This window comes from Hemitrygon akajei, chromosome 15 (genome assembly GCF_048418815.1).
Source record: "Hemitrygon akajei chromosome 15, sHemAka1.3, whole genome shotgun sequence".
NCBI lineage: Eukaryota > Metazoa > Chordata > Chondrichthyes > Myliobatiformes > Dasyatidae > Hemitrygon > Hemitrygon akajei.
In genome coordinates this window covers 14,920,871-14,992,959 of record NC_133138.1, presented here as the reverse complement: position 1 = coordinate 14,992,959, position 72,089 = coordinate 14,920,871, and positions in this window count along the sequence as shown.

The following is a 72,089-nucleotide window of genomic DNA, read 5'->3' as shown; positions in this document are numbered from 1 at the left end:
AGATTCAAGGTAAACATGAAGCCAACAGCAAGTTAAAACATTAATTTTTAATCAAAACAGATGTAAAAGATAAGAGGGAAAACAAAAGAAAGATAACTCAGGGAAGTATAAGAACAGGAAGTGGATTAATTTCAACATAATAAATCTCACAATACCCTTTGCTATATCTAGCTTTGCACTGAACAAAATATATTGAGATCATTTTGAGGAAAAACATATAATAAATGTATTTTGCTGATAAGACTTGCCTATTTGAAAAGCTAGATTTAGGATTTGATTTTTGTCTTTGACTGAGCTGAATTTGATTGGAGATCTAGCATGCAGCACAATCTTAGTGAGTTAGGGTTTGCTCCTTTCAGGCACCAAAGGTATGGAGTGTTCTGTCTGACACACTGAATGATGTCCTCATTGCTGAGTAAGGGGGTGCATTGGTGGTCCTGATAGAAGATGTCTGAAGTAAAGGAAAGTCTTGGATTCAGAAGTATCTCCCTTCCTCCCCTATTGTATGGCTCTCTGCTGCAGCCTCAGTACGTATTGGTGGAGCTTTTGCAGAAAGCATGACCAGCAGAGTGCTGAAGCAATAGAACGATTATTTCCTTTCACCAAATCCTCATGTTCATCTTTGTCAGATTCAGTTTCATTTTATTTATCACATGTACATCAAAACGCGCAGTGAAATGCAACGTTTGCATTAACAACCAACACAGCCTGAGGAGGTGCTGGGGGTCGATCGTAAGTGTTGCCATATATTCACACAATATAGCATGCCCACGATGCTTGGGCAGGACAACACAGAACATAATAAGCAACAAAACAGCAACAGCAAAACAAGCCCAGTTCTTCCCTCCCTCTCATCCATGCACATACACAGTGCTCCAACCCCAGGACTGCCCATCTCCAGCCTCCAGCGGACTTGTGTTTTTTGTAAGTAATTCCTAATTATGCCCCTTCTCTCACCATAATCCTGCCAACATTTTGGCATCCAGTAGTACCTATGGATTGATTCAATATGATCTCAAGGCACAACAGCAGAATTAGGTCAGGTCATAGAGACTGTTCTGCCATTACGTCATTACCCCATTCTCCTGCCTTCTCCCCATAAATTTTGATGCCCTTACTAATCAAGAACCTATCAACCTCCATTTTAAGTATACCCACAGCTTTCTAGAGCTCTGCACATAGTTTTAATGCATTTATGTCATTTAACCTTCTTAGAAAAGCCCTTTTCAGGACGATGATGATTTTTACCATCAAGATAGTTTAGAAAATTGATACAATGAAAAAGCTATTTCATCCAGTGCCACATAATTGTTTGGCATGGCCTGGAGACAGTATCCAGTGCAGAGTCTACTTAGAGAACTTTACAGGGGTGAATTGCTTTATACCAGTAGTTTTGGAGCCAGGAGTCACAGAAAAGTACAGCACAGATACAGGCCCTTCAGCCCATCAAGTCTGTGCCGAGCTATTTAAACTGCCTACTCTCATCGACCTGCGCCAGGACCATAGCCTTACTCTCCATGTTCCTATCCCAACTTCTCTTAAATGTTGAAATTGAGTTTGCATGCACCATTTGCACTGACAACTCATTTGACACTCTCACGACTCTCTGAGTGAAGAATTTCACCCTCATGTTCCCCTTAAACTTTTCACCTTTCACCCTTAACCCATTATCTCTAGTTGTAGTTCCACCCACCCTCAGTGGAAAAAGCCTGCTTGCATTTACTCTATGCATACCCCCCCCATAATTTTATATAACTCTATTAAATCTCCCCTCAATCTTCTACATTCCGAGGAATAAAGTCATAATCTATTCAATCTTTATTTATAACTCAGGTCCTCCAGTCCTGACAATATCCTTGTAAATTCACCTCCTGACTCCCTAAAGCCTGTTCACCATCTACATGGCTCATGTCAGGAGTGTAATGGAATACTTGCCACTTGCCTGGATGAATTCAACTCCATCAACACTCAAGAATCTTGACACCATCCAGTACAAAGGCAGCCAACTTGGTTGGTACCCCTTCTACAAGCATCCCATTACTCCACCATCGCTGAACAGTTGCAGCAGTCTGTACTATCTACAAGATGCACTGCAACAACACACCAGAGTTCCTAAGGCAGCACCTTCCAGACCCACGACCACTACCATCTAGAAGACGAGAACAGTAGATAGCTGGGAACACCACCTCTTGGAAATCCCCCTCCATGTCACTCATCATCCTGACTGGGAAACATATCACCATTCCTCCATTGTTGCTGGGTCAAAATCATGGAATCCCCTCCCTAACTGCACTGTGGGTGTACCTACACCTCAGGGACTGCAGCAGTTCAAGAAGGCAGCTCATCACCACCTTCTCAAGGGCAATGAGGGATGGGCAATAAATGCTGGCCTAGCTGGCGATGTCCACATACCGTAAAACCTCACTAAAAGTTTTAGCCTTTACTGTCCTAACTTGGCTGGATGTGGAAACAGTCATGGAAATGACAAAGTGTCATTAATGCACATCATTGCTTCTGATGCAAATAGCATACCAATTTCAAGCTGCCAGCTAATTGGAGATGATTACTCTGCATAACTATCCTGTTTGTTGGCTGCCAGCCTCAGAATGAGGTGCATCACCAAAAGTTACACTGCACCAACTTGTCAGTCTGCATGAAAGTTGAAGGTTGGTACAGGTACTGACAAATATTCACCAACTTGAAGAACTGAACGATGTGGGAGAGTGTGAGCTCCAAGACTTTTTAAATAATCCTTGGAGGTCTTTAGGGTGCACTGGAATTTAAGGCAGAATTATTTCTACCAAAAATAAAGTGCTCTACAGAGTTTATTTCTCTGTGGATGTATGCATACAGATACAAGTACAAATATGAAAGTACAAAATATTTTCACTTTAAGGACTGTTTGGCTCTTTATCTTGTTATTTTATGCTCTCGTTTTTTATTGCTATTTACATTTACACAGTTTGTTGTTCATTAATCCTGTTTGCAGTTATTGTTCTATAGATTTGCTGCAAATGCCCGCAAGTAAAAGAATCTCAGGATTGTATGTGGTGATATGTATGTACTCTGATAATGGATCTTACTTTGAACTTTACTTGAAATTTAAACTTTGAAAATATTGCATTATAGGTTGAAGTATTTCTGGACCTGCAAAAGCATTTGCTAGCTTCCCCAGTATTGGGTGGTTATATAAGTAAACAAATCAGAGGGTTGTTTAAAGAATTAATTAATGAACAGTAAACACAGTAGGAATAAGTGGGTTATTTTTGGATGGGCAGTCTTTTATTGCTGGAGAGCCACAAATATCAGCACTGCAGACACATTTAATTTTAATCCATTTTTGATGCTTCAGTGAAAGTCAAGGGGTAAGTATCAAAGTTAGTTTAAATGTCAAAGTGCAGTTAAATAATGTATACATTATACAATTTGAGATTCATCTCCTTGTAGGCAGCCACAAAACAAGGAAACCCAAAAGAACCCGTTAAAAGAAGATGATCAAACATCCAATGTACAGAGGGAAAAATGTGCAAACAACAAAAACAAAGGAGCAGATAGCATTCAGAACTGATGTTTTACAAAAGACACAAAGCCAGGCATTACTGCAGCTGGAGCAGGGCACAGCCTCAGGTCAGAGCAGAGTCGAGGAATCAAATCCTGCTGTGAATAGAATACAAAGTTTGTGAAGGTTAGTGCACAGACAATTGAGACTGCGAGATGGCAGCAGATGGAAAACGGAATACCTATTTAAATCAAGGGAAAGTATAAACATTATACAGATAGATCTGAATGCCATAACATGTAGAATGTTGTTGTGTTGGTGCGGCTAATAATTAAGAAAGTTAGTGGCATGATCGCCTTAATAGTAACCGATGGAGCATAAGCATCAAGGATTGAGTTGATTGCTTGAGTTGCGCAGAACTTTTGAATTCTCTCTGTGCACTATACACATTTTTAACCTCTGTACCAAAGAAGGAATTGAACATGGAGCAGTGAAACACATTGAACACTGAAACATGGATTCTCTAGACTTATCCTGCGAACCCTTACAAGTACCAGGCATCTAAGCCTTACACTTGGTCTAGTGAATCAATTATAGTTTTTGCACCTTTTGACTAACCAATAATTTATTATTCTGCATGGAAACCATCTAAATCTTTTGATCAGATTATATCATATAATTCACTTCTCATCTGTGGAGAAGTCTCAACTGAGGTGGCTTGATTACTACAGAGGTTACTCAGAGGTGAATTAATTTGCCGTCTGCAATGCCTGGAGCAATGTATGAGGTATATAAGATTTTGATAACTTTGTGATCACTAGGTTAAAGCTCCTTTCTGTTGGAAAAGAGAAAAGCATTACTTGAAGTGTTCAAGTAATTTTATTAAAATGCATTTTCCTATCACTGTCATTTTCATAGAAAATGCTGCATTGAATTTCTTCACAGTATCCATTTGGTATTAATATGAAACAACATGGAATCTTGTTGAATGATACACTATGTTGCTGCTCGTGAATGGGATATGGTCAGTAACTTCACCTGCTTCATGCTAGTACAAGGAAAAAAGTAACAGTTTGAGAAACACGTAAAGTACAACCCTTTAGCAATGAAATGTTTTGGGAATCTCAATGGAAACTGGCAAAATTAACATAATTTTAACAGTGTCTGTAGAAAGATTTTTTAGTTCTCGAATTGCAACCAAGTTTATTGCTGATCTAAAACATTCACTTTTAGTGATGGGTGAAATTGCTGTCCAAGAGAGTTTGCTATCTGTATTGAAAGTAGAATTCCATAATGATTACTTAGAAGCTTCATAGAACTGATTGCTGGGTTAATGGCTCAAATTTATTCATGAATTCCATGAGAGTTTGCTGTTGAATAGCTAAGGGAAAAGTAACCACATGCAGCAGAATTTCAATCAGATCCTTAACAGCGACCTTTAAGAGTTAACCTTGACATTGTTACTGCATTGCTAAGGTCAGCAGTTTGTAAAGGCTTATTTGGGCTCCTACATTGTTAGTTCATAACGTGTTTGCAGAAGTTGGTGCTCGTGTTATGTGAATAACAATTCCTCACTCACAAGCTCATTCAGTTGCTTTAAAACATCCCACTAATCAATATTGGTTCAAGCAATTAATTTACATTTTGCATTAGTTAAAATGTATAATATGTTACTATTAAGCTCACTGTAATCAGGGAATAGCAAATGTCAGACAAGCATTTACATAATCATTTAGTGTCTCCAGCTAAGCAACAATTCTGTTGAATAGTTGATTTGGTCTTGTATATCCCAGTTCAGTGAAAGACCCTTTGCTCTCTATTTGCACTATTTATTATATATTAAACCTGATTCTGACTCTGACCATTCCCACTGTCTTTTTGAACACTCCAACTTCCCAAGTTCAATATGAAACTAATAATCAGGCTCTATTTGACAAAATAGTAGTAAAGATTCTTAGTAAAACATAATTTTTGTAACGTTACAGCAAAAAAGAATAAATTTTGGATTTGATTGTGTTTTGCTTCCTATGTCATAGATTTCAATAATGACTTAGAAAAGCAAAGTTTGGCGTTCTTTGGAACTGATAAAGGTTATCAAGACACAAGATACAGCAGATGCCAGAATCTGCAGCAAAAATAGTGAGCTGCTGGTGAAAATCAGCAGGTCAGGAAGTGTATGTGGAAATTGATAGACAATGGTTTCAGGTTGATAGATAGATAGATAGATAGATAGATAGATACTTTATTCATCCCCAAGGGGAAATTCAATGTTCCTCCAGTATGATATCACATAAACACAAGACAGACCAAGACTAACTGACCAAAAAACCACATAATTATAACATACAGTTACAACAGTGCAAAGCAATACCATAATTTGATAAGAGCAGACCATGGGCACGGTAAAAAAAAAGTCTCAAAGTCCCAGATAGCCCATCATCTCACGCAGATGGCAGAAGGAAGAAACCTCCAACGTGGCAAAACTTCCCGATGCAGCCTCTGGAAGCACCCGAGCACAGCCAACTGTGAGTCCGTCCGAAAACTTCCGACAACTTCGTGCCTCCGACCAGCCCTCCGACACCGAGCACCGAGCACCATCTCTGCCGAGTGCTTCAACCCCGGCTCCGGCCACCAAGCAACAGGCAAAGCCGAGGATTCGGGGCCTTCCTCTCTTGAGATCTCTCCGATCGCTCAGTAGCAGCGTCAGCAGCACAGGCATGTCAGAAGTTTCGCCAGATGTTCCTCCGTGCTTCACACATCCGTCTCAATCAAATCAGGATTGTGCACGGCCCCTACTTACAGATAACGGATATTCCTTACTGGAGTGGCCGCTGCGCCCTGCGTCGTCGCGCCGACGCAGAACTGTCATCTTAATGGGATCATACAAAAGGAGCCCACAGGGTATTCTTTTCCAAATCCATTCCTTTTTAAAGAACTGAAAAACAAAACTGTAGTAAAATTAGAGCTCCTCGCTTTTGGTCCATCATGCAACACAAGGTAATTTGGGACATGTGATTTAAGTTATTGTGGATTAATTCCACCAGAGGCTGTGGGAAACACATATACCAGCCAGGTAACCCTGTTGGTCATCCAAATTCTAGGGTCATTTATTAAGAAAAATCGTATTAGTGACATAGGTGTTAGTCAAGGGTTTAAGTAAGGCATTTAACAAGGTCCCGCATGGGAGCTGGTCAAGGTTCAGTCCCTTAACATTCAGGATGAGGTAGCAAATTGGATTAGATAATGGCTTCGTGGGAGAAGCCAGAGAGTGATAACTGAGGGTTGCCTTTCTGACTGGAGGCCACTGACTAGTGGTGTGCCGCTGGGTCTTTTGGAGTCATTTAGTTGATTGTCATGTATAACAATGATCTGGATGATAATGTGGTTAACTGGATCAGCGAATTTGTGGATGACATCAAGATTTGGGGTGTAGTGGACAGTGAGGAAGGCTCTCATGGCTTCAAAAGGGATCTTCATCAGCTGAAAAATAGGCTGAGAAATAGCAGATGGAATTTAATGCAGATAAGTGTGAGGCTTTGTACTCTGGTAGGACCAGACTGGGTAGGTCTGACACAGTGAACAGTAGGGCACTGAGGAATGTGGTAGAACAAAGCGATCTGGGAAAACACATCCATAATTCATTGAAAGTGGTGTCACAGGTAAATAGGGTAGTAAAGAAAGCTTTTGGCACATTGGCCTTCATAAATTAATTATTAAATACAGAAAATGGGATGTTATGTTGAAGTTGTATTAAGACATTGGCGAGGACTAATCTGGAGTATTGGGTGCAGTTTTGGTCACCTACCTACAGAAAGATATAAGTAAGTTTGAAAGAGTACAGAGAAAATGTACAAGGATATTTCCAGGTCTGAGTTATAAGGAAAGATTTGAAAACAGCAACTCTAAGTTCTAATAATAATTTCTCTGCTTGTGCAAGCAGGGCTTGTTTGAAGTAACGAGTGAGAGAGCAACATCTTGCAAGGCAGGAGCCATTTGTTTGGTGGAGTGAGTGAGAGAATGACACTTTGCAGGATGGGAGCCATTTGAAAACAGCAACCCAAAAGGGACCAATATCCTTGCAGACAGGTTTGCTAGAGCTATTGGCGAGGATTTAAACTAATTAGGTAGTGGATGGGAGCCAGAGTGATAGGGATGAGGATGGGGCAATTGGTATACAAGTTGATGCAGCCTGCAGTGAGACTATGCAGAAGGACAGACAGGTGATAGGGCAAAATTGCTGTTAGTGGGATGAGTTGAAATGTAACGGGGTGAAAAAGGGTCAAAAAGGGTGATGAATACAGGACTAAAGGTGTTTTATTTGAATGAACACAATATATAGAATAAGGTAGATGATCTTGTAGCACAGTTAGAGATTGGCAGGTATGACGTTGTGGTACTCCCTGGAGTTTAGAAGAATAGAAATGTAGAAACATAGAAAACCTACGGCACAATACAGGCCCTTTGGCCCAAAAAGTTGTGCCAAACATGTCCCTATCTTAGAAATTACTAGGGTTACCCATAGCCCTCTATTTTTCTAAGCTCCATGTACCTATCCAAAAGTCTCTTAAAAGACCCTATCGTATCCGCCTCCACCACCGTTGCTGGCAGCCCATTCCACGCGCTCACCACTCTCTGTGTAAAAAAAAAACTTGCCCCTGACATCTCCTCATTGCTATGGACAGCTGTGGAGGTCAAGTCATTGACTATATTTAAAACAGAGGTTGATAGGTTCTTGATCAGTCAGGATATCAAAGGTTTTGGAGAAAAGGCAAGAGAATGGGGTTGAAAGGGATCATAAATGAGTCACGATAGAATGGCAGTGCAGACTTGATGGGCAAAGCGGCCTAATTCTGATCGCATGTCATATAGTTTTATTCTCTTATGTTCTCAATAGCATGTATTATCATGTGCATGCTAGGTGGGATTGTGAACTGTGAGGAGGATGCAAAGAATCTTTGAGGTGAATTAAGCAAGTTATGCGAGTGAACAAACAAATGGTAATGCAGTATAACACGAATGAATGTAAGGTTATCCATTTTCGCAGAAGAATCGATAAGGCAGTGTATTATTTAATTGGTGATGGATTGAGAAATTTTGATATACAAAGAGTAATCTTGTACAACAGTTACTGAAAATAGACATGCTGGTGAGCCAGCAGTTAAGTGTTATACTGTCCTTCTTTGCAAGAGATATTGTGGATTGGGGCAAGGATGCTTTAATAAATAAAATTATTCAGGGTCTTAGAGAATGCTCTTCACCAGAGGGATGTGGAGTCCAAAATCAATTAAGTGCAAATCAAATGGACCTGCATGCAAGAAGCTGCAGAGAAATGGCCTCTGTCCAATAATCACAGACACATCTCTCTTCTCCATAGATGCTGCCTGACTTGCTAAGTTCCTGAAGCATTTTGGGTGTGTTGCTCAAGAGTTCTAGCATCTGCAGAATCTCTTGTGAATACAGAGTATGTGTTTCCATCCTGTCTCATGCAGAGACTTCAAACCTTAATAACCCTTCACTAAATATTTCTCATCCGTCACTTCCTTCTGACTCCATCTCTTCCAAAGTCCAATTTCATACCACGTTTTCATTATCCCTTTTGATTATCCTTCCTTGATCCTGAATGATCTCTAACAAAGACTTTTTCTTCACCCCCACCCCAATGCCCAGTTCTGATGAATGAACATAGGCCTGAAATCATAATTCTGCTCTTCTCTACAAATGTTGTCTGACCTGCTGAATATATTCAGCATTTTCATTTTTATCTCGTTTTCCATATGTTCCCCTCCCCCCATTCAATACCTAACTTCATAATAATATAGAGAAATATAACCACACCTATTTTTTGTTCAGAACAACAAAGTGTAATTGGCAGTGAAAATAGAAAAGCAGTTTAAATACTGAACATACAGCCCTCAGCTACCACTATCCAATGTACATTGACACTTTGTCCATCTTCTGCAGGCGGATTCAGAATCCATATGGATAGTTCATGTATATATTTGCAGTTTTATTGATTGATACAGCATATCTCCAAGGGTAGTCACAGCCGAAGGGTGGTGGTGGGGAGGAGCTCCCACTGCTAAATAAATGCTCTTCATGGCGAGCGTCTCAAACAGCCTCTGACGACCAAGTCCAGCTCCTGGCCTTCACGTGTGGCATAGTTCTTATGCCCGGCGGAGCTGTTCTCACTGACAGGAGAAGGGGCAAAGGCGGACCACTGGCGCCTTAAAACCAGTTGCTCCGGGCAGATGGGGCTCGTTAACTATGGATGGTAGCTCATCTAGGAGAGGGAAACTCCGATTTCAAACCTCTGCTGCCTTGCGGCTATACCCGCTCACGGGAAAGGCTTTGTGAGTAAACCCCCAGGAAAAATCCGGAGTCGGAGTCCTGAAGGCGGCTGACTGCTGTACCCAGCACCGGCACGGCAACTCCTGCGATGCTGCTGGCACCAAACTGTATCGACTTTCGTCGTTCCTTTGGACCTGTCATCAGCATGGAGAGGGGGGGACCCACTGCACGGGCAACAGACGGATCTCCATATCAACTCTGTCCTGACTTGCACTCTGAAGAGGCCACTCCCAGTGACTACCAGAGGCGCAGTACCCATGGTCGACTACAACCGACGGAGGCCACACACACACACACACACACAGCATGGTAACAGGCCCTTCAGGTCCAATGAGAGCATGCTGCCCAATTACTCCTGCGTGGCCAGTTAACCTACCAATCCGTACTTCTTTGGAATGTGGGAGAAATCCAAAGCACCCGGAGGAAACCCACACAATCACGGGGTGAACACACAGGCTCCTTACAGACAGCGGCAGGAATTGAAACCGGGTCGCTGGTGCTGTAAAGTGTTACACCAACCGCTCTATTACTGTGTCACCCATCACCCATTCCTTTGCTGATTTTGGACCCAAGGTGAGCCCCGGATGTGAGAATTTTTTTCAGCACCATTCTTTTGATATCTTCTTGGAATTCTTGATTTTTCCCCCTCAACCTGTCATTAATTTTATTTAACGATGTCCTGCTAATTTAGAAAAAGTGTGCAGATTGGTAAATTTTATTCTGTTTGTAATAATGTATAAAATCCACAGATATGAAAACTGTGCTGTCCAAGGCAAAGTGAGATGCATTTTTCCTGCCTATGCGACATTCTACTCCCACTCATCTCAAGAACAAGTAGCAGCAGTTGTCACAAGGCTTCTCCATTCTGTTTCTCCAGTCTGGAAGATTGAGGTTGAAATCTCTAGATCAATCAGGCCTTCCTGAGTCCCTTGGGCCTCAATTCCTTTAGGGCCTGAGAATCCGTTGTCTTGAGCCTCGAATATACACAGTCATTGAAAATCCGCTGCTCTATGAGAGAAATTTCTCTTTTGCCTATGTTACAAATGATCAAAACCTACTATGAGACTACGATTCCCAATTCTAGGCACTCCAGCCAGGGGAATACAGCCTCACAGCATCTAAGCATTTCCAGCCACTGTCTGACCTTTACCAACACCTAAGCAAAATTTGAAATATTGTTCACGAAACAGCTGTTTCATTTATAGTTCATGAAACTATAAAAAATGAAGAATTTGTTTCAGCAATTATTCAGCTCCCACAACTATTTTCATATTTTACCGTCTCATTTTCTAAATTTAAATTATACTGAAGTAGGATTTTTGAGCTAATCTACAAAACATTGTACATCATTTCAAATCAAAAGAAAAATTCCAAACCTGTCAACAATTTCTGAAAAATTATAAACTAAAATTGTGAGGCTGAAACAGTATTCACCCCCTTTGTAATTACTGCTGGTTTTCCTCAGGTGCAATATTGTTTATTACCTTAACAACTCACCCAATTTGTTGATGTAGGCAATTGGAGGATCACTTGTTTTCAATGAATTCAGAAGAATAAATGCCCCCTCTCTCTGTAAGGTCCAAAAGTATGATAGATTTTCAACAGACCAATCCAAAATGAAGACAAAAGGACATTCAAGGCAAGTCAGGGAAATGATAATAGAGAAGCACAAATCTGGGGCAGGGTACAAGATCCTCTCAAGGGCACTCAACATACATCAGAGCCATTTATCATGAAAAAATGGAAAATATATGAAGCCTCAGCCACACTGCCTATGTCAGACATCCCCTCTAAACTTAGTCATCAGAGAATTATGGCACTTGTAAGAGAGGCTACCGTTATGCCAACAGTCACTCTGACTGAGATGCAAAAGTCAGTGGCTGCAAATGGAGATGAAGATTGTGGTTCCACAATCTCTACGGCCTTGCACAACAAATGTACATATGGAAGAATGGCAAAGAAGAAGCTCTGGCTGAGAAAAAGCATATCGTTGCATGTAAAGATTTAGTAAACCGTCGCTTAGAAGATACTGTAAAGATGTGGAAGAAGGTCTTGCGGTCAGATGAGACTAAAGAGGAACTTTTTTGGCCTCAACACTAAGTAGTATGTGTGACATAAATCTAATACTGTGCATCAGCCTGGTAATAGCATCCCTACTGTAAAGTATGGTGGAAGAAACATCATTCTATGAGAATGCTTTTCAACAGCAAGGATTGGAAATCTGGTCAGGATTGATGAGAAGATGAACGCTACTAAATGCAGGGAGATCCTGGATAAAGTCTGCTTGCCTCTGCCAGAAAGCTTAGACTGGGGAGGAAGTTTATTTTTCAGCAGGACAACGATCCAAAGCACACTGCCAGAACAACCATGGAGAGGCTTCAAATGAAGAAAACTGATGTCTTTGAGTGGCCCAGGCAGAGTCTTGACCTTAACCTGATTGAACATCTCTGGCAAGACCTCAAGGTTGCTGTCTTCTGCCACTCCCCAACTAACCTGGCACAGCTTGAGTGAGTAATTTTGCAAGGAGGAATGAGCAAATCTCGTTCCATCACAATGTGCAAAGCTGAGAGACTTATCCAAAAAGAAAATTAGCTGCCAGAGGTGGCTCAAATAAGTACTGAGCAAAGGGGTATGAATACGTTTGGACTTTGTTTTACAAGGCATTGTAGGTAGGAAAATGTTTGCTCTCAGCACTTGTCTCACCAGGAGATAAAACACTCAATCTGAACAATAAACTGATGTATTAGGTATGTGGAAATCTTTAGGACTACAGGTTAAATTTATATTCATAGTCTTCAATGTAAACACTGATGCAAGACATTTTGACAAGAACTTATGCATTAATGCAATAAGTAGAGTCGGTCTGGAGGTTGTCTATTTTACATTGGTGCCATTGTGCGTCTGAAATAAATGCCTAACTCACTCACTAAATGCAAAAGCTATTAAAAAGAAGCATTTCTTCAAGATAAAAACCCTACATCTAAAAGAGTACACTATAAGTATTTTTCCTCAGCAAGACTTAAAAATGTTTGAAATCAGACATGTAATAGTAATCCGATTTATACTGTATTTCCTCACAGTATCAATGTCCAAGGATAAAATTCACGACTTTATTCCAAACACATTGCAATCTAGAACAAAACAGATCACAAAAAAATGCTTGATTGAGCCTCAAAATCAAGCCTTGCAGTTTGATTCTTTGATATAAAAGGAGCATACCCTACATCAATCAGAGATCATTTTCTTCAGACAGTACTTCTAAAGATTTTCTTACAAGAGTGTTCAAAGAGGAATAGATAATGGACATTTTCCAAATAATGAGTTTTCTTCAGTAGGCTGCTGCATTGCAAAAGAAGATAGAACCTTCAGCAAGATGTTGTTTGAAAGAATTGCTTATGCAAAATGCACTGACAATAATAGCTAAAAAAGGAGAGGCGTCAACTTGACACATTGTGTAGGTGACTTGTCACATTTAATGGATGGGAGAGGTTTTTTTAAAATCTCTGTAAATCTGTTTGAATTTTATTCCAAGAATTTAGCATTTATTTAATTTTATAGCTCACTGGTAGTTATAAAATTCAGTATCTGATTTTGCTTATACATTAATTTAACCCTCTGCTGACGGCAGCATATCTTTTTTATTCTTTTGATGTAGAATAGGCCACTTGTCAATTTACTTGGGATTTTCTGAAGCTGAATATTGTTATGTGAAAATGGCTATGTCTGACTGATATAATGAAGGCATAAACATTTCACCTCTGCAGAACAATGGGCTAAATCATACAGAAAAATCCGACATTCAGTGGGCAGTTTCACTCAGAAAATATGACAAATGATTGATAATGTAGAAAATGGAAATTGTGCATAAGTGTTGTGGTGGGTGGAGGTTTTCTGTGTCAAGTTATGGTGCATTATTAGAGCAGAGTTGAACAAGGTGTCCTCATCATCAAAGCTATGTTATTCACCGCTGGAGCGCACTTGTTGCTGATGGCTGGAGTGCAAAATAATTCAATGCCAACACTGATATCTTCTAACTTGATGGTTACATATATTTTTTTGTTAAATGCGTGATCAATATCCAAACCTTAGAAGTAAAATAGTCCTCACAAAAGAATTATCTTATTTATAGTATCATGATTAGGAAAAGACATCAGTAAAAATAGAATAAATGTTTGCACCATTGGTCACCAAAGCAGGCATATTGCCATGTTAATTTGTTGCAACTATCACCATCATTTGGGAATCGTGTGTAGCTGGCCTGTTTAAGAAAAAACAATTCAAAAATAACTTCAAAATGCAATCTTTTGCAGATACTACAACATTGTTTCGTATTCCACAGTTGATGCCTGATCTGCTGAGTATTTCCAGCATTTTCTGTAACATACCTTTAAACATGGAGAAATCTATTGTTTCAGTATTACTGTCCAAATTGTGATTCATATCTATGTGATGGGATGGTACCTGAGCTCCAAACAATGTAACACTTTCATCGGAACCACTCAAATGGAGCAATATGTACGTCTCAACATGCATATTATGTCAATCACAAACACAAGGAAATCTGCGCATGCTGGAAATCCAAAACAACACACACAGAACACTAGAAGAACTCAGCAGCATCTGTGGAAAAGAATAAACAGTCAATGTTTCAGGTCACTTCTTTAGGACTGAAAAGGAAGGGGGAAGATGCCAGAATAAAAAGGTGGGGGAAAGGGAAAGAGGTTAGCTGGAAGGTGATAGGTGAAGCCAGGTGGGTGAGAAAGGTCAAGGGCTGGAGAAGAAAGAGTCTGATAGGACCGGAGAGTGGACCATAGGAGAAAGGGAAGGAGGAGGGGACCCAGATGAAAGTAATAAAATGGATCTAGAAGCCATATGGCACAAGACAGTGGTGAAATACATGGCTGTGGATACATTTTGTGAAATCACAGAAGGGAAGCAGTGAGAGAGAGAGTTTCACCGAATTCCTGTTGAAGAGAAGATTTAAACATCCCTCAAAAAGACTTTGCAGTGGAGTAGAGTGCTGTCTTTTAAAAGAACCTCTACTGTTTGGATATATATTTGCTGTGTTTCATTCTGAAGACATTATATTTTCTTTTTAAAACATTGTCTTGCTTGAAGTTCACTTTAAATGGAGCTGCTCAAAAGGATTTATTCAGTTGGTCTGAAGAGGTTATATTTTCTCACCTGCAGAAATTAAAGCTCATCCAAAGCTTTATTTCACAACATTGTTTGCCCATCAGACTTTTGCTCAACCTGTGCAATCTCTGGATTCCCATTATTTCATTTTAAAGTTCTTTGTTTAAAGCAGTTCATGTCTTTAACACCTGGCATCTTTATAATCCACTGCAAATATTCAAGTTCCTCCAGTACTGATTCCTTGTGCATTTCACAATTCCCTTCATCCTTTATTCATTTAAATGCCTTCCAACTATCCTGGCACTAGGCTCTGGAAATCTATTCACAAATCTCTGTAACTCTATCTTATGTTCACTCTTTATCATGTCAACCAAGTGTTTGTCACCTCAGAGTCACTTAGGGCACATCCTCAATGTAGGTCCTCATGCATTTGACATCCTTGAACACAGAGGTGCCCAGATATGTACAGCTGTATCCTCAACTTATTTGGACTTCACCCATTTATATTTTTATGATCTGTAGACAGCAGAGACCGTTCATGCATCAATCACTTTCCCAGGGAGTTCAAAGCCTGCATCATCAAACAAGTGGGTTCCTTAATGATTCAAATCCCTCTAACACTTTCATGTTCAAGTTTAATTGTCACTCAACCCTACGTGAATACAGCCAAATGAAACAGCGTTACTCCGGGGCCAAGCTGCAAAACACAGTACCAACAGTCACACACAGCACAATGCACATATAGCACATAGAGTATAAGATATCAGTAAAATATATTCACACAAAAATAATATAATCCAAGATCCTGAGTCCCATGAATGTGACGGCAGTCTGCAGTCGAACACAAAACAGCTTGTCTTCTGCCGAGCGAATGCTGGGGTCAGCACAAGCTCCAGTTTGGACGCCACGCTACTCCGCCTCTGGCGGAACGCAATGACTCCAACGCCTTTGTCCTGGATGGCTGTAAACAGGCAACACCATGGCTTGAGGCCTAATCCTCGCTATGACCGAGGCCGTGCATATCTCCTGCCGCCCACCTGCCAATAAATCAGTGAATTGGACTTGCAGCATTCCACATTAACAATGTCCAACAGGGTCTTATGATCACAAGAGAAGTGACCAAGATGATCACTTGCTGTTAAACTGCACACTGACTTCTCTGATTCCCCCTCTGACTCAGGCAACAACATGATCTGCACCAAGTCCTGTTCCTTCAGTTTCTCCACCAAAGCGCAACTCGCTGATGGGGCAGACCCGTAGAAGCTGCTGTGATCGAACACACTGCCAAATAATCAGAATAAGGAGCACCTTATTTCTTCCCTGATTCTCTCTCACGTTGTGGGTCTCCATCAGATCCTGTACATCTGCACCCCAATGGACCAAAACCTGATCATCCCATCTCTTCCCCCCCATCTCCTGCCAGCAGTAATTCATTTTCTTGTTCTGCCAGCAGCTGGTGCTGATACCAATTAATAACAACATTCCTCTTCCTCAAGAAAAGCACAATTCCTTCCTGTTTTCTCAACCATCTTGGCAATTGATAACCCAACTACACCATCAGGTTAGAGAATATTCCAGTGTAAAACTTTTCACTGACCTACAGCAAAACAAAATTATCCAGCCCTCAATCTGTGATCCAGGTACTCCCAAAATGGTCAATGAGTACAAAACAGTCCATAAGACCACAAGACCATAAGTTCATAAGATCACAAGATAAAGGACTTACATACTTACTTCCTGCTCGTTATGCCTGCTGACATTTAGCATTGAATGTCAGCATTGAATGTCCTCTGTCTTGCCCAGAAATCAGTTTTGATCTTGGTCTTGGCAGTGTTCAGTGCCAAAAGCTTCCTCTTGGTTTTCACTACTGTCAGCCATACATGTCCTGGGTTGTCACGCAGGAATACAGATGCACACAGGTGTAGAAGGAGCCTTCACTGGTGTTCCTGTAACAGTTCTGTTTAACCAGTCAGGGGTGGCTAGCCCTGAACCTGGAGGACTCGTGGGCTACTCTCAGTCTGGCCTCTATCCTTTGACCAGTTTGACATGGGTAACCCTACCAAGAGCCAAAGAATACGGCTCTGACTGCAGCCAGCATAGCTCTCTGGGTTACTGAGGCACACAAGCCTCTAAATCATGACAATGTCTTGGTCCTCTTCGAGGATAAGACGTAGGAGCACCACTTAAACTCTGCCAGATCGATTCCACCATGTACAGTAACCTGGTTGAGCCTCGTGCACAATTCAAGATTTGTTGACACATTGCACACTATGGATTGAATGTATCCTATGAGGTACAGAGCAAATTTTAAACTTTTGCACTTAGAAAATAGAACATTGAACACAGAATATTACAGAACAGTACAGATCCTTCAGCGCACGATATTGTGCCAACTTTTTAACCTACACTGAGATCAACCTAAACCTTCCTTCCTACATATCCCTCCATTTTTCCAATTATCCACTCCTGAAAGGTCCAAAATAAGATCAGCAAGTAAATTTCTTTTCTAATGCTAGATCTAAAAGCATTTGTGATAGATAGCTCTTTGTCAATTTATAAAACAGTTAAGTGATATCACATCTACATATTTCACTTAAACCAAAATGCATATTTGTCAGCCATTAAGAGAAAGACTTCTTTCCACAACTAACAGTAATCATTTGCCATTATTAAAAGCAACTTAGAACCATAAGACCATAATACTTAGGAGCAGAATTAGGACTTTTGGCCCATTGAGTCTGATCTGCCATTCCATCATGGCTGATCTATTATCCCTTTCAACCCCATTCTCCAGCCTTCTCTCTGTAACCTTTGAAGCCCTGACTAATCAAAGATCCATCAAACCCCACTTTAAATGTACTCAGTGATTTGGTCTCAACCACTGTCCATCACAATGAATTCTACAGATTCACCATCCTCTGGCAAAAGTAATACCTCTTCATCTCTATTTTAAATGGACATCCCTGTATACTGAAGCTGTGCCGTCTGGTCCTAGACTCACCCACTATAGAAAACAATCTCTCAACATTCACTCTGATTTTGGCCTTTCAACATTTGATGGGTTTCATTGAGATACCCCCTCTCATTTTTCTAAACTCCAAAAAGTTTCCTTGAATCATTCTCGTGAACCTCCTCTGGACTCTCTCCAATATCAGCATATCCTTTCTTCAATAAGGGGCATAAAACTGCTCAGAATACTCCAAGTGCAGTCTGATCAATGTCTTATAAAGTTTCAGCATTACATCCTTGCTCTTGTATTCTAGTCCCCTTGAAATGAATGCTAACAATGCATTTGCTTTCCTCACTCAATCTACAAATCAACCTTCAGGGAATCCTGCACAGGGACTTCCAAGTCCCTTTGCATCTCTAATTTTTGAATTTTCTCCCTGTTCACAAAAATGCTTTTATTCCTTCTATGAAAATGCATGACCATGCACTTCCTTAAATTATATTCCATTCTCCCAATCTGTCTAAGTCCTTCTACAGATGTCCTGCTTCCTCAGCAGTGCCAACCCCTCCACATATCTTTGCAGCGTCTGCAAACATGGCCACAAAGCCATCAATTCTGTCATCCAAATCATTGACATATAATGTGAAAAGGAGCGGTCCCAATACTGACCACTCTGAAACACCACTAGTCACCGGCAACCAGCCAGAAAAGGCTCTCTTTATTCCGAAGCTTTGCCTCCTGCCAATCAGCCAATGCACTCTCCATGCTAGTATCTTTCCTGTAATGCCATGGGCTTTTATCTTGTTAAGTAGCCTCATGTGGGGTACCTTGTCAAAGGCCTTCTGAAAATCCAAGTAAACAACATTCACTAACTCTCCTTTGTCAATCTTTCCTGTTTTTCTCTCAAAGAATTCCAGCATATTTGTCAGGCAAGATTTCCCCTTAAAAAAACCATGCTGACTTTAGCTTACTTTATCATGCGTCTCCAAGTACCCCGAAAACATCATTAATAATGGACTCCATCATTTTGCTAGCCACTGAAGTCAAGCTAACAGGCCTATAATTTCCTTTCTTCTGCCTCCCTCCTTTCTTGGAGTGACATTTGCAATTTTCCAGTCCTCTGGAACTATTCCAGAATCTAGTGATTCTTGAAAGATCATTACTAATGTCTCCTACTTCTTTCAGAACCCTGGGGTGTAGTCCATCTGGTCCAGGTGATTTACTTACTTTCAGAACTTTCAGCTTCCTAAGCACTTTCTCCTTAGTAATAGCAATGATACTCACTTTTGCTCCTTGACATTCTTGAATTTCTGGGATACTGCTAGTTTTTTCCACGGTGAAGTCGGGCACAAAATACTTATTAAGTTCATCTGCCATTTTTTATCCCCAATTACTACCTCTCCAGCATCATTTTCCAGTGGTACATTATTCACTCTCGCCTCTCTTTTACTCTTCATATATCTAAAAAACTTTCAGTATCCTCTTTGATATTATTGCCAACCTTACCTTCTCATTTCATCTTTTCTCTCCTTATGGTTTTTTTGTTGCCTTCTGTTGGTTTTAAAAGCTTCCCAATCTTTTTACTTCACACTAATTTTACTATATTTATGCCCTTTTGCTTTTATGCTGTCTTTGACTTCCCTTGTCATCCTCCCTTTAGAATACTTCTTCTTGGTTGGGTTGTACCTATCCTGCACCTTCCGAATTGCTCCCAGAAACTCCAGCCATTGCTGCACTGCCATCATCCCTGTTAGTGTCCCCTTCCAATCAACATTGGCTTCTCCTCTCTCATGTCTTTTTAATTTCCTTTACCCCTGTGTATTACTAATGCATCTGACTTTGCCTTCTCTCTCTCAAAATGCAGGGGGAGCCCTATCACATTATGATCACTGTCTCGGAAGAGTTCTTTTACCTTAAGCTTCCAAATCAAATCTGGTTCATGACACAACTCCCAGTCCAGAATTCCCTTTCCCTTAGTGGACTCTGTTATGTTTTCTAACTCCAGGAACTAATCAAAAGAAAAGCACAGGAGCCGTCAGATATGTGTCTACTTAGTTTTTCATTAGTGAGGCGCTCACATATGACATGGTGGCCTAATAACATATGCTATTCACAAACTTCTTACGTATAAACCGTAATGAATTGTGTAAAGAAACAAAGAATGCTTAATCAAAAAATATATTTAGGATGAAACTCAAATATTACTGTAATATTGAATACACTACACTCCTCCATGCTTAGCTATAAATTCCAACTCAATGTAGAGTGTATTTCAACTTTAACTCAAATATCTAAGCTATTAATCTCTGGTTATCATATATATATGTTACATACAGTATATATGATACTCACATACACACACACACACACACATTATTTACATTCTAATAATCTATATTATTATACATTCTAGCTATCAGATAGCTAGAAGCAATAATTTACACTACAATGCAGACATCCACAGCATCGTAAATCTTAAATCGTCCCATTCAGGGCTAATGATTTAATCGCTGTGGAGGATTTCTTACTCTTGTGGGATAGCGTCTTTCCTGATGGGGAGGAGGGATGGGTCACTCTGCTTGGCCGGTGAGACTTGTGGCTGTGAAACGATCTCAGGTTCTGGGGCCTCCTCTGTGGTGGTTGCAGGAGTTGTCTCTGTGACTGCAGGAAGTGTTTCTGCCAGTTCTGGAAACCTGCCTTTGCTAATGATTGACTCTGCTATCCTCAATTGTTTGAAGTGTAGTCTCCAGGTTATGTCTGACGCAATCTCCATTATTTAGGAGAGGAGACTGGTCCATTTCTGCCCTTAATCTTTCCAAGTACCCTCTTTTTTTTCACCTCTGTAGTCTCTCACTAGCAATGCTTATGCTGGAGTGAAACATTGAACCTCCTTGTTTGAGGAGCCTTGAATTTGTTTCAGCTGTTTGTCCTGCATACTCTCCTGAAACTGAGTTTCAGCAGATCCAAGCGTGAGCACAAGGGATGACCCAGGAGGAACATAGCTGGTGAATTGTTGGCTGTGGAGTGTGCTGCATTGAGACACACAAAGAGGAGACTGGTGAGCTTCAGATTCAGTGTTAGTGTAGTGCAGTGTAATGTTCTGCAGTGTGTTCTTTGGACTCTGGAGAAACCTTTCTGCCAAGCCACTTGTAGCTGGGTGTTAAGGTGCAGATGTAATATGACTTACTTTATTCACTTTCAGGAATGACTGAAACTGTTCCACAACAAGCTGAGATCCTTGTTCACTGACTAAGTGTTCTGGAACACCTGTCCTTGAGAAGAGTCTTCTCAACACGTTAATACTGTGCAAGTTATAGGCTATTTGGAACTCTTGTGGCCACTTTGTAGCTGCATCTACTACTACCAAGAAATTGGTGCCCATTAATCCTTTGCCAGGATAATGTGGGCCATTCCCAGGGACAGAGAGGTGCTGCCGATCTATTGCGGACCACCAGACAAGCCACGAGCCAATGGTTTCATTTTAACCATGCCTAGATAACCGGCATATAGCTCCTCCAAAGTTTTATCTCTCAGCTTGGATGGTATAACCCCCACATAATGCAATCACCATCAAGGGCAAGTTCATCTTCGTGCCAGTAAAAATGGGGAAACTGGGATTTCTGCTGCATATTCCAGCATTCCACCCCATCTAGACTGTGGGGTCTCTCCTGGTTTCCCTCCGGATCATCTCTACTATAATACGGAGCCGAGGTGAGGGATGAGCTGGTTCAGCACTAAACCAGACTCTTTCATGGATTTCGGTTCTGAACGCTAGTTGTTTGCTTTTATTGTTCACTCAATTTTTTTCTGCACCCTGTGTGTGTGCAGGTTTTTTTAAATGGGTTGTTTTGGGCGTTTTTTGTGACTGTCTGTAAGGAGATGAATCTCAAGGTTGTATAATGTATACATACTTTGATAGTGAATGTACTTTGAACTTTTGACACGCATTAGGGAGAATATGTCAAGAGGCGTGTCCTCTTTTGTTGATTTTTCAGGTATTTCCTTTTCCAAAGGTAAATGGGACATTCCGTCAGAATTTCCGCGATTAGTCATTCTCTTGAATTTGATCTTGTAATTGTGAACTCCAAGAAATGGAGCCCACCTCTGCATTCATGCTGCTGTTGTCAGAGGAACTCCCTTCTGTAGATTGAAAATGGACACTACTGGTTGATGATCTGTAATGAGAGTAAACTCTCTCCCAAGCAAGTAATGGTGGAAGTGTCTTACGCCCCAAACACACTCAAGGTCCCTGTCAATCTGTATGTCATTATTCTCTGCAGTGGTAAGGGAATGTGATGCAAAGGCTCTAGAAGGTTCCACCAGTCATAACAGGCATCGCATGCAAGCTAGAAGATGTGAATCATATGTGAGTCCAGTGTCCGATGTCACCATTTCTTTTACCCTTTTGAAAACCACCTCACGCTGCCTTGTCCATTGCTATTGCTTCCCAATCTGTAGTAATGAGTTCAAGAGGTGGAGCACAATAGCCAGGTTATAGTAGTTGAAAAATCCTAAATAGTACCGCAACTGTGACAAGGCCATGGGCTGTGGGGCATCTACCACTGCTTGAATTTTCTCATCTCATTTGAAAAAAAAGAGCATCCTTTCAAACAGGCTCATTCAGCTCCACCGTCACAAGGATTGTTACAGAAAGTCTTTCCTACCAACTGCAATAAGCACATACAACAGTTCATCTCTGTGCGACACACCATAGTACAATAGTCTCCGCTGTATTATTTCATACATTATTATTGCACAGTATTGCACATTGATAAATTATTATTGTGTATATTAATATTTTGTACTTATTACTAGCTAATTTTAGTATTACTATTATATTTATTATTATTGCTAAGTGTGTTTTTAAATGTTGCTGCTGTAACAAAGTAATTTTCCACTCTGGATCAATAAAGTACTTATTATAATATTATCATCATTATTATTAATCATAGAATGTCAATGGTGTCACCACAGTAGGAGATGCTTGGTTTAAAGTATTCGTACTTGTGTTGTGTTCTGAACCCATAACCTTCTCATCTTTGAAACACTGTCTTAAGATTTTGGAGATGCTCCTTGTCATTCTCACTGGTAACAACTATGTCATCCAGGTTACACTGAATATCTGGTAACAGTCTTGCGGTGCCTGCTCCATAGCTTTCTGCCAGAGTGCAGGTTCAGATAATACTCCAAAAATAAGCTTATTATAGTGATAAAGCACTTCGTGAGTGCTTATAGTGAGAAACACTTTGGACTCCTATTTCATCTCCATCTGTAGGTAGACCTCAGCTAAGTCCACTTTGCTAAATTGTTTGCCTCCAGAAAGGTTTGCAAAGGTTTCCTCTATCCTGGGCAGATGGTATTGATCTACTTTCAGCAATGGGTTGATGTCGACCTTAAAATCACCACAGATCCTGACAGACCCATCCTTCTTGGCTATTGGGACTGCTGGTATTGCCCATGGGCAACAGTCAATCTTGGAAATAATTTTTTCTGCCTCCATGTGATCTAGCTCATTGGCTACTCTATCATGGATGGTTTAAGGAACCAGATGGGCTTTGTAAAACTTGTGTGTGGCGTTTTCATTTAACACTATTTTGCTTTTTTGAGTTTTCAATTGCCATCCTTGAACACTGTTTTGGCATCATCCATCTCTCTATGATGACTGGGTGAGTGTTCCCTTGTCTTACCCTTTCTGAAGATCCACAATCAGTTCTTTGCTCTTACTGATGATGAGTACGAGGTTGTTGCTGCGACACCACTCAACTAACTGGTAAACCTCGCTCTTGTAGGCCCTTTCGTTACCATCTGAAATTCTGCCAACAATGGTTGCATCATCAGCAAATTTATAAATGGCATTTGAGCTGTGTCTAGCCGCACAGTCGTGGGTATAGAGAGAGTAGAGCAGGGGGCTATTCACATACTTCCTACATATAATCTGTAATGAATTATGTAAAGAAACAAAGAATGCTTAATCAAACAATTTATTTGCAATATTACTCAAATATTACTGAATATTAGTAGACTATGGACTCAAACCCAAGCAGCATTAAATAGCCATCTTGTAGGCATTCTTCAAATTCTCCCTCTTAGGATCCAGCACCAACCTGATTTTCCCAGTCAAGCTGCATGCTGAAATCCTTCATGATTATTGTACCATTGCCCTTTTCTATTTCCCCCTCAAATTTATATCTCACATCCAGTCTACTATTCAGGACTGATTACATAATCCCATCAGGTTCTTTTTACAATTGCAGTTTCTTAATTCGACCCAGAAGGATTACACTTTCTGATCCTATGTCACCTCTATTTAAGGATTTTATTTTTTTTTAGCAACAGAGCCATGCCACCCCCTCTGCCCTCCTGTCTATCCTTTTGATACAATGTGTATCTTTGGATATTAAACTCCCAATTCAGTCATGACTCAGTGATGCTCACAACGTCGTACCTGCTAACCTCTAACTGTACCACAACATCATCTGCCTTATTCCATATTCTGCATGCATTCAAATATTGCACCTTCTGTCTTGTACTCATCCCTTTTCAATCTTGCCCTGTTACAGTTTAACTCATTCCACTGACTGCAGTTTTGCCCTATCATCTGCCAGCCCTTCCTTACAGTCTCACTGCCCACTGCATCAACCTGTATACCAACTGCCCCATCTTCAGCCCTATCACTCTGGTTTCTATCTCCCTGCCAAATTAATTTAAACCTTCCCCAACAGCTCTAGCAAACCTGCCCACAAGGATATTAGTCCCCGTTGAGTTCAGGTTTAATCAATCACTTTTGTACAGGTCATATACAGTAGAGATCTTGATGATCCAGAAATCTGAAACCCTGCCCCTGCAACTGATCCGTAGTCATCTGTCCTAACGTCCTTTTCCTGCCTTGAGTAGCATGTGGCACTGGGTAATCCAGAGATTACTACCTTGGAGGTCTTGCTCTTTAGCCTCTTCTCTAACTCCCTAGACTCACTGCGCAGGACCTCCTCTCCTTTTCTACCTATGCCGTTGGTGCCAATGTACACCATGATCTCTGGTTGCTCACCCTTCTTTCTGAGAATCCTTTACAGCTGCTCTGAGACATCATGGACACCAGTACCTGTGAGGCAACACACCATCCTGGCTTCTCGTTCATGTCCACAGAACCCGCTTTCACCCCCCTAACCGTTAAGCCTCCTATCACTATCACTTTGACTTTTCCCTTTCCTGCTCAGACTCAGAGCCAGCCTCATTGCTGTTACTGTGTCCTGATAGGTCAGTCTGCCCAGCAGTGTCCAAAGGGGTATATTGCTGAGAGGAATGGCCACTGACTGCTTACTCCCCTTACTTCTCCTGATCTGCAACCTGTAGCCTGCACTCTGGGTGTGCCCACCTCAGTAAATGTCTCATATATTATATTTTCACTGGCCCACTCCAACAATGGCCATTCCAACAGTGGCCACTCTGCTTACACGTTGCTTCTTTTCATTGGCCCCACTAAAAGATCGTGATGATTGCAGCCTGCTGAAAAGTTCCAAACACCCAAGCTCTTTTTAATCCTCATGCAGCCTCACCAACTGTTGACCTCTCACAATGATTGTAGCCCACCGAATAATTCAGTGTGTATCCTGAAAAACAACATTCTATATTCTAGTATTGCTATACAGTCTCAAAATATGATGTCAGTTATTCACAGAAACATGCACTCAGTGGACACCTTATTAGGTACACATGGACATCAACTTGTTAATGCAAATATCTGATCAGCTAATCATGTGCGACAACTCAGTGCATAAAAACACGCAGATGTGGTTAAGAGATTCAATTGTTCAGACCAAACATCAGAATGGGGGAGAAAAGTGACTTTGACTGTGGAATGATTGTTGTTCCCAGACAGGGAGATCTGAGTATCACAGAAACTGCTGGATCTCCTGCGATTTTCACACGCAACACTCTCTAGAGTTTACAAAGAATTTTGCAAAAAAATAAAATATTTTTTCTGGTGAGCAGCAGCTCTGTGGGTGAAAACACTTTGTTAATGAGAGCGGTCGGAAGAGAATGGTGAGATTGGTTCCAGCTGACAGGAAGACAACGGTAACTCAAGTTAACATGTGTTGCGCAGAAGAGCCTCTCTGAACCCACAACATGTCAAACCTTGAAGTGGATGGGCTATAGCAGCAGGAGACCACACCAGGTTCCACTTCTGTACCGAATAAAGCAGTCACTGTTTGTAGGATGGTTATAGTATTGAAGGAAGCCATTTGGCCTGTTAAGTCCATATTGTTTCTGTACAATCGCAATCTAGCTAGTCCCACGCATTCACACTTTCGTAAGAGCCTTCAGAAAAGAACACAAGGTGGCAGCATGATCTAGCTCTTCAAAACATTTCTGAGTGTAATAACATTCGGCGCTTTAATAAGTTCTTTGAACGTTTGATTATAATAAACTGAATTTAATTTTTCATACTGTATTATTTTTACTGGGGCTGAGACATTTCACCTTATGTAATTACATCTCTGAACAATGTGATTTAATGACAACTAAGAACAAATGCGTTGCAATAATTTCAAAATAATTCCATCTGCTTCACTGTATCCCCAGTTCTGTCCCTGCTCCTAGTGGTAAGTGCTTTCTCTTGACTGAGGAGATTGGAGTGTGACCTACCAGAGAGTCTCAGTAAATGCCAACCTATCAGGTTGTCTGGATCGAAAAATCTCCAGTGAGAAGTTACTGTTAAACCTTCATAAAGCACTGGATTTGCCCCAGAAAGTGGTTATTGAAAAGGATGCCTTGGCTTTGAGACATGGTGGGAGTTATTGGATTGGTTCCAGTAATAGGGATTTCAAAGTTCAAAGCTTCAAAATTTCAAAATTTTCAAGAAACCCAAAATAACCAATTAAAAAAAGACCAACACCCGAATGTGCAGAGAGAAGGAGAAAAAACACAAATCATGCAAACAATAGAAGTGAGTAACAACATTCTGAACCAAATGAGTTCTTCGATCCAAACTCTGGAGCAGCTCAGAGTAGGCCCAAAGCCTCAGTATCACTCCATCATATTAGCAGGTATGGAACACTGCAGCTTGAACAGTCTTTATAGCCTCAGTGCCATAGAGAGAGGAGTGAACATTGTGGGAGAGCGAGCAAAACCAGCTCTTGCCTCTGATCCCAACACCCTGTTTATCCATTCTATCTGGGCTGGCATTTAAATTGCCCAAACAGCGTATCATACCTTGCAGTGGGACCCAGGCACCACTCCAGTGAAAGACTCTAGGCCAAGACCACACCACCCAGTGAATTACTTCGGGCCCAGATTTCGTTGCCCTGCCTGAGACACAAGGATGGTCCAGAGAAATGAGTAGGGAATACTTGATGGAGGTGAATAAAATCACAATTCTTCAGAGGGAGTAAATAAATTAAAACTGGGTCAGCTCCTGAGGATGGGGATTTAAAGTTACGGCAAATGAATAAGCTTAATGAATGATAGTGACCTCAACAGGTTTGAACACCATAGATTTATAAGGTCATTGATTTTCCTATGTGATACTGTATGTGATGCACTGCTCATTAATATTTGTAGTGATATCTTCACCTGTGACCTTTCTGCTCACTTGACTGGGCTTGGAAAGTCAATTCAATGGAAGTGACATTTTGGAAATTTCTCAGGCACACGGTATGACAATATGATGGTACTTGTTGAAAATCTGGGCAAAATAATGATAATGTGTGAGGATTTTCTGCCATGGCTTGCTGGAAGAATTTTCAATTCATGTGATTGAATGATAATATCAACTTAATAACCCATTCTATAAGGTCCATTGCTACTGCAAAGAGTTAATGTGATGCAAGTCCTTGACATTTTGATGTTAATTTATTATAACATCCGATATTTAAAGAAGAGCGTTACCATCAGATTCACCATAAAAGGAAATACAAAGAATAATTTTGTTATTACTCAGACGTAATGAATGACCAGTTTTGTTCAATAGCAGAGGATTCAGAAATAAAACTTTGCATCAGTTGCATCTGCTATTTATATGAAATAGCAATGTACTGGGTAGCCTCCAATCTGATGGCATGAACATTGATTTCTTAACTTCTGGTAATTGCCTCCCCTCCTCTCCTTCACCATTTGCCATTCCTATTTCCCTCTCTCACCTTCTTACCTGCCCATCACCTCCCTATGGTGCTCCTCCCCCTTCCCTTTCTTCCATGGCCTTCTGTCCTCCCCATCAGATCCCCCCTTCTCCAGCACAATCTCTTTCACCAACCAATTTGCCAGCTCTTTATTTTATCCCTCCCCCCTCCTAGTTCACCTATCACCTGCCACCTTGTACTTCTTCCTACCCTCTGTCCCACCCTCTTACTCTGACTCCTCCACTTTGTTTTCCAGCCCTGATGAAGGGTCTCACCCGAAATGTCGACTGTTTACTCTTTTCCATAGATGCTGCCTGGCCTGCTCAGTTCTTTCAGCATTTTGCATGTGTTGCTTTCAATTTCCAGCATCTGCAGATTTTCTCTTGTGTGTGGTTGTTGTAGTCCACTTCTTAAGCTCAGTTCTATTGACGTCAATGAATTTTGAACGAGGAGTTCAATATGCCATAGATTTGTTTTCACTGTACAACTCCATGTACTTGGTTCAAAGAACTGAGAGAAACTTTCTTCCCCTTAGGCTCTGAGGACAAAGTTGGAGATGAACAAGATGCAATCATTCAAGCTGAAACCATCAGGAATTCATTCAGTGCAATTAACTCCTGGGGCTTCAATATGAGAGCTTTGAAAAGTGTAACATTTTTCAAGGGAATTTTGAGAACATTTTGACTATGCTCCTGGTAATATCATATTGTTACAGAGTTTGGAATACAGTGGTTTTTTTAATGAGTCTGGAGTTGGGAATGCAAATGATATGTCTGTCTGTTGGAGCTGGTTGAATGTAATGACAGCCTCAGTGCTGGAGATGGTTGTCTCAAAGATGGCTCTGATGTTGGATCATTTATTCTGTCAGTGGATGTCTAGATTTTAATGATTACAGCTTTGATGATACCTCCCCATGATTTAGAGGTCACCATTTTAGTGTGAATATATCTAAGAATTAACAGTAGAGATTGATGATAAACCTGTTGATTTAAAGGGGAATTGAGGGCATTGAACTGAATCGCTTTGATATCAAGTTGGCCTTGCAGTATGACAGTGTCTGCTGGACTGTTGTGCTTGCACACCACTGCAGAAGTAGAGAGTCATCTAGATGTCAACACATATCTGACCTCTCGCTCTGCCCAGAGATTCGCCACTGAGTCCAGGGACATTCTGTAAGTTGCTGGCTTTATGACCCTTGAGTGATACTTGGAAACACATAGAGGCCACTCGGTCCATGATATTTTGTCGAACTAATTTAACTAGAAATTAGATGCCTAACTGAACTAATCCCTTCTACTCACATATCATTATCCCTCCTTTCTCTGCATATTCATATGCCTATCTAAGAGCCTCTTAAATGCACTTATTGTACTCGCCTCCCCTACAACCCCGGCAATCCATTCCGACATCTATCACTCTCCCTGCAAAAATAACGCTTGCCTAATGGAACGTGGTGAAATGGCCCTTGGCAAACAGGAGCTTTCAAAGACCATTGAGGTGTTCAGTGAATCAGCCTTTGTTCCCATACCAACAGCCTTTTCACTGCTCACGGGCACGTTTATCCTCATAGTGGGGTCAGGGCTGGCAATCACGTGGGTGTAGAAGAGAAAAGTGTAAGAAGTGGTCCCAGTATTAACTACAGAGTACAGAACAGGTTTATGTCCAGTCATGAATGCTACCTAGTTTTAAAAAAATTATGAAGGTTATCCCATGCGATCCTCCCTGTGAGAGAGTGTTGGGAAGTGACTCAATAATGAAGCCTTAGAGATCAAAAGGGCATTTCTGTTGTAAAGGAAATCAAATGAAGCAGCAATAATATGCCCCATACACATAAAGGGCAAACAAGTTCAGAGACAGCTGATTCAGCTCTCAGACCTACTGTAGTCAGAGCTGTCAAACTCTCAGCAGCACTACAGATGTCTCTGAGACATGCCAGGGTATCCAGACCTGTAAGAAATAAAAGTAGGGAAAAGTATACTGTATATAAAATGTTGAAATATATCTAAAAATCCAGAGGATCTTTAAACTGCATCCAGAGAGGAGGTGGGAGAGCTCGAGGCCTGGTGCGAGGCAAATAACCTCTTCCTTAATGTCAACAAGACAAAAGGGGGTGGTTATTGACTTGGGGAGAACATGCGTTACTCACACCCCTCTTTATATCGGCAGCACAGCAGTGGAAACTGCGAGTAGTTTCAAACTCCTGAGAGTGATGTATCGCATAACCTCTCATGGCCAAAGAACACATCCTACTAAGATGAGAAAGCTCACCAGTCCCTCTACTTTCTGAGGAGGCTGACGAGAGCCAGACTTTGCACATCCATACTTGTGTCATTTCTATAGATGCAGAGTGAAGAGTATCCTAACAAATTGCATCAGCCCATCCTATTAAACATCAGCAAGACTACTTATCTTTGGTGACTACGACTAATTTTCCAACCTTGTTTCTCATTATTGCCTCAAGTTGGAATAGATTCTTATACAATCCAGCACAGCTTTAGATCCTATATCCTCCCTATTATTGAGAGTACAACCAACCTTGTCATGCTATTTCTCTTTATACTGTATTTTTGTCACAAATGGAGTCAATCATTCTAACATTCCCAAGCATTGCTCTCTGCAATCTATTCTATTTCTCCATTTCTCAAACGTTGATCTCTTAAGCAAATGCCCTGACACTAACCCATCATTGGCAGCACTGCATTCAGTCAACTAAATATCCTGCCCTGAGAAAGCCTACTAATATATTTAGTTTTAGGCAGTGAAATTCTATTCTGAGAGTTTCTCAAGAACAATATCAACAGCAGCTTAAAAATGAAAGCATGGTAAAGATAGATTAGTTAATCGTTAGGTAATGGTATATCTTAAGAAGAAGAAGATTCCAGATGCTTTAAGTAATGGGATTCCCATTCTAAGAATCCCAAAAGGCTGGCACAGTATTGTGGGCCGAAGAGCCTGTACGGTGCTATAGTATTCTATGTTCTATGTTTGGCATTGATGCACCATCAATAACTCTCTGAGACGTGAGGCGAGATATTGGCTTTTATTGACTGGAAGAAAGAACAAGCAGCGATTGACCACCATACTACATTCTGGAGACTGAGGGCTGGGCTCAGGCCTCAATCGCCTTTATACCGAGGTCCGTGGGAGGAGCCACAGGAGCGGTCAGCAGGGGGTGTCCAGACAGGTATATGTAGTTCACCACAGGTATGTTCTATGTAATTTCATTCAGAAAAGGTTTGATGCTTCTGCAAAATACTGTTATAGGTGTAAATCCAAGAAGGCAGGAGAAATTGATTTGAAGGTGGCAACTGGATACATTTCACTCCCATTACTTTTTTTTATAGTTCCCTGATTATCACTGCAGGGACCAATTGTATTTTGTAGCATTGAGTAAGGTGGCAATAATCTTTCACTGTGAAGTGTTGTCATCTTACATGTTGTATTATTTGCAAAGCAAGGGTTTATTTGTTCAAGTATAAATGCTCAATGATTTCACTATTTCCCAGTAAAAGTATTTTCTGGGACTTTTTATGCTCTTTATTATAGGAATTGTTGGAATGCTGCTTGCCTTTGGCACCAGACCAAGTTAGTTTTCTGGGCTCTTGTGCAAAACCAAGATAGATATTGTAATAAATAATTAATAAGATCATCACACCAATCATAGCTTTAAGTTCTGCTTCTGCAATTTATATTAATTATGCCACGAATCACGCTCATCCATCCATATGCAACCCCCTCACCTGGCTCGTTAGCTAACTCTGCTCACAGCTATCTGACCCAGTGGTGAGAAGGCCACCTTTCATAAGCAATATATGTCTAGTGTTGGTATGATTTGTGGTTGAACCAAACAGGAAAGTTGGGATGTTCTGGAGAGGAACATAAATTTCGGTGAATGCTGTGTAAATATTGCTCCATGCAAAGTTATCATTCACCAAATAATTTAATAGATTGTACACTGGCATAAAATTACATAAGAAATATATTTACCAAAATTTCAACTTTACAAACAGTTACAGAAAAAGAAAAATAAAAGAGCCCATTACAGTTAAGCCAGACTAAATGTGCACATAAACGTTGAAGCTCATTTCTGGAGTAGTCTGGGCTATTGCTTTACTCGTTCTGAACCCATGGTCTGTGTGAAGGCACCACCACAGACTGAATATCCCTCGAAGACCATCTCGAATGAATTGGTTCTCCCAGGAATATTGGTACTTCCTCCTTGGAGCCATTCATCTGCACTAAGTGCTTCTCACAACAGAAACTCTCCTTCGAATGACATTCTGCAGCACCTTCCCTTGTGCCCCACTCTGCATCCTCCACCAAAAAAAAAACCCAAACCAGATTATAATTCTTCACAAATCTGCTCTCTCCTAGCACTCTCGGATGTTCCACTGGGCAGAAAGTTATGACATGTACCCAGACACTCCTGACTGGCTGACACTTCTTTCCTAAGTTGGACAACATGTCTCCTTAAGGCTAATTTATACTTGTGCATATGGGCTACGCCGTAGGTCTGATTTTCACTTCTGTGTAGGCTCTACACCGTAACGAGCATGCGTTGGTGTGCGCCAAAATGTTAGTTGGTGGTGGGGTTTCCATGCCACTGTGTTGAGTTTCTTCGTGAGAGAGATGGATGAGGAAATGCATTTCAAATATTTTCGCATGTCGGCAGGTAGATTTGATGATTTGGTTCATCTATTTTGCATCGGTATCCAGACATGGCGGAGAAGAAGCAATCGGAAATGCGTAGGAGGAAATGTGATGCTACCAAGCGGACCAATCACAGTTGGTGTGGGCTGTGTCACCGCAACGCATGTTACTTTTTTGGGGAGGTGCATGTCACCCTATGGTGCAGGTACAGTGTATGGTACGTGGTACCTATGGCTTAGATGCAACGCAGAAGTGTAAATCAGCCTTTATCTTTAGCTGAAACCAAAACACTCATAGTAGCAGGGCACACTGCTTTCATAGAAAAGTGCTAAAGTAAAAATACCTCACAACATTGCAGTAGAAATCTTACCTTGGACATTACACACACAGACTGTGCAAAGCATCCTCTTTTATAGCCACCCAAAAAAATGACTTGTTTCCATACACAATTTTTTAAAGCTTAGCTGTAAGTTTCAAAATTGTAAGTTAACAGTTTTGGAATTAAAAACTTATTTACATTACTTTCTTTCTTAACTTATATCTGAAAATTTTAAATCTGGAGATTCATATCACGGTTATGCCTGGGAAGCTTAACTGACATGAGTCTGATAAGAAATCCACAGCATTTGAAACATAACCTCTCCTGAGATCCATGGTCTCCAGATGCAACCAAACTTTATTCTGTATCTACATGAAAGGCTTCCAGCGTCATGCAGTTCTGCTGACCCAAAACTCTTCCTTCCTTCCATTCCTATTTGCTGATTCATGCATGTGAAAATCTGTCACCATGATTCAAAATGATACCACATTGTGAAAAGATCATGTTAATTACTGCCTGCTTCATTGTAGTCTGTGAGTACAGTCAATTACCGATAGTACACACAAGGTTACTCTACCAGCCAGCAATGAAAACCTGTTGGCAGGGTTTGGTCTGTGATGTGCAGTCCTGACTTATTATACTGGTGTCTTTTTGGCATGTATCGGCTATCTAGATTCTTATTATTTTCTTTTAAATTATTATCATTTTCTTTTTTAACCTGACCAATTTTAGATGATGCTAGGAGTTATCGGTTGTTAAAGTTTATAAAACATTTTTGGGTTAAAATTGTTTTAAAATGATGCAAAACATACTATATATTTTTCAATGTGCAATTAGATTGGAGATAAATTCAATTTTATTTCTGAATTATTTTCTGATCTGTTGGATTTGACTTCACTCAATTCTGAATCTCTTTGTTGCAGTTCTCTTTAGTTTGTTTTCCAGGCTGCTTTTGAAACATCCAACTAGCTGATTAGAAATCAATAACGAGCCCATTCTGGACTTAGTGATTACACATGATCCAAAGAAAATGCGGTTGGGGATAATTCCTGTTTCTCCTGACTTTATTTTCTTGCAAGTATACTTTCAAGATGAAGCTACAGTTGACCTAGATTTCCATGAATGTAGCAAGCTGCTGAGTCCACTGTTCTTATGTACTGATTCCTACAAAGGTAGTCAACAACATGGCTCTTATCTACATGTTGTAGTAACACAAGAGGAGATGTTTCACCCATTAGAACTTTGATGACTTCCAAGAGAGTAATCCCAATAGTTCAATAATTTCTGACCATAGTTCCCTACACTACTAAAAGTTCTTCTCTCTCATACGTGTCTACCACTTCTCCTTTGATTGTTTTTGCCATTCAAGTCCAAAGTATATTTATTATCACAGTTATACTTATCATTGATTTACTTATTATTATCATTTACTTATATTTATTATCAAGATTATACTTTATATAACCTTGAGATTCATCTCCTTACAGGCAGCCACAAAACAAAGAAACCCAATAGAACCCATTTAAACAAGGAATGACTGTTGAAACCCCAATGTGCTGAAAATAAAACAAATAGTACACACCATAAAAGCAAGAAAATAACACGCAGAACTGAAATTCATGAAAGTGAGTTAGTTGCAGGCCACAGCCTCGGTTCAGTGCAGAGACAAGTAAACCTTGTGGAGCAGCAAGCTGAAGTTCAGTGCAGAAATGAGTAAATCTCGCCAAACAGAGAGTTGAACACCAGCCCCATGTTCTCCTCTGGTCTCAACACACTGACCTTCACAATTTGGCTTGTGCTTAAGTTGTCCAAACTTTGTGTCATTCCTCACTCTCTGACCCAGGCTTTGCCTCAACTCTGCCTTGCCCCCCGCTCGCCTTGCCTCAGTTCTGCCACATTGAATTGCCTCCTAGTCCACTCCAGCAATAGCCAAACATTGGTTCATTCCCCGCCGTCTTGATTCGGCCTGAACACACTTCGCTGCACTGTCTGGTTCCTTCGAGACTTCAGTTCCCGCTGGAAAAATGCCAGTTTGTACTGGCGGTTCAAGACCGCAGCTCTGACAGGGAAGTTACAGGGTATTGTTTGCAGTGATCATGTACTAGACTAAGTGTGGTTAATACAGTATTTAGTTGTTTTCTTTGTTTTATTAGCTGTCAGCACATAGTCACTGAGCTTCACCAGCAACACACTGATTTAACCTTAGCCTAAACACAGAACAATTTACATTGACCAATTAACCTACTAACCGGTACACCTTTGGACTGTGAGAGGAAACTAAAACATCCTGAGTAAACCCATACGCACACGGGGAGGATGTACAAGCTTCCTTCTAGATGACGCCAGAATTGTAGTCCAAACCCTGATGCCCCAGTCTCCAAGAGGACCACAATCTGGTCATAGGGTTTGGAGGCTTGTGTGCCTCAATGATCCAGAGTCAACGCCTTGTGCCTTGGCTCCTGGTAGGGTCACTCATGCCAAACAGGTCAAAGGGTAGAGGTCAGATTAAGAGTGGCCCACCAGTCCTCCACTTTTGGGGGCTCAGCTCAGAGCTAACAATTCTGACAGGTCAAAACAAATTGTGATGGAAGCAGCAATGAAATACCCTTCTACATCTGTGTGATGGTATGGATAGAAAGAGATGGAGAGCCTTCATTGCTGCCTTAAGCACCACTGCTTTATCATTTCCTGTCAGAGTCATCTTAAGTATAGACAGTCCTGTGCCTAGCATCACTTTATGGACATACAAACAATCCATGTGTATAAGCTATCTTATTTATTTATATTCATTGTGGTTTTTATTTGTGTGTTCTTTGTCTTATTGTATTTTTTATGCTGCATTAGATCCAGAGTAACAAATATTTCATTCTCCTTGACATTAAACAATCTTGAGTCTTTTAATCTTGCCAATGAGATTTAACATCTTGCATTGGTTAGGATTAAAATTCATTTGATATCTGTTTGCCCATTGCATTAGCCTGTCTATATCTTCCTGTGTTTGTTCCTTTTCCTCTCACACCTCACACTGCCTCCAATTTTGTGTCATCTGCGTGCCTGGAAATTGTGTCAAGTCGTTACCATGTCTGAAGAAAAGCAGTAGTCTCGTTTGAGCCCTGGTAAATTCCACTACAAGCTTCCAGTCAATTATATCTAATCAGTCTTTATTTCAAGTTATTTTTCTTAACCCCTGTGTTTAAACTCAGGCAAATCAGTGCCTATGGAGGTATGATTAGCAAATATGTGAATGACACTAAAGATGGCAATGTTGTGAATAGTGAGGAAGGTTATTTAAAGATATCACAGGATATATCAGCTGTAAAGTTGACTGGACCATTGGTTGATGAAATTTCATCCCGATAAGTGTGAAGTGATGCATTTTGGGAAGTCAAAGTCAAAATCAAAGTCTAGTTATTTGTCATTTGCATGAATATATGTGTGTACAGGTAGTGAAAAACTTAGAACAGTATCACAAACACAGCATCATATGAGCGGAGTTCACAAGAAATAAATAATCATAAATCATACACAATTTTTACATGGAAAACACATTTAGAATAAAAAAATGTCTACTTTAGTGCAAAGTGATCAAAGAGATCATAGTGTTCTTAAACTGTGGTGATTCTAATACTGCAAGTTGGTTCAAGAACTGAATGGTTAAAGGGAGGGAACTGTTCTTGAATCTGGTAGTGTGGAATTTCAGGCTTTTGTATCTACATTATATATGGTAAAAGATAGGGTGGTGAAGAATGCGGAACTGAAGGAGCTTGGGGTTCAGTTCCATAGTTCCTGAAAAGTAGCAATACAGTATAGATGGTGGCAAAGAAGGCATATAGCATGTATGTCTCTATTGGTTGAAGCACAGAGTATAAAAGTTGGGAAGTTATGTTGCAACTTTACAAACACTGGCTAGACTGTACTTGAAGTATTGGTGTGCAGTTCTGGTCACCACAGTACAGGAAGGATGTGGATGCATTTGACAGAGAGGAGATTTACCAGGAAGTTATAAGGACATAAAAACATAAGAAATAAGGGCAGGAGTAGGCCATCCGGCCCAGTTGGATTGGAAGGTATTTATGGTGAGAGGATAGGATGGCAGGAATTGTTTCCACCCAAGCAAAGGAGACTGAGGTGCTGACCAAATAGAGGTGTGTAAAATTAAAAGAGATATAGATAGGGTAGGTTTTCAGTATCATTTCTCTCATGGTAAGGGTATCAAAAACAATAAGACATGTGTTTAGTGTGAGAGGAAAGAGTTTTAAACAGGATTCGAAGGCTTTTTTGGAGACGGATTGATATCTAGTGATGGAAATAGATACATTCAATGGCCACTTTATTAGGTACACCTGTACACCTGCTCCTTAATGCAAATATCTAATTAGCCATCATAAAGGCATGCAGATATGGTCAAATGGTTTAGTTGTTGTCTGGGCCAAACATCAGAATGAGGAAGAAATGTGATGTTAAGTGATTTTTGACCGTGGAATGATTGTTGGTGCTAGATAGGGTGGTTTGAGTATCTCAGAAACTGCTGATCTCCCGGGATTTTCATGCACAACAGTCTCTGGAGTATACAGTGAATGGAGCAAAAACAAAAACATGCAGTGACTGGCAGTTCTCTGGGGTAGAACAGCTGAAGAATGGCCAGACTGGTTCAAGCTGACAAGAAAGTGACAGTAGCTCGAATAATCATGCGTTAAAACAGCAGTGTGCAGAAGACCATCTCTGTAAGCACAGCACATTGAATCTGGAAGCAGAAGACTGCAACCATACACTCAGTGGCCATTTAATTAGGTATGGGTGGTGTGAGTGTACAGGGTGCATGCTTAAGAGTACTTAGACTGACACTTAAATAGGCAAGGCACAGAAGATGCGAAGAATGGGATTAATGTAGATGGTGACAAGGGATAGCATAGATGTGGTGGGCTGAAGAGCCCATTTCAGTGTCGTACAACTCTTTGACTCCAATCAGTTGTCTTGCATTCATTTAACCATCTCTTAAATTTGACCCGTTTAGCAATTTCTCCTTTTGTTCCCATTTTGCTCACTTCTCTATGACATTTTAAATCTTAAAATTATTATTTAGTAAAGCTTTAGTTCTAATTAAGGAAAACTACCCTGAAATATTAATCCTCTCCCTATCTCTAAGACTGTTACTCGATCTATTTATATTGATAATACTTTGTTTATTTTATTTCATGATCTATTTAGAGGTCAATAAAATATATAATAATATACTCCACAACACAGAGAAAAAATGTAGTAGAAAGGAGTCCAAAACTTCATTGAAAGTACATTTTTTACTCAAGTTTTCAAATTTTATCTGGTCTGGAAATTTCTCCTCTCACACTGCTTGAAAGAGTTAATTGGAAGAGTAAACTTTTACTACTTGTGTTGAGTTATCTTGTACCGGCTCAAAGATCCTATTTTCTGTGCCCCACACAATTATATAATGATCAGTAATTGAGTTAGCCTCATGGGTTGTTCATGGGAAACACCATAATTGGATACCTGGACAGTGAATGGGAAATAATTCCGTTCATTAGAGAGCGCAGAAGAAATCTAACCTGATACAGGTCACCAACTTGCTTGCTTCCAGGTGACCTGAATCATCTGAGTTTCCCATCTGGGTCCCACTTACACTGACTTTAGTTAATATGTGTAAAGGGATTACTGCAGAATCCTTCAATATAGTTTTGCCTTCCTGTGGTAAATCATGACCTTGTACATTAGTGTAAAGTGCGTTGTGCCAAAGTGTCAGTCTGTATTATTATCTGTACTATTGTTGATTCCATTGACTTTCCTTCCATTTTATATACCTAGCAAAATTACCTATATTGTACAGTCCGTCACTGGAAAGCAAGGTTGTTCTTACGGTACACAAACCCTCTGTTACATTAGTCTACTCCAGTTACTATGCAGCAATCACAGAGAGCTCTGCATAGAATCTGATTTCCTGGATTCTGAGCCATAGTCAGCAGATTGCCACTGAATACGAAGTGGCTGAGGCAGGTACATTGACAACATTTGAATGACATTTGGACAGGTACATGATAGAAAAAGTGTAGAGGGATATGGGCCCAATGCAGGTAAACGGGACCAGCTTAGATGTGCATCTTAGTCTGCTTGGATTGGTTGGACACAAGGTGCTGTGTGACTCTGTGAGTTCAATTATATACCTGGTGATTTTTGTTAAGAAAAAGGAAGCATTTATTTTGTTCTATTTTTTTAACCCTCATAATATCTTTGCTATGTTAAAATTTTCCTTTGGTAGGTCGAAATGAGAAAATCTTGGGCAGGAGGATCTGTAGCTAAAAGGATAGCAGAACTGCTGCTCTTATGCTAAGCTGTCCCTCGCAATGTTTCTAGCCAATGAACACCGTGTGTGCTGCTCTCTGTCCACTGTTGGGCTCGGCATCCAAAGCAACCGTGCCAACGTGACTGCAATGCAAAAATGGATGTTGGTTAATCTCGCACGGCGAGCTCTGTTCCTCTTTCTCAAGTATCATTCATTTTTCTCCTGTTAAGCTTTTCCATGTTTGCACCATACAGTGTAACTTCAGAACTAAAGTTTTGCTTCAAATCCCTTGCAGATGGCTGACATATGGCATTTACACAACAGATGAAAAATGTGCCAGTGTTCAATATTAAGCCTGTGAAGTAATGAAGTATGCGGAGGAACTCACAGTGAGTTATTGATAAAACAAAACCACCACGTGAAAAGAAGGCTGAGATTTCGGCTATCTTGAAGTGTTAGTGAAGCCTGTCAAAGTGGATCAGTTTGTCAACAAATTATCAGACCCCTGCCAAAGAATCTTTAAACATCAATAGTTCCCTAAAATATTTTCACTGCTGTTCAAATACAAATGATGTGTGAGGTTCTACTACCGGTGATAGGCATCAAGGCACATGGTGCTGCTACAGTATTAAGAATAGTTTGGTAATAAGAATGTAAATAAGTCATAGACCTAGGTAAGCATTTTTGTTAAATAATTACGGGAAGCAGTACTGCATAGCCCAGCTCCTGGTCTAAGAGGAAAGAGCTTGAAGAAAATTGACCACTGGTTCGGAGTTAGGAGGGGAAAGAGTGAGGAGCGGAATTGTAGGAAAAGATTGAGAATCTTTGCAAGGGTTATATTGGGAAAAGGAATATTCATTAGCAACCTTATTGTAGAGATGTAATATTGGAAAGATTGGTGGAGCCAGAAAAGAAGTTTTTACATGAAATTAGTTTGAGGTGCAGCTAAGGTAGCTCCAGGAGCCAACTGGTCCACATCTAACCCCCTCCTTTAACTTCTCCATCTCCTTTTTTGGCTATAGGACATCAATCAGTATCCCCTGGGGTCAGTGGGCTTGCAGAGGATTATGTACCTGTGGAGGAAATGCATAGGTCAGGGATGAAGAATATTTCACATGTCCCACAGAAGACTGGGCATAGCTGGGACTCTCTTGGGTTTCATTGGCAACACTTTTTATCTGGTCGATATAACCACAGTCAAAGAAATGATTCAATGTGAGAACAAATAAAGCCAGTGATGAATTACGGCTGCAGATCAAACCTAATTCAATGATGAAAGTCCAAATGTAGTTACCCTAGCTCAGAGCTTCCCTCAAATTCAATGCAATGCGTTGCCAAGCTAGAGTACAACATTCTGATGCTGTGATGTAGCACTGCGGTTATTCAGGTTGAATTTATAGGTGCTTGTTTCTACTATAGAATTAGGTATTGCATTATAATTCTCAGTATAATGCTGATCTGGAAAAATATTTGACAATCCTGATTTCAAGTGGGTAAGATTAAACAAACACAGAAGTACTTGGTATTTACCAAAATTATGCACATCTTATGTGACATCATTAACTTTAACAATGATAGAAATAACTAATATTGAGCTAGAATAAGCTCAATTGTGAGGGATTGCAGCAAATGACACTGGGTTACTAGTAAAACAGGAGAATGGGATTGAGACAGATAATAAATCCCCCATGATGGAATGGGAAAGCAGAGTTGATTGGCCAAATGGTCTCCTGCCCCTGTGTCTTATGATTTTATTATCTACATGTGGCCTCCCACTCCCTACTTTCCCTTTTAATCTTAAACCAGCATCTCCATTTATGGATTGTTTGTTGGATAACAAGCCACAGAAGTGATAATAAACCCTTGTTGATAAATTTGGCAAGAACTCGGCATCCTTGGTTGTGCAGGTGTTTGTTATTGCTCCCTTCTCATTTTTCTATAAGTATTAGGGCTCGTATACTGAAATACAAATGGAAATTGACTTTATTAATAGAACATAGTTTTAAACGGATTATGGTTAACAAAAAAATTGCTGTTCTATGTTGCTGTAATCTCTTTATTATCTGTCCAGTGCCTTGGCATTTATATTGTTAAATCTATTTTTGTCTGTTTCTTGCCTAACAACCCTTATTATTATTGTGGTAGGATAGATCCCTTGACATCTAGCCTATTCTATAATATTGATATGAATGGACCACAGCTTCACTCGGTCAGAGGATGCTTCACTCTGTTTCGTTTGAGCGGTATCACACTAGCAACCACGGGAGTCCATAACTTATAAAGTGCAAGCTCTGTGAAAGCTGCACATTTTGTTCCATCATATATTTATTTCTGAAGCATAAAAGAGCTTGTTATCGTGAAAGTCTGTGTACTTCTGACAGTTTTCCTGTTACAGTTCCTTCATTGAAATCTCTGACTGTATGCTAAGAAATTTTACTGCTGTTGCTATCCTCAATCCTGAAGAGCCTTTCATCTAATTTTACCTCGTTTTTTCATTTCAATTTGTGTGGTTGGATTCAATTACAGCAGGAAAGAGTTTCTGCTTTTCAATGGTGCTGACTTGTGCAGTTGCTATGGTGTTGACATTCTTTGTGCCCTTGGAGCATATCACACCACTCAAGGACTGCAACTATTATATAAAATTACCTATTCTTGGTTTTCCTTTCAAGCTCATGAAATGTTGTCTTTATTGCTGCCAGTACTCTACATCAGGAATAAAGCACGTGTGATGATTCTAACAGCACCGGCAATTGGGAAGTTTCTGCCTTTAGATGGCAACAATTTCAGAAATGATTGAGCATCAGTCGAGCTACCACTGTGGTTTGCACTGCTTTGTCAAATCGTATAAAACAGCAAATTCAATGGAAACACTTTGCAAGATGAACAGCAACAGCAGGTCACTGACTTGAAGCATTCACTTATTTTGTTTCCTTCTCTGATGCTACTGGGATTTTCCTGCATTTCCACTTTGTATATCAGATTTCCATTACCTGCAGTCCACTGCTCTGACAGCTACCTGACATTGTGGAAGATTGCCCAGGTATATACTGTTCACAAAATCAAGGGCAAATCCAATCTGGTGAAATAACATCACTCTTTATTGGGGGTCTGAAGCACGCTAAGTAAGAAGCATTAATATTAGCAAAGATGCAGAATGCATTCTTGGTTAGTTCTCCATTAACTTCCTCACTGCATCACTTTGAGCATTATCAATGATTGAAGGACATGGTTTCCACACTGCTTCTGAGGTGTGGAGAGAGTGAGTCAATACCAGGGAAAAACCTATTCGGTGTCATCCTTTCCTGTTTACCTGTTACAGGTGCATCTGTCCATGACAGTAATGATAAGAATTCTGACTAGATTGTCTTTGTGGAAACAAAAACTGTGTCTTCACAACAAGACATCTTCCATTGTTTTGTATAGCACTATAACTGGATTAAATAGGATAGACTGAGAACAATCCTGATAAAGGGTCTCAGTCTAAAACACTATTTACTCCCCTTCATAGATGCTGCCTGACCTGCTGAGTTCCTCCATCATTTTATGTGTTGAGAACAAATTCCCAGCATCTGCAGAATCAGCTTATCAAATTTCATGACGCTGATGACAATTTTCCAGATTGTCCATCACATTTCTTTTCCATCCATCCCATTCAATATCAGCAAACTACTTGAACATTTGTACCTTCAACTCTTGCTCACTAACCATTATTCCTGACTCATGGCTCTTTTTCTTTTTTCCTTTATATGTCTATTCAGTCAAGCATTTTTTTGTTGTTGCAAAATTGCCTTCAGATTAACTTATATTCATCAATAAACCTTTAAATCAGGGGTTCCCAACCCTTTTTATGCCATGGAGCTTACCATTAACAGAGGAGTCCATGGACGCAGGTTGGAATCCCCTGCCTTATACAAAGCCATCATATAATGATTGGTTTGATATCCAGAAAATCCCAATTCACAACCAGACTGAAAATTTTTGACCTTTTTTTTCACTTAGCACTTCAAACCTTATCCGTTTTCTCCAAAATCTTGAGCAATATTCCCTATAATGTACTGTATATTATAAATTTCTTTTATGTATCTGATTTTCATTTGTATCTTCCTGAATGAACACACAGAAAACTGGGAATGAGGTACCTGGATGAAATTGAATTGCAAATCATTGAAGGAAACTTTGTAAACTGTAAAGAATAACATTTCAGCCTGGCTTTGAGCTATTTTGCCTTTTTACTTTCCAAAATGATTTGTCAATAGTCTGTTCCTTGAATAGACTTGGCTCGAATTTGTAGCAATGCAACTGTTTCCCAGTACAGTTGTTAATGAACACTTATTTCTGATATTTTCAATTAACATATCTTGACAACTTCCATTTGCAGAACTGCATTATATGCAGGATGTTAATTGCTCAGATCATTTAAAGGTTTTACTGATTAATGAATGATTATTACATGCAGATATTGTCCTGATTCCATTTTTCTACTCTTTGCTTATTATCTGCAACCTATTCTGGACCGATTCATGAATTGCATACTTCCTGGCCCTTCAGAAGCTGCTCCTTCAGGGAAAACACATACCAACATTACACCTTTTCATTTCTCAGATATTTCAAAGATCACGCAATGATCTTTGGGTGCAGTCTTGATTATTGCAAGGGAAACAGGGCAAGCAATTTATTTGCAACACACACAAAATGCTGGTGGAACTCAGCAGGCCAGGAAGCATCTATGGAAAAGAGTGCAGAGAAAATTTGCAAGGATGTTGCCTGGTCTGGAGGACCTGAGTTATAAGAAAAGATTGAATTGGTTAGGACTGTATTCTTTGGAATATAGAAGGCTGAGAGGAGACTTGATAGAGGTGTACTAATTTTTGAGGGGTATAGAAAGGGAAAATGCAAGCAGGCATTTTCCACTGAGGTTGGGTGGGACTACAACCAGAATTCCTGGGTTAAGGGTGAAAGGTGAGAAGTTTAAGAGGAACATGAGGAGAAACTTCTTCACTCAGAGGGTCGTGAGTGTGGAATAAGCTGCCAGCACAAGTGGTGCATGTGAGCGCAATTTCAATGTTTAAGAGAAGTTTGGATAGGTATGTCGATAGTAGGGTTTTGGAGGGCTGTGGTCCTGGTGCAGGTTGATGGGAGTAGGCTGCTTAAATGGCTTTGGAATGGACTAGGTGGGCTGAAGAACCTATTTATGTGCTGTACTTTTCTTTAACTTTCTGACTCTATAACCCCATCATCTGGTTTGGTGGTATCAGTTCAGAGATACTTAGGCATTAGAGGAACTCCCTGGCTCAGCAACTTAGCATATGTATTTTACGTGTAACAAAATTGAATGGAACTGCAAAATAGATTGCTTAATGCAAATGATACTTCTAAGCATACATAAAACACATTATAAAATTTAATTACTGTGTACATTGTGCCTTGAGTGAGTTATTAACTTTTAATGAAGTCCGTTTCAGTGTGTACAGACTGATACCTGGAGAGCCACAAGGAACACAAGCAATTTATAGACTGATTGTTCTAGATGTGACGCATGAATTCATTGTACTTAATGTGTGCAAGTGCAATGAAGAATATATTCCTCAGACAGAGTGCAGTGAAGATTCACTATCATGTATCATGAGAACCAAACTGAAGAGACTGGAGAACAGGAGGTTGGCTCACAAATAGAGAAAGCTTGGAGACAGTGTGTGAGGGAGGATAGGCAGGTGACAGAGAAGGGACGCGCTTAGACTGATGGTTTGAGATGTGTCTATTTTAACGCAAGAAACATCATGAACAAAGCGGATGAGCTTGGAGCAAGGATCAGTACTTGGATCTATGATGTGGTGGCTATTATAAAGACTTGGATGGCTCAGAGACAGGAATGGTTACTTCAAGTGCTGGGTTTTAGATGTTTCAGAAAGGACAGGGAGGGAGGCAAAAGAGGTGGGGGCGTGGCACTGTTGATCACAGATAGTGTCACAGCTGCAGAAAAGGTGGACATCATGGAGGGATTGTCTATGGAGTCTCTGTGGGAGGAGGTTAGGAACAGGAAGGGGTCAATAACTCTACTGGGTGTTTTTTATAGGCCGCCCAATTGTAACAGGGATATCGAGGAGCAGATAGGGAAACAGATCCTGGAAAGGTGTGATAATAACAGAGCTGGCGTGGTGAGAGATTTTAATTTCTCAAATATCGATTGGCATCTCTCTAGAGTGAGGGGTTTAGATGGGGTGGAGTTTGTTAGGTGTGTTCAGGAATGTTCCTTGACACAATATGTAGGTAAGCCTACAAGAGGGGAGGCAGTACTTGATTTAGTTTTGGGAAATGAACCTGGTCAGGTGTCAGATCTCTCAGAGGGAAAGCATTTTGGAGATAGTGATCATTATTCTATCTCCTTTACAATAGCGTTGGAGAGAGATAGGAACAGACAAGTTAGAAAAGCATTTAATTGGAGTAAGGGGAATAATGAGGCTATCAGGCAGGAAATTAGAAGCTTAAATTGGAAATAGATGTTCTCAGGGAAAGGTACGGAAGAAATGTGGCAAATGTTCAGGGGATATTTGTGTGGAGTTCTGCATAGGTACGTTGCAATGAGACAGGGAAGTTATGGTAGGGTACAGGAACTGTGGTGTACAAAGGCTGTTGTAAATCTAGTCAAGAAGAAAAGCTTATGAAAGGTTCAGAGAACTAGGTAATGATAGAGATCTAGAAGATTATAAGGCTAACAGGAAGGAGCTTAAGAAGGAAATTAGGAGAGCCAGAAGGGGCCATGAGAAGGCCTTGGCGGTCAGGATTAAGGAAAGCCCCAAGGCATTCTACAAGTATGTGAAGAGCAAGAGGATAAGATGTGAGAGAATAGGACCTATCAAGTGTGACAGTGGGAAAGTGTGTATGGAACTAGAGGAAATAACAGAGGTACTTAATGAATACTTTACTTCAGTATTCACTATGGAAAAGGATCTTGGTGATCGTAATGATGACTTGCAGCGGACTGAAAAGCTTGAGCATATAGATATTAAGAAAGAGGATGTGCTGGAGCTTTTGGAAAGTATCAAGTTGGATAAGTCGCTGGGACCAGAAGAGATGTTGTAAATCTACTGTAAATCTACCCCAGGCTACTGTGGGAGGTGAGGGGGGAGATTGCTGAGCCTCTGGAGATGATCTTTGCATCATCAGTGGGGACGGGAGAGGTTCCGGAGGATTGGAGGGTTGTGGATGTTGTTCCCTTGTTCAAGAAAGGGAGTAGAAATATCCCAGGAAATTATAGACCAGTGTGTCTTACTTCAGTGGTTCGTACATTGATGGAGAAGATCCTGAGAGGCAGGATTTATGAACATTTGGAGAGGCATAATATGATTAGGAATAGTCAGCATGGCTTTGTCAAAGGCAGGTGGCGCCTTACGAGCCTGATTGAATTTTTTGAGGATGTGACTAAACACATTGATGAAGGAAGAGCAGTAGATGTAGTGTATATGAATTTCAGCAAGGCATTTGATAAGATACCCCATGCAAGGCTTATTGAGAAAGTAAGGAGGCATGGAATCCAAGGGGACATTGCTTTGTTGATCCAGAACTAGCTTGCCCACAGAAGGCAAAGATTCAGATTCAGATTCAGTTTATTGTCATTTAGAAACCACAAATGCAATGCAGTTAAAAAATGAGACAACATTCCCCCAGAATGATATCACAAAAGCATATGACAAAACAGACTACACCAGAAAATCCACGTAACGTTTGGCAATCCCCAATCCAGAGTCCGGAGAAGCTGCTGCGTATTAATATCGCGCTACCATCTTAGCGCGTTCCCCAGAAAGGAGCTCCAATCCCACCAGACAAAACAAGACCAAAAACTAAAGCTACAAGACCTGCACAAAACCACATAGTTACAACAGTGCAAACAATAGCATAATTGATAGAAAAAACAGACTATGGGCACAGTAAAAATAGTCCAAGATGTTAAAGGACTGTAAGTTCAAAATAAATCACCACAGTTTCCACAAGTCCCCAGGGTCCCGACAGACTCGCCATCCCATGCTGGCGGCAGAAGGGATTACCCCCGCTATGGACTTCCACGTCGCTGCCCGACTCACCGAAAGTGACCTGAGTCACTCGAACCTCCGAGCCGACGAGCATCCCCTCCGGCACAGCTTCTCCGAGCACCATCCTCTGCTGAGTGTATTAAGACGGCCCTGCCAATGGCCATCAGCAACACGACCCCGAGGACAGGGGCCTGTTCTTCCCAGCAGAGTCCCGGACCTCACAGCAGCAGCAGCAACGAAGAAGGTCTTCCTGGAATTTCCCGATGTTTCTCCGTGCTTCCACGTCCGTTTTCAATCGATTATGATTGTGCATGGCACCCCACTTCACAAATAACAGATAATCAGCTCCGGAGTGGCCGCTGCAAGCTGTGTCGTGCCGCCATCTTGGATTACAAAGAGTGGTTGTAGACGGGTCATATTCTGCATGGAGTACGGTGACCAGTGGTGTGCCTCAGGGATCTGTTCTGGGACCCTTACTCTTCGTGATTTTTATAAATGACCTGGATGAGGAAGTGGAGGGATGGGTTAGTAAATTTGCTGATGACACAAAGGTTGGGGGTGTTGTGGATAGTGTGGAGAGCTGTCAGAGTTTACAGTGGGACATTGATAGGATGCAAAACTGGTCTGAGAAGTGGCATATGGAGTTCAACTCAGATAAGTGTGAAGTGGTTCATTTTGGTAGGTCAATTATGATGGCAGAATATAGTATTAATGGTAAGACTCTTGGCAGTGTGGAGGATCAGAGGAATCTTGGGGTCCATAGGATGCTCAAAGCAGCTGCTCAGGTTGACTCTGTGGTTAAGAAGGCATATGGTGTATTGGCCTACATCAATCGTGGGATTGAGTTTAAGAGCTGAGAGTTAATGTTGCAGCAATATAGGACCCTGGTCAGATCCTACTTGGAGTACTGTGCTCAGTTCTGGTCGCCTCACTACAGGAAGGATGTGGAAATAATAGAAAGGGTGCAGAGGAGATTTTACAAGTATGTTGCCTGGATTGGGGAGCATGCCTTATGAAAACAGGTTGAGTGGACTCGGCCTTTTCTCCTTCAAGTGATGGAGGATGACAGGTGACCTGATAGAGCTATATAAGATGATGAGAGGCATTAATCATGTGGATAGTCAGAGGCTGTTTCCCAGGGCTGAAATGGTTGCCAGAGGAGGACACAGGCTTAAGGTGCTGGGGAGTAGGTATAGAGGAGATGTCAGGGGTAAGTATTTTACTCAGAGAGTGGTGAGTTCGTGGAATGGGCTGCTGGCAATGGTGGTGGAGGCGGATATGATAGGGTATTTTAAGAGACTTTTGGATAGGTACATGGAGCTTAGAAAAATAGAGGGCTATGGGTAAGTCTAGTAGTTTCTAAGGTAGGGACATGTCCAGCACAACTTTGTGGGCCGAAGGACCTGTATTGTGTGGTAGGTTTTCTATGTTTCTATGCTTCTATGTTCCTATGAGATGGTTGGTGCCACATATGAGGAGGTATTGAGTAGTCTCAGCCTCCATTGAGAAGAATGAAAAGCTATGCTGTTTCCTGTGGCTAGGGGCCACAGTCTCAGAATAAAGAGTAGGTACTTCAGATGATGCTTCTAACTAATATGGCAGGGGGATGGGAACCTGCATGACAAAGCTGAGGATAAGCCAGCAAGTTTACAAGTAGATGATGTAATATGTAATATGAATGCAAGGAAGGACAAGCCAATGACTGGGTGCAACTGCAGACAGAGACAAGAGTTAATTGTACCACAGGGGAAAACTCATAAGGGGCAAAGAATGCAGGACAGAGGGTGCAGCATTTGAATGCGTGTAGCCTTCAGATGGAGGTGGATGAACTCGTGGTGCAATTAGAGACTGGTTGCTATGACGTTGTGGACATCACTGAGTCATGGCTGAAAGAAGGTCACAGTTGGGAGTTTAACATCAATGGATATACTTTGTATCAAAAGGACAGACAGGAAGGCATAAGCAGTGGTGTGGTTCTATTGGTAAGAGATGGAATTACATCTTTAGTCAGAGGTGACATAGGGTCGGTGAATGTTGAATTTTCGTGGGTGAAGTTAAGAAACTGCAAGGGTAAAAAAAATTATGGGAATCACATATAGGCCTCCAAATAGTAGCCAAGATGTGGGGTTGAGATTGCAAAGGGAGCTGGAAAGGGCGTGTAAAAAGTGTAATGCCACAATTATAATGGGGGACTTCAATATGAAAGGGGATAGGGAATATCAGATTGGTGTCGAATCACAAGGGAAGGAATTTGTTGAATGCCTACAAGATGGCTTTTTAGAGCAGCATGTACTGAAGCTGACCAGGGGAAAGGGTATCTTAGATTGGGTGTTACGTAATAGCCCAGATCTTATTAGGGAGATTAACGTAAACGAACCCTTAGGAAACAGTGATCATAATATGATTGAATTCATACTGTAACTTGAGAGGGAGAAGCATAAGTCAGATGTATCAGTATCGCAAGGGAATAAAGGGAATTACAGGGGCATGAGAGAAGAAATTGCCCAGGTGGATTGGAGGGGGATATTGTTGGGGATCACAGCAGAACAGAGGTGGCTGAAGGTTCTAAGAATAATTCACAAGGCACAGAATAGATATGTCCCACAGAGGAAGAAGATCTCAAATGGAAGGGATAGGCAACCATGGCTGACAAGGGAACTTAAGGACTGCATAAAAGCCAGTGAAAGAGCATACAAGGTAGCAAAAATTAGTGGGAAGTTGGATCATTGGGAAGGTTTTAAAATCCAACAAACGGCAACTAAAAAAGCTATAAGAAGGGAAAAGATGAAATATGAGGACTAACTAGCCAATAATATAAAGCAGGGTACTAAACGTTTTTATCAGTTATACAACGAATAAAAGGGAGGTAAGAGCTGATATTGGACCACTGGAAAATGATGCTGGTGAGGTAGTAACTAGGGACAAAGAAATGGCAGAAGAACTTAATAAGCACTTTGCTTTATTTTTTACTGTGGAAGACACAACCTGTATGCCAAAGGTCCATGAGTGTCAGGGAGCAGAAGTGAGTACCATTGGCGTTACAAAGGAAAAATAACAAGCATAATGGCCAAAGGAGAGGCAATGGATTTCATTTATTTTGATTTTCAGAAGGCTTTTGATAAGGTGCCTCACATGAGGCTGCTTAACAAGATATCTATGGTGTTACAGGAAAGATCCTGGCATGGATAGAGGAGTGGCTGACAGGCAGGAGGCAGCGTGGGAAAATAGGGGGCCTTTTCTAGTTGGCTGCCAGTAATTTGTGGTGTTCCTCAGGGGTCAGTATTGGGACTGCTACTTTTCACAGTGTTTGTCAGTAATTTAGATAGTGGAATTGATTGCTTTGTGGCAAAGTCTACGGATGATATGAAGATAGGTGGAGGGGTAGATAGTGCTGAGGAAGCAATGCGATTGCAGCAGGACCTTGATATATCAGAAGACGGGGCAAAAAAGTGGCAGATGGAATACAGTCTTGGGAATGTATGATGACACATTTTGGTAAAAAGACCAATAGTGAAAACTATTATCTAAATGGGGAGAAAATTAAAACAACAGAGGTGCATAGGCACTTTGGAGTCCTTGTGCAAAGACTCCCAGAAGGTTCAGTTACAGGTTGAGTCTGTGGTAAAGAAGGCAAATACAATGTTGGCATTTATTTCTAGGGGAATAGAAAATAAAAACAAGGAGATAATGCTGAAGCTTTATAGGACTTTATGAGATCAGCGATCAGCCATAATGAGCGGAGTCAATGGGCTGAATGGCCTAATTTTGCTCCTGTGGTTTTATGTTCTAAGATGGTGAATCTTTGGAATTCTCCATCTTGGAGGGCTATGACAGCTCAGTCATTAATTGTATCAACCACGATCTTATCAAATGCTGGAGCATCTTGAGGGGCCAAATAGTCTGCTCCAGCTTTTAATTCTTTATTGTTAAGTTCCTTATCATAGGCACCGAGGCATTCTCAATGCATCGAGTATTGAAGATGGGATGCTATGTCGCAGTTACAACAAGATGTTAGTGAGGTCACATTTGGGATATCAGAAAAGAGGGCATATTTGTCTTCTGTATAACTCTAGGACTCTCTACCAACCCTGGGGAACACAATGATCAAATTTGAAAAAATACCTTTTGAAAGCTGATAGACACATTAACTGTACAACCCCAAAAATACACTACTCATGACTTCATCTCAGCATTTGCAGGAAGCTGGTTGGGTACAGAATGAACTCTACTTTAAACGTGCAAATTCAGTTAGCTACATTATCAGAGACTGATCTGAAATCTAGTTGCAGACCTTACAGGCTTTCATGTCACTTCAGACCAAATTTATCCGTATCTTATTGTAAAAGTGATAGGTATGCTGGAGAATTTTTCCAAGGAGCCAACCTGGAAACTGTAGAGTGCATGTTCCTAACTGTGTATGTGTAGTCCTGAGACTCGGTTGCACATGTGCAGTTCAACATCCAGAAGTTGCATGCTCAATTTCCCAGCATAATTAAACACCCCGCCCACCCCAGACACTTCCCTCTCTGACTGGGCAGAAAACACAAAAGCCTGAAAGCACATACCGCCAGGTTCAAAAATAGCTTCTGTAACAGGACAAGCACTGTTATCAGACTTCTGAATGGACCTCTTGTACAATAAGATAGACTCTTGACCTAGTTATGATCTTGCACTATATTGATTACCTGCCCTGCAAGGGTTTCGACCTAAAACGTCGACTGTACTCTTTTCCATAGATGCTGTCTTACCTGCTGCGTTTTTGTGTGTGTTGCTCGGATTTCCAGCATCTGCAGATTTTCTCTTGTCCGCACTTTCTCTGTAGTTTTGCATTTTACTCTGCATTGTTATTATCTTACTTTGTGTTACTTCAATGCACTGTGTAATAATTTGATCTGTATGAGCAGTATGCAAAAGAAGCTTTTTACTGCATCTTAGTACATGTTGCAATAATAATGAGCCACACCAAACCAAACCAAATCTCCATTTGAAACTGATAGCCTACTGGCTCAAAGGTCTGAATTTGGCTGAGCACAGATATATGAGCATGTAGTGAAGCGCAGGAACTTCCGTAATGTTGATAACTTCATGTTAGCTCATAGGACTTGGAGCATTCCCACCAAACATCTGAAGGATGCCTTGGGCTCCATTTTACCCAATTTACCTGTTCTTTCTCTTAATCGAGGGAAGAGGGCCCTTGTAGCACTTACCACTATGACTTTAGATTTGTTAGGAAGACCAATACATACACTTATAAAGTTATAATTGTCAGAAGAAAAATAGCTGGATGAAATGAGAGGGAAATATTTAAATTTAGTTCTGGCATTCTGCTTGAGCTGCTATTCTGTGTTATACAGCTCCTGACACTGTTGAGAGCATTGACGTAGTACTGCAAGGTTTAATTAGGCCAGCTTTGCTTTATTACTGTTCTTTTTGACAGAATTGTGACCTAAAATTAGAAATATTATCTCTTAGTGTTTATTAACAGGGCTGTTCCACCAAATGGCAAGCAAAGGAAGCCAAGTGCCTGTTTCTTCTATTCCAGGGCATATTTGAAATATTTTTTTCTCTATTTGTTGAATTGACAGTGCTGCTGCACAGATGCATATTATCAGATTTAGTCCAATGCTGCATTTTTATAAATTGGTATAAAATTATTTAACATATATTAGATTCTCCATACTGAACTGATTCTTTTGCTCTCTGTTAAGGAGTATTCTGGAGTTATGTTAATATAGCAGATAATAATTCAAACAAAAAGCAGTCTTCAGTTCTTAATGTGAATTGTAAATTGCAAGCATAAGTTTATGTTAAAAGTACATCTTTGTACTGTCTGTTTATTACAGGCTGACCCACAGAATAAGAAGTATGGTTTGCAAAATAATGACTATGAGATGTTTACATATGCTTCAGCCAAGTGTTAAGACAATGAGTTCATGTTAATTGGCATGCATCAAACTAGGCAACATAGCTAAGCTATTTGCACTATTCTGACGAGTTCAAGTTGGCAGACTAGGCTGATGTTGTCCCTTAGAATATCAAATATGGTCACAGTTAGAACTGCAATTAATAGTTATCTATTGTGTACTTGGAGAGTTAGCTCACACAAATACTAATCTTGGACGCCTGGTGCTCTGTCTTCAGAAGTTTTAAAAATATCTGTGCCAATTAGTTTGTCCCAGCGGGAATCTTTGAACTTTCAGAGGTGTCTGCCACTGTAGATACGTAATTCAAAGAAAACATTTGTCCACCCGAAATATTGAAGTAAGCAATTGTTTTGTATTACTACTGATCTTGGGGGGTATAAAAAAGTGAGATACTTTTGAATTTGTGAAGCTTTACCATGAGTGTCTCCATAAGAAAGCCTGATTGTTGTGGTCAATAAAAGCTTCTGTATCACCAGCTTTAGTGCCTCCCTGGTGACTTGGATCAGAGTCACACCACCCTCAACCATGTTTTGCTTTTTTACTGCACATTTTATTGACTTACACCATTCAGAATTTTTAGTAATTATCACTTATGGATTCAAATTCAAAAATATGTAAATTTTGGAAATTATTTATAGTTGAGAAACAGGCCATCCAGCCCAACAGATCCAAGCTGGTACTTAAGTTCCATATGAGTCTTCCAATTTTTTTTTCATTTCAAAATATCATTTGTTTAATTTCTTTTGTCCTTCGTTCACCTTCCTCTTGAATGATTCTGTGCTATTTAACAAGCCACGCTATAATGATTCTTGGGATATATCAAAACACTTCATGAAGCTAAACAGTCAACCACAATAATTTCCTTTAAAAGTAGCCTTTGAATCACCTCTCATGCATTGCTGTCCCACCTTATACTCTGTGTGATTCGGTTGCATTCATCTTTGTAGGCACATTTTTTTTTCCTTTTCTTTTTGAGTTGTGGACTTTTACAGAAAGTCTTGCTGAAATAAGATTATAGCTGGGAGCTTAATGTCCAAGGATATAAATTATATCGAAAGGACAAGCAGGAAGGCAGGGACGGTGACTTTGCTCTGTTAGTAAAAATGAACTCAAACCTTTAGAATGAGGTGACATAGGGTTGGAAGATGCTGAGTCATTGTGGATAGAGCTAAGGAACTGCAAGGCTAAAAATACACTGATGGGAGTTGTATATAGATCCCAAACAGTAGAAAGGATGTGGTCTACAAATTACAAACAGAGATAGAAACTGCATGCCAAAGAGGCAGTGTTGCAACAATCACAGGGGATTTCAATATGTAGGTCGATTGGGAAAATCAGGTTGGTGCTAAATTCCAAGAGGGGGAATTTCTAGAATGCCTATGAGATGTCTTTTTAGAGCAGCTCAGATGAGCTATTCTGGATTGGGTATTAAGCATTGAACCAGAATTGATTAGAAAGCTTAAGGTCAAGAACTCTTAGGGGGAGTGATCATGATATGATCGAATTCAGTTTGAAATTTGAGAAGGAGAAGCTAATGTTAGATGTATCAGTATTACAGCGGAGTAAAATGAATTGCAGAGGCTTGAGAGAGGATTTGGCCAGGATTAATTGACAAAGGACATTGGCAGGGATGACAGCAGAGCAGCAACGGCTGGAATTTCAGGAAGCAATTTGGAGGGCACAGGATATAATCAGCCCAAAGAGGAAGAAGTATTCAAAAGGCAAGATGAGACAACGATAGCTAACAAGAGACATCAAAGCAAACATGAAAGCCAAAGAGAGGACAAGTAATAAAGCAAAAATTAGTGGGAAGTTACAAGATTAGGAAGCTTTTAAAAACAAACAGAAGTCAACAAAAGTTATTTCTTCAGCGGTTTGAATGGGGCACGACTGTGCAAGCGTGTGTAGGTTGGCCAGTGAGAACAGCGGGAAGAGTTTAAAAGCAAGCAGAGTTTAAAAGGTGACGGTTATTTCTTCTGTGGTTTGAACGGGGCACAACTGCACAAGTGTGTGGAAGTCGGCCAGTGAGAACAGGGGGAAGCGTTTAAAAAGGAGACAGGTTTACAGAGTGGGCGTCAGGGGAGCAGGCGACAGAATAGGAAGGCTTTGGCTCAACAAGGCTTAGGCGATAAGGGGTTGAGGCCAGGTAAGTTATCTGTTTAAAATAAAGACAGAAAGAATGTGTGTGAGGCCGGCTTTCTGTGCTCGGTGTCAGATGTGGGAGGTCCTGGAGACTCTTGCCGTCCCGGACGACCTCATCTGCACCAGATGTGTCGAACTGCAGCTCTTTAGAGACTGTGTTAGGGAACTGGAGATGCAGCTCGATGACCTTGGTCTGGTCAGGGAGAGTGAGGAACTATAGGCAGGTGGTCACCCCAGGACCACAAAAGACAGGGAAGTGGGTAACAGTCAGGAGAGGGAAGGGCAAGAAGCAGGTGCTAGAGAATGTCCCAGTGGCTGTCCCCCTTAACAATAAGTATTCCTGCTTGAGTACTGTTGGGGGGGAAGGGCCCACCTGGGGGAGGCAACAGTGGTCGCGCCTCTGGCACAGAGTCTGACCCTGTAGCTCAGAAGGGTAGAGAAGGGAAGAGGATGGCAGCAGTGATAGGGGACTCTATAGCTAGGGGGTCAGATAGATGATTCTGTGGATGCAGGAAAGAAATGCAGATGGTAGTTTGCCTCCCAAGTGCCAGGATCCGGGATGTGTCTGATCGCGTCCATGATATCTTGAAGTGGGAAGGTGAACAGCCAGAGGTCGTGGTACATATTGGTACCAACGACATATGTAGGAAAAGGGAGGGGGTCCTGAAAACAGATTAGAGGGAGTTAGGAAAGAAGTTGAGAAGCAGGACCTCAAAGGTAGTAATCTTGGGATTACTGCCTGTGCCATGTCACAGTGAGTATAGAAATAGAATGAGGTGGAGGATAAATGTATGACTGAGGGAATGGATCAGGGGGCAGGAATTCAGATTTCTGGATCATCGGGACCTCTTCTGGGACAGGTGTGACCTGTACAAAAAGGTCAGGTTGCACTTGAATACCGGGGGACCAATATCCTGGCGGGGAGGTGTGCTAAGGCTATTGGGGAGGGTTTAAAATAGAATTGCTGGGGGTGGGGTAGGAAATGAACTGAAGTGACAGAGGAAACGGAGGTTGGCTCACAAATAGAGAAAGCTTGGAGGCAGTGCAAAAGGGAGGATAGGCAGGTGATAGAGAAGGGGTGCCCTCAGTCCAATGGTTTGAAATGTGTCCATTTTAATGCGAGGACAATCATGAATAAAGTGGATGAGCTTAGAGCGTGGATCAGCTCTTGGAGCTATGATGTTGTGGCCATTACAGAGTCTTGGATGGTGCAGAAGCAGGAATGGCTACTTCAAGTGTCAAGCTTTAGATGTTTCAGGAAGGACAGAGAGGGAGGCAAAAAAAGGTGGGGGCGTGGCACTGTTGATCAGAGGCTGCAGAAAAGTAGGAAGTAATGGAGGGGTTGTCTTCGGAGTCTCTGTGGGTGGAAGTTAGGAATAGGAAGGGATCAATAACTCTACTGGGAGTTTTACATAGATCACCCAATAGTAACAGGGACATCGAGGAACAGATGGGGAGACAGATTCTGGAAAGGAGTAATAATAACAGGGCTGTTGTGGTGGGAGAATTAATTTCGCAAATACTGATTGGCATCTCCCTGGAGTGAAGGGTTCAGATGGGGTGGAGTTTGTGTGGTGTGTTCAGGAAGGTTCCCTGACACAATATGTAGATAAGCCTACAAGAGGAGAGGCTGTACTAGATCTGGTATTGGGAAATGAACCTGGTCAGGTGTCAGATCTGTCAGTGGGAGAGCATTCTGGACATTGTGATCACAATTCTATCTCCTTTACTGTAGCATTGGAGTGAGATAGGAACAGACAGGTTAGGGAAACATTTAATTGGAGTAAGTGGAAATATGAGGTTATCAGGCAGGAACTTGGAAGTATAAATTGGAAACAGATGTTCTCAGGGAAACATATGGAAGAAATGTGGCAAATATTCAGGGGATATTTGCATGGGATTTTGAGTAGGTACGTTCCAATGAGACATGGAAAGGATGGTAGGGTACAAGATCCGTGGTGTACAAAGGCTGTTGTAAATCTACTCAAGAAGAGAAGAAAGGCTTATGAAAGGTTCAAAAAACTAGGTAATAATAGGAATCTAGAAGATTATGAGGCTAGCAGGAAGGAGCTTAATAATGAAATTAGGAGAGCCGGAAGGGGCCATGAGAGGGTTAAGGAAAACCCCAAGGCATTCTACAAGTATGTGAAGAGCAAGAGGATAAGACATGAGAGAATAGGACCAATCAACTACGACAGTGGAAAAACGTGTATGGAATCGGAGGAAATAGTGGAGGTACTTAATGAATACTTTACTTTAGTATTCACTACGGAAAAGGATCTTGGCGATTGTAGGGATGACTTGCAGTGGACTGAAAAGCTTGAGCATGTAGATATTAAGGAAGAGGATGTGCTGGAGCTTTTGGAAAGCATCAACTTGGGTAAGTCAACGGAACCGGACGGGAAGTACCCCAGGCTACTGTGAGAAGCGAAGGAGGAGATTGCTGAGCCTCTGGCAATGATTTTTGCATCATCAATGAGGACGGGAGAGGTTTTGGAGGATTGGAGGGTTGTGGATGTTGTTCCCTTATTCAAGAAAGGGAGTAGGGATAGCCCAGGACATTGTAGGCCAGTGAGTCTTACTTCAGTGGTTGGTAAGTTGATGGAGAGGATCCTAAGAGGCAGGAATTATGAACATTTGGAGAGGCATAATATGATCAGGAATCATCAGCAAGTCTTTGTCTAAGGCAGGTTGTACCTTATGAGCCTGATTGAATTTTTTGAGAATGTGGCTAAACACATTGATGAAGGAAGAGCAGTAGATGTAGTGTATATGGATTTCAGCAAGGAATTTTATAAGGTACCCCATGCAAGTCTTATTGAGAAAGTAAAGAGGCATGGGATCCAAGGGGACATTGCTTTGTGGATCCAGAACTAGCTTGCCCACAGAAGGCAAAGAGTAGTTGTAGGCGGGACATAATCTGCATGGAGGCCGGTGACCAGTGGTGTGCCTCAGAGATCTGTTCTGGGACCCCTTCTCTTCGTGATTATTATAAATGACCTGGATGAGAAAGTGGAGGGATGGGTTAGTAAATTTGCTGATGACACAAAGGTTGGGGGTGCTGTGGACAGTGTGGAGGGCTGTCAGAGGTTACAGCGAGAAAATGATAGGATGCAAAACTGGTCTGAGAAGTGGCAGATGGAGTTCAACCCAGGTAAGTGTGAAGTGGTTCATTTTGGTAGGTCAAATATCATGGCAGAATATAGTATTAATGGTAAGACTCTTGGCAGTGTGGAGGATCAGAAGGATCTTGGGGTCCGAGTCCACAGGACTCAAAGCAGTTGTGCAGGTTGACTCTGTGGTTAAGAAGGCATATGGTGTATTGGCCTACATCAATCGTGGGATTGAGTTTAAGAGCCAAGAGGTAATGCTGCAGCTAAATAGGATCCTGGTCAGACCCCTCTTGGAGTACTGTGCTCAGTTCTGGTTGCCTCACTACAGGAAGGATGTGGAAGCCATAGAAAGGGTACAGAGCAGATTTACAAGGATGTTGCCTGGATTGGGGAGCATGCCTCATGAGAATAGGTTGAGTGAACTCAGTCTTTTCTCCTTGGAGTGACGGAGGATGAGTGGTGACCTGATAGAGGTGTATAAGATGATGAGAGGCATTGATCGTGTGGATAGTCAGAGGCTTTTCCCCCGGGCTGAAATGGCTAGCATGAGAGGGCATAGTTTTAAGGCACTTGGAAGTAGGTACAGAGGAGATGTCAGGGGTAAGTTTTTACGCAGAGAGTGGAACGGGCTGCCGAGGATGGTGGTGGAGGCGGATACGATAAGGCCTTTTAAGAGACTCCTGGATGGCTACATGGAGCTTAGAAAAATAGAGGGCTATGGGAAAAACCTAGGTAGTTCTAAGGTAGGGATATGGTCAGCACAGCTTTGTGGACTGAAGGGCTTGTATTGTGCTGTAGGTTTTCTGTGCTTCTATGCTTCTAAAAATAGTCATTAAGAATGTAAAGATGGAACACGAAAGTAAGCTAGCCAGTATTATTAAAGAGGATGTCAAAAGTTTCTTCAGATACATAAAGTGTTAAAGAGAGGTGAGAGTGGATATTGGACGACTAAAAAATGATGCTGGAGAGGTAGTAATGAGGTACAACAAAATGGTGGGTGAACTGAATAAGTATTTTGTGTCATTCTTCACTGTGGAAGACAAGAGCAGTATGGTGGAAGATCCAGTTGTCTGGGGTCATGAATTATGTGAAGTTACAATTACTAGAGAAAAGGTTCTTGGTAATCTGAAAGTTTTGAAGTTAGATAAGTCACCTGGACCAGATTGTGTACACCCGAGGGTTCTGAACAAGGTGGCTGAACAGATTGTAGAGGCATTAGTAATAATCTTTCAATAATCACTAGATTCTGGAATGATTCCGGAAGACTGGAAAATTGCAGATGTCACTCCACTCTTCAAAAAGGGAGAGAGGCTGAAGAAAGGAAACTATAGGCCAGTTAGTCTGACCTTAATGTTTGGGAAAATGTTAATTAAGGATGAGGTCTTAGGGTACTTGGACGCACATGATAAAATAGGCCATAGTCAGGATGGTTTCCTCAAGGGAAAATCTTGCCTGACAAATCTGTTGGAATTCTTTGAAAAAATAACAAGCAGGATAGACAAAGGAGTATTGATGTCGTGTACTTTGATTTTCAGAAGGCCTTTGACAAGGTGCCACACATGAGGCAGCGTAATAAGATACAGGATTTACAGGAATTACAGAAAGATTCTAGCATGGATAAAGTACGAGTCTGTGGTGGCCAGTGCTATCATGTTTGCTGTTGTGTGCTGGGGCAGCAGGCTGAGGGTAGCAGACACCAACAGAATCAACAAACTCATTCGTAAGGCCAGTGATGTTGTGGGGGTGGAACTGGACTCTCTGATGGCGGTGTCTGAAAAGAGGATGCTGTCCAAGTTGCATGCCATCTTGGACAATGTCTCCCATCCACTCCATAATGTACTGGTTAGGCATAGGAGTACGTTCAGCCAGAGACTCATTCCACCGAGATGCAACACTGAGCGTCATAGGAAGTCATTCCTGCCTGTGGCCATCAAACTTTACAACTCCTCCCTTGAAGTGTCAGACACCCTGAGCCAATAGGCTGGTCCTGGACTAATTTCCACTTGGAATAATTTACTTATTATTTAATTATTTATGGTTTTATATTGCTATATTTCTACACTATTCTTGGTTGGTGCGATGTAACAAAACCCAATTTCCCTTGGGATCAGTAAAGTATGTCTGTCTGTAATGACTGATTGGCAGGCGGCAAAATGTAGGAAGAAAGAAGCATTTTCTCGTGGGCTGCCAGTAACTAGTAGTGTTCCATAGAAACATAGAAAACCTACAGCACAATACAGGCACTTTGGCCCACAATGCTGTGCCAAACATGTCCTTACTTTAGAAATTATCTAAGGTTACCCATAGCCATCTATTTTTCTGAGCTCCATCTACCTATCAAGGAGTCTCTTAAAAGACCCTATCGTATCTGCCTCCACCACCATCGGCAGCAGCCCATTCCACGCACTCACCACTCTCTGTGTAAAAAACCTACCCCTGACATCACCTCTGTACCTAATTCCAAGCACCTTAAAACTGTGCCCTCTCATGTTAGCTATTTCAGCCCTTGGAAAAAGTCTCTGGCTATCCACACGGTCAGTCTCTCATCATCTTGTACACCATCCTCTGCTGCTCCAAGGAGAAAAGGCAAAGTTCACTCAATCTATTCTCATAAGACATGCTCCCCAATCCAGGCAACATCCTTGTAAATCTTCTCTGCACTCTCTCTATAGTATCCACATCTTTCCTGTAGTGAGGTGACCAGGACTGAACACAGTACTCCAAGTGAGGTCTGACCAGGTCTGACTATATTCTGCCGTCACATTTGACCTACCAACAGCTGTAACATGACCTCTCATCTCTTAAACTCAATCCCAAAGTTGATGAAGGCCAATGCACTGTATGCCCTCTTAACCATAGAGTCAACCTGTGCATCAACTTAGAGTGTCCTATGGACTTGGACCCCAAAATCCCTCTGATCCTCCACACTGCCAAGACTCTTACCATTAATACTATATTCTGCCATCATATTTGACCTACCAAAATAAACAACCTCATACTTACCTGGGTTGAACTCCATCTGCCACTTCTCAGACCAGTTTTGCATCCTATTGATGTCCCACTGTAACCTCTGACAGCCCTCCACACTATCCACAACACCCCCAACCTTTGTGACATCAGCAAATTTACTAACCCATCCCTCCACTTCCTCATCCAGGTCATTTATAATAATCACAAAGAGAAGGGGTCCCAGAACAGATCCCTGAGGCACACCACTGGTCACCGGACTCCATGCAGAATATGTCCCACCTACAACTACTCTTTGTCTTCTGTGGGCAAGCCAATTCTGGATCCACAAAGCAAGGTCCCCTTGTATCCCATGCCTCCTTACTTTCTCAATAAGCCTTGCATGGGGTACCTTATCAAATGCCTTGCTGAAATCCATATACACCACACCTACTGCTCTACCTTCATCAACATGTTTAGTCACATCCTCAAAAAATTCAATCAGGCTCGTAAGGCATGACCTGCCTTTGACAAAGCCATGCTGACTATTCCCAATCACATTATGCCTCTCCAAATGTTCATAAATCCAGCTTCTCAGGATCTTTTCCATCAGCTTACCAACCACTGAAGTAAGACTCACTGGTCTATAATTTCCTGGGCTATCTCTACGCCCTTTTTTGAATAAAGGAACAGCATCTGCAATCCTCCAATCCTCCAGAACCTCTCCCGTCTCCCTTGATGATGCAAAGATCATTGCCAGAGGCTTAGCATTCTCCTCTCTCGCCTCCCACAGAAGCCTGGGGTACATCTCGCCCTGTCCTGGAGACATATCTAACTTGATACATTCCAAAAGCTCCAGCACATCCTCTTTCTTAATGTCTATATGCCAAGCTTTTCAATCCACTGTAAATCATCCGTACAATCACCAAGATCCTTTTTCATAGTGAATACAAAAGCAAAGTATTCATTAAGTACCTCTGCTATCTCCTCCAGTTCCATACACATTTTTCTACTGTCACACTTGATTCTTAAGCTCCTTCCTGCTGGCCTTATAATCTTCTCAATCTCTATCATTACCAGGTTTTTTGAACCTTTCATAAGCTTTTCTTTTCTTCTTGACTAGATTTTAAACATCCTCTGTATACCATGGTTCCTGTACCCAACCATCCTTTCCCTGTCTCATTAGAACATACCTATGCAGAATGCTATGCAAATATCCCCTGAACATTTGCCACATTTCTGCTGTACATTTCCCTGAGAACATTTGTTCCCAATTTATGTTTCCAGGTTCCTGCCTGATAGCTTCATATTTCCCCTTACTTCAATTAAAGGCTTTCCTAACTTGTCTGTTCCTATCTCTCTCCAATGCTATGGCAAAGGGGATATAATTATGATCACTATCTCCAAAATGCTTTCCCACTGAGAGATCTGACACCTGACCAGGTTCATTTCCCAATACCAGATCAAGTACAGCCTCTCCTCTTGTTGGCTTATCTACATATTGTGTCTAAAAACCTTCCTGACTACATATAATAAACTCTGCCCCATCTAAACCCCTTGCTTTTGCAACATGCCAATTGATATTTGGGAAATTAAAATCTCTTACAACCACAACAACCCTGTTATTATTACTCCTTTCCAGAATCTGTCTCCCTATCTGCTCCTCCATGTCCCTGTTACTATTGGGTGGTCTATAAAAAACACCCAGTAGAGTTATTGATCCCTTCCTATTCCTAACTTCCACCCACAGAGACTCCATAGACAACCCCTCCATTACTTCCTCCTTTTCTGCAGCCATGACTCTATCTCTGATTAGCAGTGTCATATCCCCTCCTCTTTTGCCTCCCTCCTTGTATTTCCTGAAACATCTAATGCCTGGCATTCTAAGTAACCATTCCTGCCCCTGAGCCATCCAAATCACTGTAATGGTCACAACATAATAACTCCAAGTACTGATCCTCGCTCTAAACTCATCCACTTTGTTCATGATGATTCTTGCGTTAAAATAGACACATCTCAAACCATCAGTCTGAGCGTATCCATTTTCTATCACCTGCCTATCTTCCCTCTCGCAGTGTCTCCAATCTTTCTTTATTTGTGAGCCAACTGCCCCTTCCTCTGTCTCTTCTGTTTGGTTCCCACTCTCCAGCAATTCTTGTTTAAACTCTCCCCAATAGCCTTAGCAAACCTCGCTGCCAGGATATTGGTCCCCCTCAAATTCAAGTGCAACCCATCCTTTTTGTACAGGTCACACCTGTACCAAAAGAGGTCCCAATGATCCAGAAATCTGAATCCCTGCCCCATAGCTCCACAGGGGTCTGTGTTGGGACTAATTCATTTTACATTATACATCAATGATTTGAATAATGGAATTGATGGCTTTATTGCAAAGTTTGCAGACAATATGAAGATAGGTGGAGGGGTAGGTAGTTTTGAGGAAGTAGAGAGGCTACAGAAGGACTTAGACAGATTTGGAGGATGGGCAAAGATATTGGCAGATGGAATACAGTGTCAGCGAGCGTACGGTCATGCACTTTGGTAGAAGAAATGAAAGGCTAGACTATTTTCTAAATGGAGAGAAATGACAACATCTGAGGTGCAACGGGACTTGGGAGTCCATGCAGGATTCCCTAACTTGCAGGTTGAGTCCGTGGTGAGGAAGGCAAATGCAATGTTAGCATTTGTTTCAAGAAGATCAGAATATAAAAGCAAGGATGTAAAGTTGAAACTTTATAAAACACTGGCGAGGCCTCAAATGGAGTATTGTGAGAAGTTTTATCTTCAAAAGGATGTGCTGAATCTGGAGAGGGTTCAAAGGAGGTTCAAGAAAATGATTCAAGGAATGAATGGCTTGTTATATTAAATGTGTTTGGAGGCTCTTGGCCAGTATTCACTGGAATTCAGAACAATGAGGGGTAACCTCAGTGAAACCTATCAGATGGTGAAGGGCCTTAATAGAGTGGATGTGGAGAGGATGTTTCCTATGGTGGAAGAGTCTAAGACCAGAGGGGACACCCTCAGAATTAGAGGGGTATTGTTTTAGCATGGAAATGAGGAGCAACTTCTTTAGCCAGAGAGTAGTGAATCAGTGGAATTCTTTGCCATAGGCAGCTGTGGAGGCCAATGGTTTATGTATATTAAAGGCAGATGTTGATAGTTTCTTGATTGGTCAGGGAACGAAGGGAGCAGGCAGGAGATTAGGCTGAGAGAAAATTTGGATCAGCCATGATGAACTGGCAGAGCAGACTTAGTGGGCCAAATGGCCTAATTCTGCTCATATATCTTATGGTCTTATGGCATTTCCCATCCGGGTGGTAGGGCTAAGTTTTCTGTTATACTGTTATACAGTAATTGTGAGAACTTGCAGAATTCTACAGGATAATGCCAAAGTCCCTTTTTAATTGAAGCAATTTTTATTCCTATGTCTCTACTGCATGCTAAATTATCACTTAAATAATGTGGAATTGTTGCTGATTGGTGGAAGGATTGAAAGTACAGGCAGAGGCAAAAGACATTCAGTGCTAGCAAGGCAGTTAGGTGGGCAGTGTTTGGGACGTGTAAATTAGGAGCAAAATGAAAAATGCTCCAGGAAAGGATGCACACATTCTCATTGCAGAATTTCCCTGTATAATAGTTGGCTGGCTTAGCACCCATGTTGATGGGAATGATTCAGTGTTAATGTCATTATTAATATTGCTGCATTGAGTCGTTATGACAACTAGGAAGCAATATAGGAAGGTCATTCTACAGACTTTTAAAAAATGGTGTGCCTGACTGTTGGAATTAGAATTGTCCCTTCTGTCTCAACTTTTCTATATCTGACTTTTCCCTCTCCATCAATCTGTTCTTTAATATCTCCCATTAGTCTATTTGTTATTTCTTTGGCCTGTGCCCTTTATGTCTCTGACATATTCCCACCAGTTAAATTTAGTATTGACTCAATGTTGGTATCTGTCTCTCAGATAAAGAAAATATTTCTTTCTATCAAGAAAATCTATTAGTTCATTACTATGTGAGTGAGGTGTTTCACTAAGCACTTCATCTCTCAAACAACATCAATAAAGTAGTTAAACTGATTATTTTTCTTCTTACTGTTTACAGAGAGAGCAGCTGTGAATAAACCAGTAGTTACAGTTACCAAGTCATGGGTGGCAATACAGTTCACTGTTTCAAAACGTAAAAATTGCCACATCTGTTGAATCCAATCCTATTCCGTTTTCAAGGCATTTAGGCTAAATCTTTCCCTAAGTATTTAATTTTCAATATTTCCCAATTATGTACCAAGAAATTATATAACACTTTGTTTTCATATTTTAATGCAAATCAAAGGATTGTTTCTTCTGGTTCAGAGCCAGCACGACCATCCGAATTTTTAGTCATAGAATCCAAGAGCACAACAGCACGGAAACAGGCTCTTCAGCCATCTAGTCCATGGTGATTTCCGTGGTCCACTGTCCTCTTCTATTAGATTATTTTTTCTTCAGCCCTTTATCTCATCCACCTATCACCTCCCAGCTTCTCACATCATCACTCCTCCCCCACCCCACCTTCTTCCCCCTCATCTGGTCTCACCTATAACTTGCAAGCTTGTACTCCTCCCACTCACCCCATCTTCTTATTCTAGTTTCTGTCCCCTTCCTTTCCAGTCTGGATAAAGGGTCTTGGCTGAAAATGTTGACTGTTTAGTTACCTCCGTAGATGCTGCCTGACCTGCTGAGCTCCTCCAGCATCTTGTGTGTGTAACTCTTCCCTTTAATTGTTCTGTGATCTAACTCCTGCCACACCAAAACTGTAGCAATCCTTCCGGGATATAAACGTAAAAATTAGGAGGAAAAGTAGGCTGCCTGTCCTCTGAAGCCTGCTCCACCTTTCAATAAGATGAGAAGTGCTTCTTCCCTCCGGGCTTGTACTCACTGGAGTTTAGAAGAATGAGCATAAGAAGAATGATCTCATTGAAGCCTATCAAATATTGGAAGGCCTAGATAGAATGAATGTTGGGAAGACTTTTCCTATAGTAGGGGAATCTAGGGCCAGATGGCACATCCTCGGGAGAGAAGGATGTCCCTTTAGAACAGAGATGAGGAGAAATTTCTTTAGACAGAAGGTGATGAATCTGTGGAATTATTTGCCACAGACAGCTGTGGAAACCAAGTCATTGGGTATATTTAAACTGGAGTTTAATAGGTTCTTGATTAATAAGGGTATCAAAGTTTATTGGGAGAAGGCAGGAAAATGGGTCTCAGAGGTTAGTAACTCAGCCATGATTGCGTGGCAGAGAGACGCATTAGGCTGAATGACCTAATTCTGCTCCTGTGTCTTGTAGTCATATGGTCTAAGATTGGGTGTGATCTGATAATACCTTCAACTTTATTTTCCTTATTTACCCAAGGTAATATTTCAGCCCCCTGTTTATTAAAAAGAATTCAATCTTTTCTGCCTTAGAGATTTTGAAAGGCTCCGCTTGCACATTCTTTAAGAAAGAATAATAAAAACTCATGACCATCTGCAAGAAAATACATTCATCACATCTTTGTCTTAAATCAATGCACTTTAAATTATGACTCAATTCTATATTAATTTTTAATTCTAATTTCTTAATTCTAAATTCTTCCAGCAGAGGAAACATCCACTCTACCAGCAGACCTCTGAGCAGTCTATGAATCCATGAACACTATCTCACTATTTTTCTCTCTTTTTGCACTAATTATTTATTTTTATATATTTCTTGTAATTACTTTCAGTAATTTTATATATATTGTATTGTACTGCTGTCACAAAACAACAGATTTCATGACATCAGTTAGTAATAATAAACGATTCTGACTGTGATTGCAATCACCCTGTCAAGGCTCCTCAATGACTTAGATGTAGCAACTAATTTGCTCTCATTTTTCTAAACTCATGATGAGCACATTCCAGGGATTAGTGCAGAAAACCTGCTCTGAACTGCTTAGAATGCATCAATATCTTTTCTTATATAAGGAGAGCAGTACTGAGAGAGTACTCCAGACAATTTCTGCACAAGTACCCTACATAATTGTTGTATAACCTCCTTAGTTTTGTATTCAGTCCCCTGGCAATAAACGATAACATTCTGCTAGTTTTCCTAATTACCTGCCATGCGTGGATATTAACCTTTTATGAATCATGCACTGAGACATCATAATCCCTCTCTATCTCAGAGCTCTGTTATCTCTTGCCACTTTATAAAGATAATCCTGCCAAAATGGACAAACTCAGAAACGCAGATATTTCCATTGGTAGTTATTTGAATAAATTGTGATCCACTGAAGATGAACTGGGATTATCTGATTTTGGAAGTTCCTTATTGGCAGGCATTTCACTCTGGTTTTGAGTGATGAACTGCCAGTGGCAATTTTTGGATGAAAGTTGGCCCTTCTGACAGTGTAACCATATGACCTCAATGATGGCCATTTATTGATGTCATCTACAGTGGTTACTCAATTGATTACTGCACTTAGAAGTGGAGGATGCATTATTACATTTGCCCCATCAGAAAGAAACCGTTAACTTTATAAATTTTTCAATAGCAAATTGTTGCAGATGGTTTTCTGGTGACGGCTGAAGAAATTTCTATGGTCATCTGTATGGATGCTTCTTTGCTTCCAGTGTCTGCCTTGCAGTCTCTCTACTGATCTCCTGCTTGCATGCCCTTTCAACTCTCCTTCCCATGGCCTCACTAACCTCTCCATCCTTGGTCTTCTCCACTGTCAACGTGAAGCCAAGTACAAACTAGAAGGACAACACCTCATATTCTGCCTGGGTAATTTACAATCCAATGGTATGAACACTGGATTTTCCAGTTTCAGTATCACCCCTCCTTCTCCTTCCAATTGATCCTCACTCCTCCCATTTTTGTTCCCTTTCCAATATATCCCTTCTCCAAAGTCTCATCACCCATTATCAGCTCCTTCCACCTCTTGGTTCCATCCACCTACACATATCACCCATCAGATCCCTCTCCTATCTGGTCCCATCTGCCTAGTTTTTGGAGTTAGTAGTTCCCTTTATCGCTTTACTTATATATCAACACATTACTTAGCCTTTGTGCCCCTGCTTTTTGCCCTCCACCCCTCCATCTGCCACCTTCTTTCTTTTATTTCATTTCCCCTTGTCTATATCCATACTTCACTTCCTCCTGCATTCTCTGCTTAGAAAGATTAAAGTTTTTCCAGCAATTTCTGTTTTTATTTTTTTGATGAGTTCCTGCTCAGTGTGTGAGGGCAGCAGGTTACTGAGGATAGCCCAATGCTCTGGTACAAGCAGATGATTCAGTTCCTCTCTTCCTGTATCTAACTGTATCCTGCTGTCAGAGACTGTCAGTTCCTCTGCTCTAATGAAAGCTGGTGTGCCTAAACTTCTTCATATCATCCAGCTTATAATGAGAAGAATGACTATTCGATCTGCACAGTAAAAGAAACAAGGAGGTGATAGATAATAGGCAAGTGGTCCATGAGTTCTAATGCAGCCTTCTCTCTGCTGCACCAACCTACACTTCAATACTGAGATTCAATAGGTTTCAAAAAGTGCATATAATGTCAGAGAAGTGTATACGATATACATCCTGAAAATCTTTTTCTTTGAAAACAGCCATGAACACAGAGGAATGCCCCAAAGAATGAATAACAGATAAATGTTAGAACCCCAAAGCCCCCCTACAACTCCCCCTTTCCCATGCACAAGCAGCAACAAAGCAATGACTCCCCCCTCCCCCACCAGCAAAAAGGTATCAGCACCCCCCCCACCAAGCACTGACGCGTGCAGCAAAGCATCGATAAAGACACAGACTTGCAGTACCCCAAAGACTACTTGTTCACCCGGTATTCAACATACCACAGACTCTCTCTCTCCCTAATAAGGGAAAAAGAGGTGTCTCCGTTTTCACAGGTGTCCCCGGTTCTTTAGCTGAACTATTAATTTGTCATTTTTTGCAGGCAAAGTGAAGCCTGGTGCAGCAAGAGATGAAGGAAAGGGGAAACAAAGAAGTTCAGTCACATCAGCTTTCGCCTGTGAGTTGGTACAGTACCCCAATAGGAAGGTGGCTGACAGAGTCAATAAAAATGGGTCCATTCAGCAATATTTCCAATACGATACTATTGGTAAGAAAATGAAAATACTGTATTTCAGCTGTGGTTGTAGGATAAGAAGAGACCCCAAAAGGAATGATATTTGTTACACTATTTCAATTGCATGATGGTATGAGGGTGCTTCAACCATGGAAGAATCGCAAGATGTAGCCATGCTGAGATGGTGAAGTTACTAGGTGCCAGGAAGATGGATGACACAATTTGAAATGCCCACATAGATCAATCAGTACTTGCAGATGAAAACCAATTGAGAACATGGTATGTAAGATGGAGATGTACTACAGGATTGGATCCATGTTGCAGTTATTGCTGGACAGGACGTGGGTCAAAGAGCACAGGAGAGTCAAACTAAATAGATGAGGCACAATTTTCAGAAACACATGAATTGTAGATATAAACACAAGAAAGTCTGCAGATGCTTGAAATCCAAAGCAACACCCAGCGAATTCTGGAGGAACTCAGCAGGTCAGGCAGCATCTATGTAAATGAATGAACAGTCGATAATTTGAGTTGAGACTCTTCTTCAGGACCAAGAAGGAAGGGGGAAGGCACCAGAATAAAAAGGTGGGGAAGGGGAAGGAGGCTGGCTAAGGTGATAGGTGAAGCCAGATGGTTAAGAAAGATCAAGGGTTGGAGAAGAGGAATCTGATAGTAGAGGAAAGTGGGCCATTGGAAAAAAGGAAAGAAGAGGGGACATGGGGGAATTGATAGCAGGTGAGAAGAGGTCAAAGATTAGAGTGGGGAACTGAGGTGGGGGGGGTATTTCAGATTGTAGATATCTTGAGTGGACATTTCAGTATGTAAAATGCTGAGGAAATATCATGGGTTAAGAAATGTTTATTGCATACTGTGTCGTTGCCTGAACTTTTTATGTACCGTTGTTGTGTGGAGGCGGTGCATGGTTTTGTGAGAGATATTAGACATCTCAGGTTGGGTTTGAGGGTGGCCTCTCTCATTGCTGCTGCTCTCCAGTGTTCGCTTGGTGGAAAACAAGCTGGACCGGACACTATCTCATGCACCATCAATCTTTAGACCATGGCGCTCAGGGACTTGGGCTATGTTTTTTTTTGTGACTGTATGGTTTTCTCCTGTTGTAACTAGATGTGCCATATGTGCTGTTGGAACTATATTTTGCAATTTGGCCCTGGAGGAATGCTGTTTAGTTTGACTGTATTCATGTGTGTGGTTGAATGACAATTAAACAAATTTGAATTTGAAATTAAAAACTGAAAATCATAGAAATAAGCAGCAAGTCACGCACCATCTGTGGAGAGAGGGGAAGAGACGGCGAGAGATGGAGGAGGAGGGAGAGGGAGGGAGGGGGTGGGTGAGAGAGAGGGAGACGTATAATGGATGTTCTATTGACAGATTTATCTCTGTTATTTGCCTTTTCAGGCATTATCATTAAACAGCCTAAAAAATCTGTATTTGAGTTTCTAGATAGAGAGGCAAGAACTATCCACTTCCTTTAAAATATAGGAATATTCAGGTTGGATATTCCTTAATTTATAAAGACAGCAGCATTCAGAGTGTCCTTTGAATCACAGAACATTTGTTGAGCTCTCATGGTCATCTCTCACTGGAGTTTCACAAACGACAAACATATTCCTGTCTAAAACCCTTTCTTGCCAGCAGCTACTCTTAAGACTATTATTGCAGTGAAAAAAAACCCCAAAAAACCTGTACATCTTGTCCTTTCAATGAATATCAAGACAAATCCCATTAGACAGACTCAACCAGAATATTTTTCCTAACATGAGGCAAGTGACAAAATAGGGTGCAGAAATATTTGATAGATACTAAATATGAAAGAGCCCCATCATATTACTCAGTGCAATATAACCTAGGGTATAGGCTGTGCATGAATGATCTCCAAACAAGCTATCTAACATTAATGATAGAGTAGTTGCCCTTGGCTGTAATAATGTCTTCAGTCGTCAGAATTATATATTCAGTCAATCTTGTGTCCCTTGAAGCAATATTTGGGTAATACAGTTCGCCTTAACCTTCAGCTCTCCTGTGATGCTATGCATCTAAATGTTTTTACATTTCTAAACTTTTAGACACAAATCACAGAGATCAGCTTTCTGGTCTCAGGATGGAGATTGTCAAAGCCATACGTATGGAAAACATATGTCACTAATCTTTTGCATTGTAAGCCAGTCCAAAGTCTGCTGCCAAGCTGTTGCTCCATGCTTTCACCAACTGCCCTTTCCCGAGAGACCCCAGAAAAAGCAGGTAACTTCCCGTATCCTCTGCTGCCCTTCACAGTGAAGACGATACTGTTGATGAAATTCACGTCCCTCTCAGGGGATCAGCTATTTTTGGTTGATTGATAAAATGGGTATAGGAAGATTAAGACCTTGGACCTGGAATAAAATCTGTGAATTACATGGTGGAGTCTGGTATGTTTCTGAGGTCTAGACTACTTACAGCAGGCATCACCAAAATGCTGAAAAATTCAACCAACACTGCCTGTAGTTCACACAGATCTTACTCCGAACAGACATTTGATTC